Raw genomic sequence first — 72,089 nt, 5'->3', positions numbered from 1 at the left:
ATGTGGCTTTCCAAAGTTCTAACTTAGATTCTACTCCACTCGTACTATCATCAATCAACACGATATTATCTGCAAACAACATACACTAAGGGATCTCATTTTGGATATTCCTAATAATTTTATCAATTATTGAAATAAAATGATAAGGACTCAAAGTAGAACCTTGATGTACACCTATTGTGATTGGAAACTCTCTAGAATCCCCTCCTACAGTCCTAACGCTAGTGACTATTCTATCATACATATCCTTAATGACCTCTTTATATCTACTGCAAACTTCATTCTTTTTTAATCCCCACCAAAGCACTTCCCTGAACTTTATCATAAGCTTTTTGGTCAATAAAAACCATATGCAAGTCCTTCTTTTCCCTAAACTTTTCCATTAAACTTCTTAAAAGATAAATAGCTTCTATTGGTGACCTCTCAGGCATAAAACCAACTTGATTTTTTGAAATCTTCATTTCTAATCTTATTCTATGTTCAATAACCCTTTCCCATAATTTCATCGTATGACTCATAATCTTAATTTCACGATAGTTATTATAGTTTTGAATACCGCCTTTGTTTTTATACAAAGGTACTAACGTACTTTTCCTTCATTCTTTTGGAATTTTCTTGGTTTTTATATTAGTTGAACAAATAATTCCTTTATCTTCTAAGCATTTCCAAACTTCAATTCATATTTTATTTCGTCTTATTGATTTCCCACTTTTCATTTTTTTAATGCCATATTAGCCTCAAGGATTCTAATTTTGCGAATAAATCTTCTATTTTTAATCTTCTCTTCATTTGTTACTTCCAAGTTCAATCTTTCATTTTGGTTTTCATTAAACAACTTATCAAAGTATCCCCGCCCCCTTTCTATTATGTCTTCTTCTCCAAATAAAACATAATCATTCTCATCCTTTATACATTTTACATCACCTAAATCTTTGCATTTTCTTTCTCCAACTCTAGCAAGTCTATGAATATCTTTTTCTCCTTCTTTTATATCTAGTTTAGTATATAAAGTATCATAAGCCCTATGTTTAGCTTTGTTGATAGCCTTTTTTGCATTTTTTCTCGATTCTTTATATTTTTCAAGGTTTTCTATATTTCTACAGTTTTGCCATATTTTATACCAAATTCTTTTTGTCTTAACGACTTTTTGGATTTCTTGACCCCACCATCAACTTTTTTTACTTCTCAAGTATCTCCCTTTGGACTCACCTAAAACCTCTTTTGCTATCCTTGATAAAATTTGCCATTTTATTCCAAACAGTATTTGCATCAACCTTATCCCCTACTATTCAATCACTATTTTTTATTTTATTTTTTTTATCTTTGAATTTTACTATATTATCTCCCTTCAAGTTTCATCATTTAGTTCTCTTGCATTGATTTTTGCTACTCATTCTCTTCTATTTTTTAATATGAAATATCTAGTACTAAGGCTCTATGTTGTGTAGCCAAATTGTCACCTGTAATAACTTTACAATGCTTACAAGATAGACGGTCCTCATTCTTAGTTAAGAAGAAATCTATTTGACTCTTATTGTGCCCACTCTTGAAGGTTATTAAGTGTTATTCTCTTTTTATAAAGCAGGTATTCAATATAACCAAATCGTAAACCATGGCAAAATCTAAGATTGTATCATCGGCCTTATTTTTATCTCCATATCATTGAGCTCCATGTATCCTCTCATATCTTATATTATTCTTGCCAATGTGACCATTCAAATAGGCTCCTATGAATGTCTTTTCTCAGACCTTGGTATCTCTTGTAAAATATTATCCATATCTTCCCGAAATTGTCTTTTTAGATTTTCTGCTAAGCCTATTTGGTTAGCATACGCACTAATGGCATTCACTATCTCCAAGCCTAAAGCTATCCTGGATTTAATGATCCTATCACCTATTCTTTTAACATCTACTACATTATCTTTTAGGTCTCTGTCTACAATAATACCCACCTTGTTATTATGTTTCTCTTTACCAGTATACCATAGTTTAAATCTTGATTTTTCAATTTCTCTAGCTTTCTCTCCTACCCATTTTGTCTCTTGAAGGCATATTAAGTTAATTTTCCTTCTAAATATTATTTCCACTATTTCCGTACTTTTTCCCGTAAGTGCCCCCCTAAGCTAATCTTATCTTAGTTTTTTGTGCTAACTTATTAATCCTCTCCCTTTTATTCTGACTTGGTCTAATCCCTTGATCTAGGCAGATTAACTTACCTTATCATAAGCTTTCTCAAAATCTAATTTAAATGCTAAAGCTTTCTATGTACGCCCCTTAGCATCTTCAATGACCTCATTGACCACAGGGATAACATCCTAAATTTTTCTACCTCCAACAAAAGCAGATTGAGAGTTGAGACTAGGAATTAGTCTTCCCCACTGCCACTCTAAGGCTGTAACATTTTCACACCACAGTCAAACTAGTAGGCCAGAAGTCATTAATCCTAGTTGCATGATTTCTTAGGAAATAATGCAAAGAAAATAGAATTCATATTCTTGGGAGTCACTCCGTTAGCATAAAATTCCTGAAACATTTTCATCAAATCAAGTTTATCCACATCCTGGTAGTGCTAAAAAAGAGTACCCATCCGGGCACATGGATGCATGCTCTGTCCATTCCATTGTGTCACGGGCTAAGCTTGTTCAGGGCATTATGCTTGCCTATGACCGCTTATCTCGTGTGTTTGGGATGGGTTTCCATCATGTAAATACTAGTGTAGGGTTATTTTCTAGTATTTCTTTCATTGTAAGCCAAATAAGGCAGTATGACTCCTCGGTCACTTTGATGTTTCCTAGTGCTAGAGTGAGAATGGCCTAGAAAGCTCTTTAGGGGAGGGTGAGTGTTCATCAATCATTGTAAAACTCACTAGCAATTGTCAACGTGCTTAGCCTACTTGCCTCCCTCGCTAAGTACAACATGTCAACGGAGGATTTATTAATGAATTACGTTTGCTTCAATATTTACTGCTTGGTTGCCACGACTTTCATGAATTGATTATTATTTCCGCTGCTATCTGATTGAATGTTAATGAAAGTGTTTCGTGGATGAATGTTGGTAAACAAAAGGCTGGCTAGTTAAGCAAGAGTGCTTTAGTTAGCGCCGCACGGCCCTTCACAACGGTGTGAAAAAGGCGGACCGTGATATTTGGTATCAGAGCCCAAGTCGGTGACACTTGGTGAGAGCCCAAGGTTGAGTTGCTACGTGAATTCGATTGCCTTCGTTGTTGGGTTTGGAAAGCTTTGGTAAGTGACCATGGCACCAAACAATGCTGAGAGGATCAGCGTGCTGGAAGCACAGGTTGAAGAGTCAACCAACACTATGGCCGCGGAGGTGGCCCAGATGAGAGAACTTGTTGATGAAGTGAGGGGATCACAAAAACATCAAGCAGGTTTGATTGGCGACATGTCAGAGGACTTTCGCCACACGGTGGAAACTTTGCAAGCCCGGATGGCAGATCTGGATGCAAAGGTAAATGTGATGGTTCTTGCTATGGGGAACTCCAACACTCCGGGAGTTAGCAAAACCAAGGTGCCAGAACCCAGGACGTATGGGGGTGCCCGAGATGCCAAGGAGTTAGAGAACTTCTTGTTTGATGTGGAGCAGTACTTTCGCGTTGTGAGGATGGCCTCAGAACAGGCAAAGGTGGATATTGCGACCATGTACTTGGTTGGTGATGCCAAACTGTGGTGGCGTACCAAGTACAGAGAAATTGAAAATGGAAACTGTGTGATTGATAGTTGGGCAGACTTGAGGAGAGAGCTCAAGGCCCAATTCTTTCCTGAAAATGTTGAGTATAATGCAAGGAGAAAACTGAGAGATCTCAAGCATACGGGTTCAATCAGTGACTATGTGAAACAATTTTCTGCTTTAATGTTGGATATTCGGGATATGTCGGAGAAGGACAAGTTGTTCTATTTTCTAGAGGGGATGAAACCGTGGGCAAGAACTGAACTTCATAGACAAAGGGTTCAAGACTTGTCAACTGCACAAGCGGCTGCAGAACGCTTGACAGACTACGCTGGTGATGAGACCACTTCGTCCAAACGGTTTGGCGGAGAGGGAAACGGTGGAAAGTCTTTCAAGAATGGCAAACCCAAGAGTGGGGGAGCCGACCCTAGTTCATCAACCTCACAGGAAGCTTCGTCGTCTCGAGGGTTCAACACACCCAATGGAAAGGGGAAGAGTAAAATTGAGTGTTTCTTGTGTCGAGGTCCTCATAGAGTTTTTGAGTGCCCTCACAAAGCATCACTTAATGCCTTACAGGCTTCCATTGTAGAACAGGCAGTGGAAGACGATGGGGAAGAGGATGAAGCCCCGAGGGTGGGTTCAGTGCGGTTAGTGAACGCATTGGAAAAGCAGGCCAAAATACCGAAAGTTACACGAGCAAAAGGGTTAATGTTTGTGGACTTGACGATAAATGGGAAGAGTACTCGCGCTATGGTGGATACGGGGGCTACTCATAATTTTGTTTCGCAGTTGGAAGCAGGAAGACTCAACTTATCCTTAGAGAAGGATACAGGACGCGTGAAAGCAGTTAACTCTGTAGCCCAGCCTACTCTGGGAGTAGCCAAGCAAGTGGCTATAAAGCTTGGACAGTGGGAAGGTCATGCGAATTTCACAGCAGTTCCATTGGATGACTATCCAGTCATTCTAGGAACGGAGTTCCTAATGGGGACGAGGGCAGTGCTGATGCCTTCGGCTGGTTCCCTGTGTCTGATGGGAGATCACTCGTGCATGGTGCAAGTCGTTGCAACGAAAGGAGACGAAGGGAAGTCCCTTTCAGCCATACAACTCAATGAAGGATTGGGTCACGGTGAGCAGACACGTCTAGCCACGGTGGTGGTAGACAAAGAAGTAGGCCAAGAGCTGGAGCCTACGCCCATCCAAGCGGTGTTGGATGAGGATAAGGAGGTGTTGCCGGATAAGCTGCCTCAAAATTTGCCTTCACGACGGACTGTGGAGCAAGAGATCAAGTTGTTATCAGGAGTGAAACCACCTGCTAAAAGGCCATGTTGGATTGCGCCTAGAGAGATAGTAGAGTTGGGGAAACAGCTTGATGAAGTGGAAGCGGGATGTGTTCACCATTCCAAAACACCGTTGGGAGCATCGGTGTCGTTTCAGAGGAAACATGAAGAGCATCTACGGAAGGTGTTCGACAGGCTGAAGGGAAACAGTCTGAATTTGAAGAAGGAGAATTTCTCTTTCGCTCGGCGGAGCAACAAATTCCTTGGTCAAGCCGTTGAACAAGGTCGTATCCGGAGGGGTATGGAGAAGGTAAGGATGATTCAAGAACGGAAGATCCCCACAACAGTGAAGGAGTTGCGTTCCTTTCTTGGCCTTACTAGTTACTGCAGGAAGTTCGTTAAGGGGTATTCGCGGAGAATGACTCCAATGACAGGACTACTGGGAAGGTATTATTGGCCGCACACGCGGGATGATGTGGTTGATTATACCAAAACTTGTCTCATTTGCCAACAAGACAAGGGGGAGCGGAAGAAGTATGGTACTTTCATGGCCGCACCAAAGTACTGTTCGGCAGAGGGGACGACACAATTGTTCCTTGTGACTATTGTGAAACTTTGGGGTTTTCCCCAAGTTATTATTGGTGACCAAGATTTAATGCTCACTGACAACTTCTTGATAGAGTTTTTCAGGATATTCAGGTCACACCTTGACATCTCTTCGAGTTATCATCGACAAACAGACGAACCGATGAAGAGATTCAGAGAGCTACTAGATGAGTACTTGCGCCATTGTGTCAATGACAACCGGAAGAATGGCGTGCAACTACTTGATGTGGCTCCATTCTGTGGCAACGCCCAAAGGTGCTCAACAACCAAAAAGAGCCCTTTTGAGCTTGTTATAGACCAGCTGCCGCTGTTACCTCACACAGTGGGCGAGCCGTACAGACGAAAGAGTCCTAAGGCATACATCTTCACCAGTGGAGGGAGACAGAATGCAGACTTTGCCCAAGTCTATCTGGAGAAAGCTTCTAAGCAGATGAAGAAGTGGGCAGATCAACAGAGAAAACCGCAATTTCATGTCAATTGCCTCAAGCCATTCAACGCCAACACCAATGACCTGAGCAGAAGTCAGTCAAACAGCGCAGAGTTGAAGACAGTACCACCTGACAGACATGATGTTGAAGAGATCCGTGCAGGCAGAAAGTTCATATCCTCAAGGAAGAAGCGGCAGAAGTTCCTAGTGAAGTGGAAGTGCCTTGATGACAAAGAAATCAGCTGGATTTTTGCGGAAGATATTCAACTGTTCGTGGACAAATTTGAAGTGTACCTACCGCCAAAAGTCTACGAGGACGTCGACCGCATAAGTGGGGGAGAATGTCACGGGCTAAGCTTGTTCAGGGCATTATGCTTGCCTATGACCGCTTATCTCGTGTGTTTGGGATGGGTTTCCATCATGTAAATACTAGTGTAGGGTTATTTTCTAGTATTTCTTTCATTGTAAGCCAAATAAGGCAGTATGACTCCTCGGTCACTTTGATGTTTCCTAGTGCTAGAGTGAGAATGGCCTAGAAAGCTCTTTAGGGGAGGGTGAGTGTTCATCAATCATTGTAAAACTCACTAGCAATTGTCAACGTGCTTAGCCTACTTGCCTCCCTCGCTAAGTACAACATGTCAACGGAGGATTTATTAATGAATTACGTTTGCTTCAATATTTACTGCTTGGTTGCCACGACTTTCATGAATTGATTATTATTTCCGCTGCTATCTGATTGAATGTTAATGAAAGTGTTCCGTGGATGAATGTTGGTAAACAAAAGGCTGGCTAGTTAAGCAAGAGTGCTTTAGTTAGCGCCGCACGGCCCTTCACAACTGTGTGAAAAAGGCGGACCGTGATACATTGCCTTGTTAATCTTCTCCTCATAAAAGGCTTCTTCAGCCACTCCAAATTTGCTTTCTATACTAAAAATGAATTTTCCCTTGGTATTCTCCATACCACCAGGTTACCGCTTCTTAGATAAGGATTAGGGATGTCTCTATATTGCTTGTCACATTCACTTTGACGATTCTCTTCCCTTTTTCACCTAACTCTGGTTCAGATGCCCCCACTGCCACACATGGGTTTCTGCATCTCCTTAGCTAGTAGTTACAGCTCTCGTGCCATCTGCTGCTCTGCCATCTGGTTCTCCTTCATTTTCTTGCATGCTACTTCTAAGCCTCCTGCACATTTATTACTCCTTTTTTTCCATCTCCTATGCAACCTCCCTATTAATTCTTCACCTCTACTTTCTTCCTATTTCTTCTCCATTTACACACTCTCCTAGTTTTCCTCTACCTCAACACCCCTCTCCTCTTCCTTAAAATCAAACATCATCTCATTTATCCTCAGCTCCCTTAGCACCAGCTCTGAGTTCATCAACTTGCCCTCCTTCCATATTGGTCCCCTCAACCACCACCTGTTCCCCTTAGAAGCATCGGTATTGACGTGAGACATGGGTGCGACATATTGACACGGCGATGTGACAATTTGAAAAAAATAAGGATATGACACAGCAGGGATACATTTCTTAATTTATATAAAAAACATATATATTCAATTTAGATGACAAATATTGTGATAATTTTAATTTAAAATGAAATATAAGCATCATTTATGCACAATTATCAATTGCGCATTTTTCGAACTAATACAAATTATACAATCATCAACAACCTTCATGTTATAGAATATTGGCCCAGCAACAAGAAAAGACTCAAGGGCATGGCTTATCAAGAAATTTATAAAAAAGAAATATATATATATATATAAAATTTATCTTCTCATTCTCAACATGAGCCGCTGCAAGTAATTGTTGTGGGGCAACAGAAGGGTAGTCGTTTGATATTGCATGCCAAAACTTATCCAGCCCAACTTTCTAATGTAAAACAAGGATTAGCTGCGCTAATGGGTGTCATTGTCCAAGCATTTGAATATAGGTAGTGTTTCGGAACATGGATTTCATAACTTGGATTTGGATTTGTATGGATTTGAAAGAAATTCAGTACAATTTTATATTCTATTTTGTCTAAATCCACACATATCCAAATTCAAGCCCCGAAATCCATGCTTCCAAATGCAAGAATAGAGTTCTTCAGTCTTTGTGGTTCTGCATGCATTCCTATGGTAGGACAACGTGTAAACTATTATATCTGATGTTTGTTTGTTTGTTTGTTTTTTTTTTTCCCTCATTTGCAGGGTGTGAGAAGGGAAGTGGGAAATCATGCAAGATTACTAAACAAAATGCATTGCAGGAGCCAGGTGAACTCAATACCATCCAAGGATGCAGATGATTTAATCAACTCGCAACAAGAGAGATCTTCCTTTGTTTTGGGGAGCCATGGTCCCAAGTTATCTAATGAAGATAGTTGTTGTGCACCTAAATCATCAAAGGCTCCTGTATTAATTCAACCAGACCAAAGCATGAGGGAAAGTATTCCCATGCAACGGCCCTCCAGCATAGCAGCTGATGTTGAAGAAGGATTAGAAGAAGCTGCTGGCAGCTCCAGTATTTCGTTAAAAGAATCAATTGGGCATACACAATTTGAAGTGGTAGCTGGTGCTTTGTTGGGTTTCTTTGTTAGCTTGGTAGTATGTGCAATAATGTAATTTGCTGCTCTTTTCTTAAAATTTTGATATTTTATTTTTATTATTTTTGGCATAATGAAATTAATTTTTCACATAAATTCAAAAAATCGAAAGCTATGTTTATATTATCTTGTAATAATCTTTACCTTTCCTATAAAAGGGATTTAAGAGAAATTTTAAATCAGGTTTTGAATCTTAAGTTTGAAGTTCTAAGGAAATTTCATTTAATTGTTAAAATCTTGATAAATTTTATTAAAATTTTGAGATTTTAATAAATTTCAAATGATTTGAAAAGATTTTGATAAAAAGTTTGTATAATGAAATTAATTTTTCAAGCTTAAGCTAGTGCATCAGAATGTCCAAGCTTAAGCTAGTGCTTTCTTCTTCTTCTTCAGCCTTAAAGAAAATGTGCAAAAAGAAATACTTTGGCCCTTCAAATGTGAAAATATTTTTAATTTTTAATTTTTTTAAAAAATATTTTTTTCAGTTTTTCAAAATTCATATTAAAAAAATAAAACTAAAATAGTTTGTTTAAATGTGTAAAATGATTTATCCTTTTGTTTTTAGATTTCAAAATAATTACAAAATTATTTTTTAATTTTTTGAAAAATTATGTAAGGTAGCATTGAGATCTAGATTTTAAAGCATGAATTTAGATTTGTATAGATTTTCAAGAATTTCAATTCACAATTCACACAAATTAAAGTTTAAAATTCAAATTCCATGTTCTTGTTAAAAAAAGGTAAGAATTAAAATTTGAAAACAAATAATAAAAAAAATATTTTTTCAAATTTTCAATATAAATTTTAAAAATAAGGTGGTATACTTGTAATTATTTAAACAATTTAAAATTCTCCAAGCAGCTATTGCCAAACGTTTTATTATTGTTCATTTATTTCATACAAATAAAAATAAAAAATTATCTTAATTTTTTTTATAATTAAAAAAAATAAAATGAAAAAGAAAAATATTTTTTTGGCCCTTGCCTTGCCTTTGCCTCTCCATAGTTCCTATATGTAAATGAGGGAAACCGATTCTGAAGTAAAGAAAGGTGGGGATTTACTCTTGATAGGTTAGGTATGATATTTGATGAATGATGTATGACTAAAAATCTTTAAAATTAGAATACCACAACCTATATTGTCGGGATGATACCAAAAATTAATAAGAATATTCTACTCCTATTTGTGCAAGTCAAATAGGAATAACAATCTCTTACCAAGTAATCAAACTACACAAATCAATCAAATACATAACAATTATAAATCGATCCACGAGAGATACAAGGAATTTTATGTGAAAAACCCTCCAATGTGGAGGGAAAAATCATGGGATCGAAGTTCACTAAATTTTCCTTTATATCAATACTGAAATCATAAATACAAATCCTTCTAACTAAGCTAGAGATCACCTATCAACAAAATATATAACCATCAAGAATATACAACTCTTAGATAACAACAATGCTCATCACCCTAAGGAGGACTTCAACAAAAAACACAGAAAAAGGTCTCATCAAGTGGATGTTTGCAAAAGGCAAATGGGAATGCCAATGAATAAATCAAAACTAGTAGAAGTAATCTACCACTAGGAGCAACATACTAAAGTTTCTTTAGAATCGGGCTTCAAACAACCATTTGATCTTGACTTCAAAGATGTAAAAGAGGTGAAGAAAAACTCTAGTTTTTTTATTTTATTTTTCTTGCTCCCATAGTACTACCACTCTTTAAACACAAATGACTTTCAATTTTCTCACCCAAGAGAAAATGCACCCAACTACCGACATAAATACATGGAAATTTCCTATGCACTCCCACTAACCAAAGCTTTGACTCTTGTCGCAAGATGGAGTGGGTCCCACCATATGGGCGGGGCACCATCCACAAAATCTCCTTCCACCAAGGCCGCTACCTTCATACAAGTGACAAGTTTTTCCATAGGCAAAGATTTAGTCATCATATTGGATCCATTTTCATCATCATGGATTTTCTTAAGTTCTAACAACATCTCCAAAGAATCTCGAATCTAATGATACCTTACATCAATAGGCTTTGATCTTGAATGAAATGCCAGATTCTTAGTGAGTTGGATGACACTTTGACTGTCACAATAAAACACAAACTTTTCATATTTTAAGATAAACTCATGCAGAAAATTTTTTCAACCACAGTAGTTCCTTACAAGCTTTTGTAATAGCAATATACTCGGCCTCAATTGTAGACAAAGCAAAACACTTTTTCAATTTTGATTGCCTTGATATTGCTCCCATTAAAATGTCATCAAGTATCGCAAAGTGGACTTCCTAATGTTAGTGTTCCTTACCATGTCTGCATCAGTAAAACCATCAAATATTGGATTATCATCACCAAAGAATCCACTTGATTGTAGCCTATTGCTCTTTACATGGATTAGAAAGAAATCCACTAACTACACCAACTGAGTGAGAAATATTCAACTTAGTGCAAACATAGAATACATTAAATTGTCAATTGCAGCTGCATAAGGGACTCTATCCATTTCTTCTTTTCTTTCTCATTAGTGGGAGACTGGTTAGTACTAAGCTTAAAGTGGTTTGCAAGTGGAGAATGAACTAGTTTTGCCGTGTTCATGTTGAATCTCTCCAATACCTTTTCAATATATTTCTATTGAGATAACTATAGCTTGCAATTATTCATGTCACAAGTAATTCTTACACCATGGATTTGTTTGGCTAGCCCCAATTCTTTCATGGAAAAATACTTACTAAACTCTTTCTTTAACCTATCAATTTTGTTAGTGTCATGACCAACAATCAACATATCATCAATATAAAGCAAAAGAATACTAAAATCACTATTTGAGAACTTCTAGACAAACACACAATGATTAGAAGCAGTTTGGGTATTACCATGGTGAACCATAAAGGAGTTAAAACTTTTTATACTACCGTCGGGGTGCTTACTTGAGGCCATACAATCTTTTCTACAATTTGCACACAAGGTGTTCTTGACCTTTTACTTTGAACCCCTTATGTTGTTCCATATAAATTGTTTCATCTAAATCACTATGAAGGAATGCTATTTACATCAATTTGCTCAATTTCTAAATTCGTGCTTGCTTCCAAACCAAGAATAGTTCGGATAGAAGACATCTTGACCACATATGAGAAGATTTCATCAAAGTCAATTCATTTCTTTTGCCCAAATGCTTTCATAAGCAATCTAGATTTGTACCTTGGGTGTGAGTTGTTCTCTTCCGCCTTCAACTTGTAAACCCATTTAAATTTAAGTGCTCTTTTGCCCATAGGCAATTTCACCAACTCAAAGGTGTGATTCTCATGCAAAGATTTCATCTTTTCTTGCGTGGCTTTCATCCACTACTATTTGTGTTCATGTAAGATGGCTTGCTGATGGAATTTAGGTTCTCCTGCATCTATAAGTAACAAATACTTATGAGGAGAATATCTTTGGGAAGGCTAACTTTGTCTGCAGGATCATCTCAACTACGACTCTATAGGTAGTTGAGAAGGTGCTAGCTTAACACCTGGTTCTGGTGTTGTAACATCATCTAAAGTGTCACCATAACCATCACTATGATCTTTTTGCATCTCTAGCCCATTTTCATCACTCATCATAGATGGAGAAATCAAACTCATGTCGACAATGCCTTCTTGCACAACTTTTGGCTACTCAATTTTCTCAAGGTCTTCAATTGTATGATCCTTAAATAACACGACATCTTTGCTTCTAATAATTTTCTTGCTAACTGGATCCCATAATATATAACCAAATTCTTCATGTGCATAACCTAAGAAAATACATTTTTTATACTTGTCATCAAGCTTGGATATTTCATCTCTTGGAATGTGTACTAATGCCTTGCAATTAAATACTCGTAAATAACCATAAGATACATCTTTCTCTCGTTTTACCTTTTATAGCACATCACCTTTAAGTGGTATTTAAGGAGAAAGGTTGATTAGATCCACAACATTTCTCATTGCTTCATCCCAAAAGGATTAGGTATCTGGGCATAAGAGAGCATACATCTAATTCTTTCCATAATGCTATGATTCATCCTCTTTGTAACCCCTTAATGCTATGGTGTCTTTGGAACTATTTTCTCAAGCATGATGCCACAATCTTTGCAATAAGTTTCAAATGGACCCATATACTCACCACCATTGTCTACTTGAGCGCATTTTAACTACATTCATTTTTTTTTTTCTTTGAACACTAGTATGAAAGTTTTTATAGCTTGCACCTTGTCTTAGATTTCAAAGAAAAAACCCACACTTTTATAGAGAAGTCATTAATAAAAGTAACAAAGTATGAAGAAACACTTTGAGTCTTATCATTCATAGTACATACATCAGTGTGAATCAAATCTAAAACATATGATTGTCTAGATGGAGGATATCTATGAAATGCAATCTATGTTGTTTACTTGCTAAACAATGTGTGCAAGTTTTTGAGGCATGATTGTAATAGGATGATGTTGCATTTTGCTAAGGATGTCAAGAACTTTCTTACATATGTGCCCAAGCTGCTAAAGCCATAACTTGGTAGAAAAGCATTTAATTGTGTTAGCTTTAGTGGCTATATAATCCTATTTGTCGTATTTTGATGATTATATATAACCCATTAGTGGTTCTAAGTCATTAACCTTTGCATATCAAGTTATGATAGGTGCAAGTGGCGAAATCATAAAGATACAGGTTAAATTGTGAAGATCAAGTGGACACTCACATGGAAGATCTCAAGCACATCTAATGGATCAAGTGTGAATTCATATGTAATAAGGAGTATTTGAGGTAGAATTGTTGTAACTCTTTTAGTGCTATTTCACATAGGCTTATTAAGCAAGGGTTGAGAAAATTGTACATACATACTAGTTGATGGGGATCAACAATCTTCAAACATAACATTCGCTGAGATGGTGTCACGTGGATACATTCACTGGGATAAAGGAAACTGCACACCTTTACAAAAAAAATACATAACTTCATTTACAAAGGCCCAAATAACCCGATTCCAATTGGGCTAGAAAGAAAACTCCCATAAATTTCTTTGGGTATAGGGAAATACATGAAGATCAAAATGTGCACGAGTTGGCAGCCCAATAACGGTAGTCATTCGTCTAGAAATTCTGCATCACATGGACAACTGTACACCTTCACCAAATATGCCATAACTTTCTAAAAAAAAGTTCAAATGGAGTGTTTCAAAGTGTGTTGCAAAGAATACTTCCATATATTTAATTTGGTATATGGAAGGTGACCTAATTCAAAGTATTGAACATTTGGAAAGCCGAAGAATGAGACTATTTGTTTTGAAATTTCTACAATTTTGACTTTTTGATTTCACTTTATCATTTTCCATTCAAAACTTTGTTATTTTTTATTTACCTATGGTTGGAGGGTTGTTCCAACATCTCTATATATAGATGGGCATGTAAGTTATTAGGGACATCAAGTATTTTAAATTGAATCAAGAGTTATTGCCTTGTGCTTAAGCTTTAAGCTTGTTCCCTCTTTGTGAGTGAGTGGTGAGAGACCACATCCCTTCTCCTTTGGAGATTGAGTGGTGAGAGGGCATGAAATTATTATATTCTCCATTCTCCATCTTACCATTCCAATAGCTGTTGTGTTAGATTATTGCTTCAACAATCAAGCGGATCAATCACAATCCCAAGTAGCGCTGAGAATCATCATTCGGAATATCGAGTAAGGTTCGAGTGTGTTGTGTTTATCATTCTGAATAATTTCATTAAGCTCATTTCAAACACTTCCAAAATACACCATAGATAGTCAATATAATATTCATCTTCGAGTAGCTTTTTTCAAAAAAATCCATTGCATGTCTTGAACAATCTTTGCAGACAAACTCTTCAAAGCTAAGAAGATTTTCATACTTGAATGTTTGATTGTGTCTTATTCTAAGGATATATAATTTGCATGTTTAGGCTTAATTATAAGGCTTGAATATACCATCCTTCAAGTTATTATCTTATCCTACTTGATTAGGTCCTTAAGAACAAGTCTACGTGAATCTTATAACTTTTTAAATTTTCCACAACCTATAGTTTTCGCATATAAATTATATTGTTCATTTCGGTTAATTAAATTCTCATCTTAAAGTGTATCTGGTATGTGCACATTTGTGAGAGGGTCTTTGGTTGGACTAGGGTTCCTAGAATTGTTCTACATCATATTGGTATCAAAGCCTAGGTTTGGCTAGGTTGGCTAGTTTACATAGCTCGACTAGTGGATTGACCCTCCTTTTCACTTTGGCCAAATGCCCCATTGGGTGTTCCTTGTGTTGGCCTAATACCCATTAGATGGCAACTAGGTCTGGAAATGCATACCGAGTTCGTAGATCTAATTATGAACGGGGTAACATCCTTGATGATCGCCAAGAACAAGTTCTTAGATTGAATAGGGACCTAGAAGAGGCCTTAACTAGAATTGATAGGTTGGAAACTCAAAACCCACAAGACCCACCTCAAGGAAGCATAGAGCAGCCCTTAGAACAAGAAAATGAAGGCCAAGAGAGGCCTCCATCTAGGGAATGACCTCTATCCCCGAGGATTCAACCTCACTCTCCAAGAGGACGACCTCTTCCTCCACCAAGATAACCTACTCCCCAAGCTAATTATGGAAGACCCCAACATCGTGATCCTTATGACCCATACTAGGATGATGAGGAATATGAGTTAAATGAATTTCAAGGTCGGAAACCACACCGCAGGGACCGACATGATCCTTACGAGGACATGACTAGTAAGGTGAAGATAGAAGCCCCTATATTTGATGGTCAAATGAATCCCAAACTTTTTCAAGATTGGTTAACTAAGATGGATGCTTACTTTGAGTGGTATAGGATGATTGACCCTTATCGGGTCCAATTCACTAAGATGAGATTGATTGGGCAAGCGAAACTCGATTAGATGAATGTGGAGAGGCAAGAGGCTCGCCTACATCATAGGCCTATTGAGCATTGGGATTTGATGAAAGATAGGCTCACTGAGAAGTATGTGACTATTAGCTACCAAGAGCGCTTTATGGATCAACTCTACAGCTTGTGCCAGGGTAATATGACTATTTCTGAGTATATTATTGACCTTATAGGTCACACCCGATTTTGATAATGACAAATACTCTTGGTATTTAATGTCTGTCAAGTTTGTGTGCAGGTTCATAATAACAAGATCATTTGATGGCACGAGAAGACTTAAAGACTAAAGACCCTGAAGACTCATTGTAATTTATATTTTGCGTAATTTGGGTTTGTAATAGTAATATAGGGCAAAGGTTTGTAATAATTTGCATTGCATGCATGTAGGAACTTATAATCTCAAGACATTAGGGATCAGGTCGACCGACGTCAGGTTTTCTGGCTTACTTAAAAAGGTCTTAGAAAAGACCCTAGGTCCCAGTACTTGCACATAAGAAAGTCCCCAACGCCACTTACTATATTGAGGGAATCAAGTCAGGTTAAAAATGATCTTAATTGATAACATTGAGAGGGTTTGAGCGACCGAACCTATGCTGTGTTAAATGGCTCGGGCGATCGAACAAGTCAATATGTTAACTTGGTGTTCGGGCACTCGAACCACTTTTGAGCGTATTTGCCTTGGGCACCCGAACCCGTGTCAGGTTTTTTTTCAACAACCTAGGCGCCTGAACGATTACGTTCAAAATGGGCTTGGGTGATCAAATTGATCAATTCGGTTAATCGAACTTTGAGCCAGGCACCTGAACTAACGAAAAAATGCTACTAACTTTTGTTCGGCCGACCGACTCACTCTTTGGGCACCCAAAATGCTAAAAATTGGATTTTTGACTGTGTCTATTTGGGCACCCAAACCTCAAGCCGGGCACCCGAACTTTGCGGGTTAAAATATTTTTTACTGATTTTAAAATGGGGTAAACTGGGTTAATTTTCTTAATAGCTTTTAAAACAAATTTAATTATACCCATTGTGTCCCCAATGGTCAAAAAATCTTCCTTGCCTATAAATACTTGTTCATTTGTCATAATTAGCAAGGATTAGCAAATTTGATTAGGGCAAAATTCTCTCAAAATCCAAAATCCCATTTTAGCCTATACTACTCCAAAACACCCATACACTTAATTTTCATAGATCTTTCAAGTGTTGTGAGCATTTCTAAAGTGCTTGTGTCCAATCTAGCCTGCTTATACTCTCATTAGATTATATTATTTGTTTGATTTTATTGAGAGTAGAAGCATCAAGTTCTTTCAATGATTTGATTTGATAAATCTTATGTGGGAAGACTTGGAAGGTTGTGGTTCTTGTATTGTTATTACGAGACACCTAAACCTATAATTTTTATGTGCAAAATCATTTTCAAAACTTGCATTCAAACACTCCTTGTGCTTAGTACATTGAGAATATCTTATTGAGTTTGTTTGAATCAACTAGATAGCATATTTGAAACCTTGATATGATTTTGTGATATTAATATATTGTGTTTCAAATCTTGTTTTGATATACACTCTTGTGCGTGATTAGAAAAAATTATTATTCTGAGTGTTAATTGCACACGTAGAGCACCGAACTTATAATTCATACATCATTGAGGTGCATTGATTATATTGCGCGTATTGGGTACATATCTACTTTACTTGAGAAGTATAATCACTGTACCGATTATTTTGTGAAGAATACTGTTGTATTTCTAGGTGTGGCCTGAGGGTGTTTGATCTAGCTTGGAAGGATCAGGTTGGGGCCAACCCTGTGAATTTGACCTAGGGCCTTCTCTGCTCCTTAAGGAGAATTTGTAAAGGTTGAGGTCAGCCCTGTGCTAATTGATCTGATTGTATTAGGTTCCGCTCCACCTGTTAAGTGAGCTTTAGTGGAATCCTCGGGTTTGTGAGTTAGAGGCGGGGACGTAGGCACAGTTGGACGAACCCCGATAACATATTTGGTGTTGATTTTATTTTCCGCAATTTACTTTCTGCACCTATATGTTTATGTTTATCATTTAAATATTTAATTGGGATTGTGAATGCATAGAAAGACCCTAGGTTTGTGAAATACTGTTTGCTAGATTAGTAGAACCTAGGGGATTAATTTTTAAATACCCAATTCACCCCCCTCTTGGGAATACACCAAAGCTAACATATATGACCCAATTCGATGAGTTGTCTATTAGGTGTGGAGTTGATGAGACAGAGAGTCAAAAAATTGCTAGGTTCCATACTGGGTTAAAGCCTAAACTAAGGAGAGATATGTTTCTCGATCATATAACACCTCTAGAACAAGAATTTAATCTAGCTCATGACTTTGAGTAGATAAAAAAAGGGAAAATGGGAAGGCGGTATGACAACCCCTCAAATGAATCCTATCCTAAGAAAATCCAGGGCACTGATAAGTCTAAAAAAGCATCTTCAGGACAAGTCACTTCTTGTGGGAGCAACCCCATAGTCCAAAAATCATTGGACAAAGGGAAGGCCTCAATGACGGGATCCTCTCACCAAAATTCTGGCACAGAAGTATGTTTCAAGGGCCACAAAAGGGAAACTTTTCTAGGCAATGCCCTAATAGGAATTTAGCAATTGAGAGGGAAGAGGAAGAGGAAGAAGATGATGCACCATATGGTGCTGCAAATGATGCGGGTGAAGATGTGCTAAGTATTGAGGATGATGAGAATGTGTAGCTAAGTGTGATGAGACATCTTATGGTAATGCCTAGGGTAGAGGAAGATTAGCGTCGTACTTCTATTTTCTATACTTATATCAAGTGTGGGAGTAAATAGATGGTGGGAGCTGCATGAATGTGATTTCAAAGTCAGCAGTTGAAAAGTTGAGATTAAAAATAGAGCCCCATCCCAACCCATATAATGTTGCATGGGTCAATGCAACCACCATGCCAGTAAGCCATAGGTGTTTAGTCCCTATTAATATTGGAGAGTATGAGGACCAAATTTGGTGTGACGTGCTCCCCATGAACGTTGCTCATATTCTATTTGGGAGACCTTGGCTGTTTGACATGGATGTCTGACATAATGGGCGTGCCAACACCTACTCTTTTAAGTGTAATGGAAAAAGAATCATTCTCAATCCACTTGAGCCCAAGAGTGAGAAAAGTAAGAAGAAAGAGGAGACGAAAGGAAAACAAGTTGATTGACCCTTACATATTCTAAACAAGGACTTTGAGTTTGAGAGTCAAGAAGCTCAGGTCGTTTATGTGGTTGTTGCCAAGGAAGCTGAGCTAAAGAGTCTTGAGCAGGAGACACCTCCAGAAGTATTCCCCATACTTTTTGAGTTTGAGGATGTCATTTCTGAGCCACCGAGTGAATTGCCTCTGATGAGAGATATTCAACACGCTATTGATCTTGTTCATAGTTTATCTCTACCTAATTTGCCACATTATAGAATGAACCCAAAGGAACATGATGAGCTAAAGAGGCAAGTAGATGAACTAAGGGAGAAGGGTTTTATTCAGGAGAGCATGAGTCCATGTGCATGTCCTGCCCTTCTCACTCCAAAAAAGGATGGCACCTGGAGGATGTGCATTGATAGTAGAGCTATCAATAAGATCACCATCAAGTATCGATTTCCCATACCTAGACTTGACGACATGCTTGATCAGATCGTGGGATCCAAAATATTTTCCAAGATAGATCTTAAAAGTGGATACCATTGGACTAGAATCCGACTAGGGGATGAGTGGAAAACATCTTTCAAGAAAAAGGATGAGTTATATGAGTGGTTAGTGATGCCCTTCGGCTTAACTAACACACCAAGCACTTTCATGAGAGTTATGACCCAACTTTTAAGACCTTTCATTGGGCACTTCCGAGTAGTCTACTTTGATGATATCTTGATCTATAGTCAGACAAGGGAGGATCACCTTCTCCATTTGAGGAGCGTCTTTGAGGTCCTAAGAGAACAAAATTTGTATGCAAACCTAAAGAAGTGTGTCTTTATGACCACATAAGTCATCTTCTTAGGGTTTGTAGTCTCTAACAAGGGAGTTTCTTTTGACCTCGAAAAGGTCAAAGCCATCAGGGATTGGCCCACTCCCAAAAACATTCATGAGGTAAGAAGTTTTCATGGGTTAGCCACATTCTATAGAAGGTTCATTAGAAACTTCAGCATTATCATGCCTCCCATTACAAACTCTCTCAATAAAGGTGAATTTTCATGGTCAAAATTTGCAACCAAAGATTTTTGGATATTAAGGATATGATGACTAGAGAACCAATGTTACGTCTCCCCGATTTTCAAAAACTATTTGAGGTTGCATGTGATGCATCAGGAGTTGGCATAGGAGGAGTGCTTAGTCAAGAAGGTCACCCGATTGCCTTCTTCAGTGAGAAGTTGAATGAGGCAAAATAGAGATATTCCACTTATGACAAAGAGTTTTATGCTATAGTGCAGTCATTGCGACATTGGAGACATTACCTCCTTCCCCAGGAGTTTGTCTTATAATCTGATCACCAGGCCCTTAGGTATTTGCATACTCAAAGGAGGTTGGGGCATAGACATATAAAATGGGTCGAGTACATACAATAGTTCACCTTTGTGCTCAAATACTGAGCTGGTGTCTAGAAGAAACTAGCTGATGCTTTGAGCCGAGTCGTAGCCACATTGCAGATACTTCATATTAAGGTTATTGGCTTCGAAAGCATCAAGCATGAATACCTTCAGTGTCATGACTTTTATGATATATTCTCTGATCTGTTTTAGGGTACTTCTATTACTTACCCCGATTTTGTCATTAATGATGGGTTCCTCTTCAAGGGAATGAGATTGTACATCTCATCCACGTCTCTACGTGACCATTTGATTGAAGAGTTACACACGGGGGGCACCACAGGTCATTTTCGTAGGGACAAGAAAATTTCTATGGTAGAAGATAGGCTTTATTAGCCTAGTATCAAGAGGGATGTTGCCAAAAATGTTTCCCACTGTGGCACATGTTAGAAAGCTAAGGGCAGGAAACAAAACATTGGGTTATACACTCCATTGCCAGTACCACATGTACCTTGGCAAGACATTAGCATGGACTTTGTGCTAGGACTCCCTAGGACTGTGAGGGGAAATGATTCAGTATTTGTTGTTGTGGATAGATTTTCCAAGATGTCACATTTTATTCCATGCAACAAAACACATGATGCATCTAAAATTGCCACCATATTTTTTTCGAGAGGTAGTGAGACTTCATGGTTTTCCTAAGACTAATGGTTCTGACAGAGATGTTAAATTTGTTAGCTACTTCTGGAAAACTTTATGGGCAATGCTAGGTACCAAGCTCAAGTTCTCAAGTGCATACCATCCCCAAATCGATGGACAAACTAAAGTGGTAAATAGGAGCCTTGGTGACCTACTGCGCTGCTTGGTTGGAGAGCATATCACCACATAGGATTTATGTCTTCCTATGGCAAAGTTTGCATTCAATAGCTCAGTGAATAGGACCACAAAACTTAGCCCTTTTTAGGTCGTCATTGTTTATAGTCCCAGGAAGCCTATAGACCTCATTCCATTGCCACAAGAGTCTAGAGTTAGCGAGTCAGCTAATACTTTTTCGAAACACATACATGATTTACACTTTGAGATTAGAATGAAAATTAATTTGAGCAATGAGCATTATAAATTTATGGCTGACATACATCGCAGGTTGCAGGAATTTTCAAAAAGTGATATGGTAATGGTTCGGATTCGTCCCGAACTAAGTCCTTTAAGAAGGGTAAGAAAGCTTCATGCTAAAAAGATGGGACCATTTAAAGTCCTAAAGAAAATAAGCTCTAATGCATACATGTTAGGTATTCCTCTTGATTATGACATAAGCAATGTATTTAATGTTAAGGATCTAACCCCTTTTTTTGAAGCCAATTCTTTTTTAGAGCCTAGCCATACTAACCCTGCAGGTGATCTTTCCCCATTTATAGACACAGATACTACTAAAGAGCCAAAATTGCCTTTGCCACCACTATTAAGTCCACCCAAGAAACCTGAGCAAATTGAAATATTTTGGATGATGAAACAACACACACACGGGTTGGATCATATAAAAAATTCTTGGTCAAAGGGAAAGGCTAGCCCCTATCAGAATGAAGTTGGATCTTAAAGGAAGAAGTTCTGCGCCTTAACCCATAATTATACACAGAGTATCTTCAACAAAATTCTTCAGGGTAGAATTCTTCTCGGTCAAGGGGAGATGATGGGGATCAACAATCCCCAAACATAACATTCATTGAGATCAAGTGGACACTCACATGGAAGATCTCAAGCACATCTAATGGATCAAGTGTGAATTCATATGTAATAAGGAGTATTTGAGGTAGAATTGTTGTAACTCTTTTAGTGCTATTTCATACAAGCTTATTAAGTAAAGGTTGAGCAAATTGTACATACATACTAGGTGATGGGGACCAACAATCTTCAAATATAACATTCGCTGAGATGGTGTCATATGGATACATTCACTGGGATAAAGGAAACTGTGCACCTTTACAAAAAAAATGCATAACTTCATTTACAAAGGCCCAAATAACCCGATTCCAATTGGGCTAGAAAGAAGACTCCCATACCTTTTTTTGGATATAGGGAAAAACATGAAGATCAAAATGTGCACGAGTTGGCAGCCCAATAATAGTAGTCATTCTTCAAGAAATTCTGCATCACATAGACAACTGTACACCTTCACCAAATATGCCATAACTTTCTATAAAAAAAAAATCTAAATGGAGTGGTTCAAAGTGTGTTGCAAAGAATACTTCCATATATTTAATTTGGTATATGGAAGGTGAGCTAATTCAATGTATTGAACATCTGGAAGGTCGAAGAATGAGGCTATTTTTTTTGAAATTTCTATATTTTTGACTTTTTGGTTTCACTTTATCATTTTCCATTCAAAGTTTTGTTATATTTTATTTACCTATGGTTGGAGGGTTGTTCCAACATCTCTCTATATATATGGGCATGTAAGTTATTAGGGACATCAAGTATTTTGAATTGAATCAAGAGTTATTGCCTTGTGCTTAAGCTTTAAGCTTGTTCCCTCTTTGTGAGTGAGTGGTGAGAGACCACATCCCTTCTCCTTTGGAAATTGAGTGGTGAGAGGCCACGAAATTATCATTCTCCATTCTCCATATTACCATTCTAGTAGCTGTTGTGTGAGATTATTGCTTCAACAATCAAGCAGATCAATCACAATCCCAAGTAGTGCTAAGAATCATCATTTGGGATATCGAGCAAGGTTTGAGTGCGTTGTGTTTATCATTCTGAATAATTTCAATAAGCTCATTTCAAACGCTTCCAAAATACACCCTAGATAGTCAATATAATATTCATCTTCCAGCAGCTTTTTTCAAAAAAATCCATTGCATGTCTTTGAGCAACTTCTGCCGACAAACTCTTCAAAGCTAAGAAGATTTTCACACATAAATGCTTGATTGTGTCTTATTCTAAGGATATATAATTTGCATGTTTAGGCTTAATTCCAAGACTTGAATCTACCATCTTTCAAGTGATTATCTTATCCTACTTGATTAGGTCCTTAAGGACAAGTCTACGTGAATCTTATAACTTTTTGAATTTTCCACAACCTGTAGTTTTTGCATATAATTTATATTGTTCATTGCGGTTAATTAAATTCTCATCTTAAAGTGTATCTGCTCTGTGCACATTTGTGAGAGGGTCTTTGGTGGGATTAGGGTTCCTAGAATTGTTCTACATCACTAGTCCATATAGTATATAGGATATCATTCATTATGGAAAATATGTTTTTCATAGTTTTTACACTTAGAAGTTTTCAAAGTCAAAACCATGATTTATATGATGAAAGAGTTGCATATCCTAAACTCAATTTTATTTATAATGGGAAGAGGTTAAATGGTCTAAGTATCATACACTTTAATATATTTGGTCACGGTTGGGTTAAGATAATTTTTATGTACCTAAAATAAAAGAAAATCAATTTAAGGAAATAGGGAAAACCGTCGATGGTTTTCTCTAGGTACATCAACGGTTTTAGACAGAAGCCAATTAAGAAACTGACTTGAAGGAAACTGTCTACGATTTGAGGAAACCGTCGACACTTTTGTCGAAATTGTGACGGTTTTGTAAACACCATCCATGGTTGTTGGAATTGGTGTATTCCTACGAGGGAGGGGGGGGGGTGAATTGAAAATTTAATACCTTTTGCCTAGGTTAAACCAAATAGCAGCAGTATTTCACAACCTAGGGTCTTTTTATGCAATCCTAATCACACTAGTAATTAACTGAGCAAATATTTAAACAATTAAAGCAATCTCAGTTTTTCTAAGAATTCGCAGAAATTGCAATATAACATACATGTGCAGGAATATAAAGTGCAGGAAATTTAAAGCAGATACACGATATGTTATCGGGGTTCGGTTAATACTATCTACGTCCCCGCCTCAGCTCGCAAGCTCGAGGAATACCACTATTGCTTACTTAACGGGTGGAGCGGTACCGGTTACAACCAGGTCAAATTTCTAGGGCTGACCTCAACCTTTACACACTCTCCTTACGAGGCAGAGAAAACCCTGCCGATCCTTATAGGTTATATCAATGCCCCCTCAGGCCATGAATTTGTGTACAAATAAGGATGCTTCTAATACAAGCATATTTGTACGACAATTCAGTACAGTATAATCAATATACTTCAATACAATAGGAAGTTATAAGCTCAGTGAAAATATGTCAATCTACTCTCAATATTATGTGAATATGCAATCAAAGTGTGAGAGTGAGCTAGCAAAGTTTCTTTGAAACAATCTATATAAATATGTCAACCACAAATAATATTTCAAAGATTTCCAAGAGTATAATCAGATATCTCAAAATGATTTTCAAAAGTTTAAGCACAAGAGATATTTGCAAACCAAGCTTGTCAAAAATATTTTATACAAAACACAAGACAAGCTTAAGAGTCGTACAATAAAAGTGCAAGGACTCACAATCTTATAAAGTTTCCCCACTAACGAATTTATTGATTAAACCAATGGGGAACACTTTGGGCTTAACTCTATCAAAAATCAACAATCAATATGAGAATATAAACTTGTAGATAATCTCAAAAATATTCTCACCAAATTGATTTTAACAAAGGAATGAAAAAGGGTGGAGTATATGGGCTTGTATGTGGAAGTGAAGCTCTAAAAATTTCAGAGAAATTTTTTTAATCAAAAGCCTTTACTCTTTACTTAATCTTTGCAAATGAAGGTATGTACATAGCCTTTACTAAAAATATGACCGTTAGGACCTGAAGGGTATTATTAATTTTTTTTAAATGTGTTTAATAAAAGTAACCTTGTTTTACCCCAATTAACAATGGTAAAAATTAGGCCAACCCGAGAGTTTTGGTTGATCGAGCCCTAGGTTCGATCGCCCGAACAGACACATGAGAAAAAGTGATTTTTCCATGTTTGGGTGCCCGAGGACAGGTTTCGGTGGCTGAACTAGGCAATTTTCAAAATGTCCGAGGTTCGGTCGCCTGAACTTAAGTTCGGTCTGCTGAACTTGCATCTTCGGTCACCTGAGGGTATTTTGAACGTGTAGTTCGGGTGTCCGAGTTGTTGGAAAAGTCAGGTTTAAATATTTGGTCAACCGAGAACATTATGTTCTTTTTAGTTCGGTCGTCCGAAGTCAAGTCAATACTTTGACTTTCCTATGTTCGGTCGACCGAGGCATTTTCAACGCCAAGGTTCGGTCGCCCGAATCCTTAACAATTTACCATCTAAGTCCTGTTTTTGAAAAATGATTTCCCCTGATAGCACATATGATAATGAGGCTAAACCTAAGTGCTAGTGTAAGGACCTACGGTCTATCTAAGGTCAAGGCTATTTAACTTAACCTAAAAAACTTGGCGTCGATCGACAGTTTGTCTATGGTCATTGATTTCCCTATGATTTGTCTATGGCATTACTGAGCTTACAGTCCTACCATGCATGCAGTGCATTAGTTATTACAGACTGAAATAACTTATTATAGACCCAAATGATAAATATAAAAATACAACTTAAAACAAAAATCATTCTTCATTCGCTGCTCCTTTGCAATTCTGTGGAATACGCCGGGGTATGCTTGTTTATGTGCTCTTTACGGCTTCCAAATTGCATCATCATCTATGCTAATTGAAACATAAACCTGCTCAAATACTCAAAGCATACGGATGAGATACTGTGATTTGTCATAATCAAAAAAATCTGACCAAAAAGTCAACAATGGTTTTGTAGAAACCGTTCATGGTTTTGTGAAACTGTCATTAGTTTTAACCAACTTAATATGTCGGTAACTCTGATCGTTATTGTATTTATCTATTGTTCAATTAACTTAGTGTTTCTAAAGATTGGATATTTCATTGAAAATTGTATGTATTCCATTTATCAAGTAAGCAAGATTAATTTTTGAACTTATTGTGTTTAAAAAGGAGAAATTTTTTATGCCACCCAATTTACCCCCTTCTTGGGTGTCTAACTGGACCAACATTTGAGATAATCTAAAGCTAATGACTATTATTTATATAAAATGTGCACATGGAAGGTGAATATTCCCAAACTTAATTCCACCATCAAGACTAAATCCTACCATTTTTTTTAATAAGTTAAATTAGTCATTCATTAAAATATATAATTTAATTAGGTGTTAAAATTACACCTTAAAAAAATCTTGAACCGTGAAACTTCTAAATGAGTGAACAATGTGAGTAGGATAAATTTTGATCCTTTGTTAGTTAGATATGGAATGTAAGTTTAGTATATAAATAGTTGGTTCAACAACTTGAAGTAATTTGAACTTATGTATTTCACTTAGTTGTTTGAATAATTAGGTAAGAATAAAAAATGCTATTCACCTTACGTTTGGGAGAGATTTTGGATCTGGATTTGTTTGGATTTGAATAAAATGTAATATAAAATTATATTAAATTTTCTCCAAATCCATCCGAATCCAAATTTAAGACCTGAAATCCATGCCCCCAAATACAACTTCAATGTATTTGTTATAGAACAAATAGAATGATTAAGAATCTAACATATATGATACATAAAAGTGTATTTGAGTTGAACCGAATTATCATAATGGGATACTCAAATTTGATGGGACTTCATAATTTTTAATTTGAAACTTGATTCAAACTTGATTGATCATAAAATTATTAAACTTGGTCTCGACTTGAATTCTAGTATAGTTGAGCCAACTTGAATGATCTAATGGGTTGAACTTGAACAGTTCATGAGTCAACTTGATTCACTTGCACTTGTAATGGCATGCATATTGAATAATTAAAAAGTTAATATGATCATCAAACATGAGAATTAAAACTCACGGACCCTTAGATTATCATATATTTTGATGTGAATTTAGTTAGACCCCATTTGAAACTTGAAAAATCCTGGATAAAGGAAAGAAAATATAAAGGAATCTGCATTTCTATGTTAGATTATCAAGAAAAGTGAGAAAGAAAATAAAAAAGATACTAAATCAATAAACAAAAATTTGACTTTACATATCATTAACACTTAATTTTCTGAATTTTTAATCATATTAGAACAAATTTTCATTTTTAATAGTATTTGATGTAAATATTTGCATATGATTTTTCTTTCATTTTCTTATCTCAGATAAAATTTTTGATCCAAACAAATACTTAAAAAGAGACAAAAGTGTTTTTATCTTTTATCACCATAATAAAATTGTTTTTTCCTATTTGTTATTGCTTTAATTATTATTTTCATTATTATAATTATGTTCTTATTCGTTCTTAACACTTATTGTTTAAAAAATTATTTATTTATTATTGCTCGTGCATGAACACAATACAAGAAATAGGCATAATATTGTCATTTGACTTTGTTATTCTAATATACATGTTGATAGTTTATAAATTTCAGAATATTAAGTTATTTTATTAATTGAAATAACACTAAAATTTCAATATTATTATGTCAAACAATGTATTATGTTTTCAAAATCTTGATAAGTAAATAAGATAAAAATATTTATAGTAATAATCACTTTTTAACAAATAAAGTATTAAAAAACAATAATCTTATCTACTATTGGGAGTATTGGACTCTGATATTAAAAGACAGTGATAAATGATTTAAAATGAGAAGTGGTCTATCCCCAAAAAATATAAGGGTAAAATCTAACAATATCACTAAAATTTTCAAATATGAAACTCCACCTCCTATATTTTTAAAAACTATCAAAAAACCCCTAAAATTTAAATTTATTGATAATATGAACATTTCGCTAATCGACTGTTAGTCAACCGTTAAGTATATATAAAAAATAAACTTTTACTCTTAATAAAATAATATTTTAAAGTAATATTGATTTAAATAAATTAAATTGAAAAATTGGCCAATGTAATGTGTTGAAAACTAAATAAATGAATTTGAAACTTAACCTACTCTCGAATTGAATGATTTACCGATCAAAATGCTTTGGATCAATTCATTGACATAATTATAACAAAATAAAATATTATTAAAAATGTACAAAAATTAAAATCAAATAATATCAAATTAAATAAATTAAATAAAAAATTAGTTAGTGTAATATTTTGAAAACTGAATAAATGAATTGGAAACCTAATCGATTCTCGAGTTGAACAGTTTGTCGGACGGTCTTTTTGAATCAATCAATTGACATAAGTATGAAAAAAAAAATATTATTGTTATTTTTATTTTTTTTAAAATATATAAAAAATAAAAAATATTAATAAATCATAAAAATACCTAGTAATTATAGTATTACAAAATATTTGTTAGATGCAATTTTATAAAAAAATGAATGGCTAAACACATCATAAAACAAATAAAACATAATTCAATATTTTTAAATTCAACTAACCTATTAACCATAATGCTAAAAAAAAACATAAACTAAAATTTCTAAATTTAAACTTTATAAATTAAATTATAAAGTTGAATGTGAATGTTAGTTGTTCTTTCTGTAAAATATGAGTGCTAAATAGATAAAGAATACCTAAATTTATATTAATTGGTTAACCTTTGATCTAACCAATTTACCAATCTTTATAAATTTTAACCAAATTGCCAATTTTTTAAATTTTAACCAAGTTGCTATCGTATTAAATATGAGTTCTACTAGACTCATAAAATGACTGCAATTTGACCAACCGGTTGATATGAGTCGATTTTTAAACTATAGTTCAAATTTAAAGATATATTTAGTCATTTAATTTTCATGTAAATTGTACATACCAAATTTTGTAACAATAAAATTATTTAAGTATTTTTCTGAATTATTAAATTATTTATTATATATATTTTAATTTTTTAAAATAATAATTTAATTATGTTGTCATACTTAGGAAGACCTAAACCATTCGGGTGGTTGGCTAGAGAATTAGGTGTCAAATTTATTTATGAATTCAATTTTCAGAACATATTGTACTTAACTAAATAAGTTTTTTTTTTTTTTTTTTAACTTTATTTATAAAGTAAATGTCATTTTAAGCTATCTAATCATAAGGTGAATAAAAAATGATAAAATTATTATTTTATTTATTTATTTTATATATATATATATATATATATATATATATATATATATTTAAAGATTGCTATATGGATCGGAATGTTGGGTGATGAAGAAACATAATATTTAAAAAATAAAAGTTGTCGAGATGATAATGCTTAGATGTAAGAGTAGTATAACATTGAAAGATAAATTAAGGAATGAACATATTCGTGGTACGTTAGGTGTAGCTCTTATAGAAGATAAGATAAGGGAGGGACAACTCATATGGTATGGATACTTGCAACGTAGGCCACATAGTGCACTTGTGAGGAAGAGTGACTTAATTACTGTGGGGGGGAGGGGGGGCAGTAGAAGGGGTAGGGGTATACCTAAAATAATTTAGGAGGAGATAGTGAGTAAGGATTTAATATCCTTGAATTTATCAAAAGAAATGGTCCATGATCGCATAAATTGGTGGAAAATGATTCATATAACCGACCCCACTTAGTAGGACTAAGGATTGATTTTGTTGTTGTTGTTGTTTATATATATATTTAAAGGTTGACTAACGGTCCATTAGTAAAAAAATTATCTTTTCATTAAATTTAAATCTCAAGGGGAGTTTTTGGGTAGTTCTTAATATTGACCTTATAAGGTTTAAAATCTTATTTTGATGATAATAAATAAAAGGAACTTAATAAGGATTATTGAAAGCTTATGCTCCAAAGAAAGAAGATCTCATAAAACTTATACTATTAAAGCATGGATTCAAAGATGATTTGATAAAACTTAAAGTGAATTGAAGTTGGAAGTCAAGATAGACTCAAGAGATGGAAAAACATGAAGACTTAAGTGCTTAAAATGTCAAAGTCTTAAGAAGTCTTTATGTAAATACTTCAAGTGATTTCAATATAGATTCATGAAACTCTTAGGTTAATTACTTGGACCTAGATACCTTTTAAAATACTTGGAAAATATTTTTATAAGGTCAAAAGATATTTCAAAAAGGTTAAAATTATTTTTGGAATGAAAAACACCAAAACAGGATTTTCCAAATTTTGTTATTTTTTCTATATTTGCATTGATGTGTATTTTTCTATATCAAACGCTCTTTATCTTAAAAAGTGTTCAACATGAAAGTTGTGGTATTTTCTCTTATCTGTCTGTTGATACCAAGAACTTCTAATTTGGAGTTGTGTAGAAAAAGTTTTGGTCTAAATACTAAATGGTGGTCAAAGCTGTCAGACGGCTAACCTTATCTGTTCAGGCGCTTGAACAACAGACATAACCACTTTAAGCGTCTGACCCTGTGAATTCAGGAGCCTGAATCTGTACTAACTTAAAAAATATGCTAAAATTTAAAGTCCAGACGTCTGACCCCTTAAGTCCAGGCGCCTAACCCTTTGAAAGTCAAATTTTAAAAAGGAACGAGAAGTTTTCAAAATTGAGTTTTTGAATTCTAAATGTTATGAAAACTTGGGAAACACTCCAAGTCACTTGAGGAACACAAAATACATCTTTTAAACTCTATAAATACTTGATTAAACCCGAGGATCAAATACACCAACAACCTGTAAGCAGCAAATCAATCAAATTCTTTCTACTATACTCTTCAAAGCTACCTTACCTATACTTTTGTTGAGGTACTTGCTGCGAATTTGTTGAGAAAAGCTCACGGGTCTTTGCACTTTTACTGAGTTATTCAACCTAAGAAAAAACCCCGATGATATATATACTTGAGCTTCATCTTTCTATATTGTGATTTTGATTGAAGTATATAGATTTCAATTGTACCAATCTACTCTTTTGAGAGTGTCATTGTATACTAAATTATTTCTTGTTTCTCTTGTAGTTTTTGACAATTCAAGGTTGGTTGAATCATTGTACCGAGTGTGGGGTACCGCTTAGAGAGAGGGCTCCACCCTAAATGAGAGATTGTAACAGTTTGTTCCTCTCGTAAAGGAACGCTATAGTGGAATCCTTAGGTGGTCTTACATAAGGAGAGGACGTAGGTTAGGTATAAGCCGAATCTCGTAAAAAACTCGGTCTCACTCTTTTTCCCTAAACTCTCTTTAATTTTTTGCACATATATAACTGCGCGGTTGTTAATTTCAAATCTATAAATTGTGTGTATTGGATACTAAATAAACCAAAAATTAATTTGACTTTGGGATTGCGGCAACCAAACGTGAGTACCTTGGTTGATTAATACTTTTTACGAAAAACCATAAGGGAGTACGTTGATTGATTAACACCCAAGACTCATTAATTGAAAGTTTATTTAAAATCTGAATTTTGGAAGAGTGTTGGAATTTTTAATTGTGTTTCATTAAAACAAGGCTTTTATCAAACTCTACTCTGAGTTACTCAATCGCTAAATCTTGGAAGTTTTGCTGAAGTCATTCTTTAGTGTGAATCTTGTTTTGGTTATCTTGTTGAGATGATTGAATTATTCAAAAGTTGAAAGCATTACATTGTGAATTATTGATTTGTGTTTATTGAAACAATTTATTAGTTGGGTGTTAATTGACATTACTGGAAGATCAAGTTAATTTACTCATTCTTAAAGTTTTAAAAGTGAAATATTAATTTCTGACCGATATTATAATTCAAATTATCCTTATTTGAGAACTAAACTTACAATAAATTGAGAATCTATATCCTGTTGGATTATACCTTACTTTTCACTTAAAAAGAGTAGTTGTAAAGTGTAAAAAATTTAGAAAATATTGCTAAATTTTATCTAAAATATAAATAAAATAAGATAGACGTCGGTCGGTGAGAAGTGACAGTGAGGGGGACTCTACTCCCTCCCCAATAGTCACTCACGTGTCTATTGTTTCTACTTTCCGCAGTGGACGTGATTTTCCTTTTCCTGCATTGGGAACGGTCTCACTTTCGCAACAAGCATAAATCCCCAAGTCAAAAAAAGCATACGACTGCGACAGGACCCCTTTCCCTTGTAGTTAACTCTTTTCAACAAAGACTGCGCCTTGCTTCCAACCAACCTATTGATTAATAGCTTTGTCTGATGGACGGCCATTGGTCGCCGTCCACCGCCCCGCCTCTGCCAAGTGCTTGAAGCAGGCACCATGGAACCGCAGCAAGGACAAGGTGGATTCGACATTTCTATCATGACACCAACTACTGTGAAAACGATTTTCACTTCCACAAATGCTATACATTCGTGGGAGTCATTTGAGTCGACGTAACATAATAACAAACTTCCATTCTGAATATAAATAACAGTCACTTTATGGCTGCAATAATGGGGATGGGAAGCAAGCAGGAATTGCAATTGAAATTAATAGTAATAGAAGTGAATGTGTTCCTCACCAGGTGAGCTGTCCTTGGCTTAAATGTAGTATTGATTTTGTTTTTTTTGTTGACTTAGGAACTCCAAAGCCGCCATCATGCTACTTCGTGACCGGATGATGCGGCACCAACCCTGGGTTGTGGGGGGAGGAAGCTGCCCATCCATTGATGCACCCCAATTAATTTACTAAGAATAAACTCTCAAGTGAGATGAAGCCTAGGACCGTGGGGTTACCAAATTCTTTTAGGCGTCCTTACCACTTGAACTAAGTTGTTATGATTTCTTATGTGGGGACTATGACCTCTTCATTACCCCACCTTGATTTTATTGGGATTGCACATGCACTTCCTTTATTCTCATGGCAACCCATTAAATTTCTTATTGAATAGCATCACCATTTGTGTTATACTAGGGTGTATTTATACTTTGGTCAAATGCTCCTCACTCTTGAATCTTTGAAAGCGCATTTAAACTTTGGAATATGTTTCTTATATCTTAACTCATGGAAGAAGATTGCGTCGTTGCATTTTTACATGACCATTCAAGTTGGCTTTGATCATATAGATAAACCTCGAACTCTTAGACTGAAGTGTACCTCAAATTTTGGATTTTGGAAGTACCTCATTTCTTGCACCTTATATTATTGGATTAACATGGCCTTTAGCCCTCTAATTTTGCCAATCATGCACCTTGAATTCTTAAACCAAGATGCATCTTGGATTCATAGAACGGGGTGGCCTTTGACCTTCCAATTTTAATAGTCTTGCACCTTGAATTCTTGGATTGATGTGTACCTTAAATTACTAAAACAAGTTAGACTTTGGCCTTTCAATTTTATCAATCTCGCATCTTAGATTCTTGGATCGAGGTGGCCTTTTGGCCTTCTAATTTTACCAATCTTATACCTCAGATTCTTGGACTGTGGTGTATGTTGACTTTTCTAGGTTTCATCCCATTTTGATAATGACAAACCAAGACATCTAATTATACTACTAAGTGTGTACACATGTATTAAGGTATTAAACACAATAACAGATGTAAATGGGAAAGTCATGAAGCACACAAAAAAAATGATATTTAGCTATGAACATGGAGCATATAAAGACCAAGCTTGAAGATTATGATTATGATTATGGAGCACATGAAGTCCAAACTTCAAAATTAAAAGAACTTACTTCATGTATTTTGCAAATATGACCTATGTGAGTACACTATCATTGATTATGTTAAGAAGCTCTCAGGTGACCTTAGTTGTACCCTAGACACTCTATATTTCATTGAAAATTATTTTTTTAATGTGCAAAAATTATTTCGAAGTGCTAAAATCATTTTTGAAATAAAAAACCCCAAAACAAGATTCTCCAAATCACTTTTTTTTTTCTTCTACCGGCGCATTGATGTGCAATTTTCTTGATCAATAACTTCTTATATTAAAAAAATGTTCAACATAAATGTTGTGGAATTTTTTATTAGATTTCTATTGATACCAAGATCGCCCTATTTGGAGTTCTCTACCAAAAGTTGTGCCCCAAATACTGAAGGGTGTTCACGTCTGAAATTTCTTAAAAACTTAAGCGACCGAACTAGGCCATTCGGGCGACTGAGTCTTAATTTGGTCGACCAAAAATCACAAAAAAACACCGCAACAACCATAAAATGGCTAGTTTTCAAAATAATTAATTATTTTCAAAGCCCAACCACCATAAAACGGGTAGTAGACCATCTTACCTACAAATACAAGGCTTCTAATTTGTTTTAGCAACAAGAGAAGAGAAAGATACATTTATTATACATATAAAAGTTTTTGATATTTTTTGAAAATCCTTTTCAAGTACTTTGAATATTCCTTGTTCATTTTTCAAGTGCACCTTTACTCTGTTGCTCAAAAATCATTCTTGAAAATCATTGATTGAAGAGAAACCTTCTAGTTACTCCTTGAGTTTCATTCATAATCTTTTGAGAGTGTATTTGTGTTGTATTTGTAGTGTACTTATCCACTCAAGTTTGGAGCATTCTTTCTACAACAATTTATTTTGATTTCACTTTGTAAGGGCATCTCCGCCTATTGAAGGAGGGAGGCATCTCCACCTATTGAAGGAGGGAGGCATCTCTGCTTGTTGAAGGAGAGAGGTGAATCTGCCTAGTGAAGGAGAAAGGCGACTCTGCCTATTGAAGAAGAGAGGTAACTCTGCCTAAGTAAAGGAAAGAGGCATCTCTGCCTGGTGAAGGAGGGAGATATCTCTGCCTATTCAAGGAGGGATTATAAAGGTTTCTCTACCTACTGAAAGAGAGAGGTTTCTCCGCCTATTGAAGGAGCACATAGTGGAATCCTCAAGTGAGTTGTTTAAGGCAAGGACGTAGGCAAGGATTGCCGAACCTTGTAAAAATACGAATTTTATTCTCTCTTCTCTAATCTCTTTAAATTAAGCACATTTATATTTCTTCATATTTTTTGTGATTGTTAATTGCATTTGCTCATTTAGATCACGTGCATAAGTTGTGGTTAAAATTGAAAAGTTAAGGTGTTCTCCCAAGAGGGAGGGGGTGAATTGGGTTTTAAAACTTCCTTTGAACTCCTTTTATTAATTCTTTCTAAACTCTTTTTAGTTTCAGCAATCACACATGTAATGTTTGATTTTAAATCACAAGTTCAGCTAAGACCCAATTTAATTTAAAACTTTATAAATGAACTTGAATGCTAAGTCAATTCAATCAATCAAGATAAGCTTCACAATATGAATCAATATAGACATTCTAGCAAGCTCCAAGATGCTGATTTTGATATTTGATTCAAGTATGTAGCTGATGAATGAATGACCTGTATTAATCAACGTACTCCCTTAAAAGGTTTCCGCCAGATTCAATCAACGTACTCCCTTAGAAGGTTTCCACAATTTTCAATCGCAAAATAATTTTCAGCAATTTAAATAAGCATCCACGCAATTTATATGTGCTAAAATTTAAAAGAGAATAGATAAAAGAGTGACACCGAGATTTTTACAAGGTTCGACTATACCCACCTATGTCCTTGCCTTAGGGGCACCACCTAAAGATTACACTATACCACTTATTTAACCGGGTGGAGCTAACCGTTTACACACTCCTTCAAGTAGAATGGAACACTCCTCTCAAAGGGATACCCCACGCTCGATAATCCAACGATTCAACAATCCTAAATCATCAAAAACAACAAGAACAACGTGATACAATTTGGTGTACAAAGATACTCTCAAATAGAGTGATTAGTACGATTGAAATCTATATACTTCAGCAATATAATCAATATAAAGATGTGAAATTCAATGCAAATATCACCGTGGATTCTTTCTTGGATTGAAATTTCAGTAGAAAACTCAAAATCAGTGAGAATTTGATTAGCAAGAATTAGTAAAGACTTTCAGTAATGTGTATTTCAGTAGAAGAACTTGAAAGTGATAATGTAAGCTTGAATGCTGATTTTTAATTGGTTGTTGGTTATTGTTGGTTCGCAATCAAGATGTATTTATAGAGTTCTAAAAGTATTTTTCGTATTGCTTAAGTTACTTGGAGTATTTCCCAAGCTTAAACAAAGTTTGGAGCCCAAGCAATCATTTTTGGAAACTTTCCCACGCTGCTTTATTTACAAATTTTATGAAAGTCAGTCGCCTGTCAAAAAGTGTCAAGCGCCCGTCACTTTAAAAATCCAACGTATTTCAAAATTCAGTGCTGTGTCAGTTGCCTGAGTGTGTTCAGTCAGTCACCTGACTCAACCTCAGAAACCAAGCAGTCGCCTAAGAAGGATCTATGAGGTGCCTGTCTCGATTCTGTTTGCATTTCTTAAAAACCATATAAAAGGTCAGTTGCCTGAGAATACTCAGTCAAGTGCCTGAGCATGCAAATTACTGTTTTTAAGACATTGTTTCTAAAAACTCTTTTAGCTTTTAATCTTGGAATGTTTGATTTTAAACTTGAAAAATGTATTTTCCAAGGTATTTAAAATGGGTCTCTAAGTCTATAATAATTCCTAAAGAGCTTCAAACATTTATATTGAAAATATAAAGTACTTACATGAGACTCTTAATATTATGAACTTTCTAAAACACTAAGTGTTCATGTAGTGGCTTCAATTCTTTTGAGCTTCCTTTCTTTAAATGTCGATCTTTTGCTTCATCATGGGCCAAGTCTTTAAGTACAAGCTTTCAATAGTATTTTTAAGCACTTGACCTTGGTCTTTTATCAATACTAAACTTCACTTAACCAAATATGTTAAGTTTCTTTGCTTTGTTATCATCAAAACAAGATTCTAAGCCATAAAGCATTTGCATAAATTTTTTAAATACCCAATTCATCCCCCCTCTTGGGACTACACCTTTTCTAACAATTGGTATTAGAGCTCGATTACAATAAGCTTAACCATTTTTATATAAAGATCACATGACTCATATTGGTGTATTCCCATTTTGTGAGGGTCAATCCTTTACAAGGCGTCTAATATTTTGTGGTGTAAATTACACCTTATGGAAACAAAGAATGAGCATTTTTATCCAAATAATGAATTGGAAAGCTTGGAGAGTAATTGTCCAAGAGAATTGAGTGTCAATGAAATTTATTAATAATAATGAAATTCCCAAACTAGAAAATGAGATGAATGAAAATGACATTGATTTAATGCAAATCAAGTGATCATCTCAAATTGTATCAAGTGATCCTTATTTAACTCCTATTTTAAAAGAAAACGTAAGAACCCGAACCGTAGTATGTGGATTTGATATTTGAAAGAAGGGTAAAAAGGTAATTGTGCAGACTTCGTCGACGAGGCCATCATTTGTCGACGAATGTTGAAGGCTCCTCGTTGATGAAATTTAGAGGCTCATCGACGAGGGAATGTCGAGAGGTTTGGAGAAATTTGGAAATATCCGGCTCGTCAACGAGGCCACCATCTCGTCGACGAAAGTAATGGTGGACTCGTCGACGAGGACGCCAATTTGTCGAAGAATCCACCTGAGTCAAAGGACTTTAAAGGATATTTTGGGGTTGCTTTTTGGTTAAGATTTATAAATCCTCTCCCTCTCTCTCTCTCTCTCTCTCTCTCTCTCTCTCTCTCTCTCTCTCTCTCTCTCTTTCTCTCTCTCTCCTTGATTCCTTCACCGTTCATCGCCTGATTCGTAAATCCAACATTACTGCAAGGATCAAGAAAGGATTCTTTACGTTTCTAGCGGATAAGAATCTCGTTTTGAGCGATTTCGGGTTTCAGGCTAAAATCGAGGTAAGGCTCTGTTTTGGTTTCTAATTCAGGATATGTGTAGTAGTACAAATTGTAAGCATGTATTGTACTATGGTTTGTAGGTTTTGGAGTCTCGATTCGTACTTTTGGGGACCGTAAAGTTCGTAGTTGGAATTTGGATTAAGGTAAGGGGATTTAGTTTATATCAGTTTATTTTCGAAATCAGGATCGGTAAGCTTGTAGGCTACGATCGTATGTATGTTTTGGTAACTTATTTGGAGAAATCTGTCAGGTAAAATATGGGATTTTCGGGTTACAATTTTTGGAAAAATTTGGGGATTTCGGGTATCATCTCTACTTTGTTTGGAAAATCGTTTGTCTTATTTAAACTATATTATTGAGATGACTGTTATCCATATTTGCATAAATTGTATACTTGAAATGGAAAACGATATGATTTATCGTAAACCAAATAAGTGTGGTATGTATGGTTGTATGTAATTGTTCTAGGTATTTGTAAAACAACTATGTGGTGGCTAATTATCGTACGCTGAAATGTATAGGAACGTGAGTTCCAAAATGATTCTAGGTTTTGTGAAATTAGCTAGGGGCGGCTAATTACAATACGCCGAAACAACTATGTGGTGGCTAATTACCGTACGCTGCTCTATGTACCGATTAACTACCATGGGCGAGAGTGGCTAGCTCTATATCCGGGGTGTCATATATCACCAGTATGTTTCGGCTAGTCACCGATGGGTGTGCTCTACACTGTATGGATCAATGTAATCACTATGGGCCTCGGTCGTCACAGTGTAGTTGCGTATGTAGCAATATAATCGTTGTGAGACTTAGGCGACCTTGTGTAGTTGTGTATGGAGCAATGTAATCACTATGGGCCTTGGTTGTCATAACGTAGTTGCGTATGTAGCAATGTAATCATTGTGAGACTTAGGTGACCTTGTGTAGTTGCGTACTAGTGTGACGACACTGACCGTATGTTTTGGGTATCGTATGTACTTGAATGGTTTTGTGAAAATACTGAAATTGTATGTCACTGTATGAAACTATATGGAAATGTTTCAAACCGTATCGTATTTTATAATGTTATGAAGTATGTAAAAAAACACTGGTATGCCACACACTAATATAACCTGCTTTCTTCCTTACTGAGAGGTGTCTTACCCCGAATGTACGTATAATGTTTTTTAGGTCCTTCAGGTAGTTGTAATTAGCATCCTAGAATTTGGAAGTGGGGGTGTTGTTAGCTACTACTAGTACCTGTTAGGTACGAGTTTTGGTATCCAGGTTGTTGGGATGGTTTTTGTAGACACTTGGGGTATGCTTGGTATTATGGGAATGTATATCCTAACTTGTATAGACTCTGGTATGATACTATATTCTGCTGCGTATCTGATGAGTATGAATTTGTATGTATATGTGTATAGGGCATCTGTGTACCCCACGGGGTCAGACCCTTTTATTGTATCATATCATGTATGTTTTGAATTGATACAGAGACATGTTAGGTTACTATATTCACTTTCAGGACCCACCTGCGGGTTCAAGGCGTGACAACTTGGTATCAGAGCTAACCAGGTTGTTAGGTCTTGTAGACTTTGTTAGGTGTATCTATTGTGTACATACCAGAGTTTAGGATATAGGAAATGGGTAGAGTAGGTCGAGGGTTGTTTCGTCGCTAGACAAGGATTCGTTGGCGGTGTTCCGTGTTTTTCTTGGAATGACGATTCTAGTAAAAGCAGGGCAAACCATTGATGACTTTCGTGTTGGTGTGATAGGACTGACCTAAACCCGTGAAAGTAGTAGTTGACATGATTAGGTCTATGATTGTGTTAACTGTGTACGATATAGGAATTCTAACCGATTCCTATTCTGTTTTCAAAATGGAGCCCAAGGATAATAACTTGGAGAGTGGCTCTGAGGAGATAGCAAGTGATGAGTCTCCTTCTGTGTCTCGTGGTTTAGAAAGATAGGTGATTCGAGAAATTGGGTGGAGTATTAGGAGACGCGAGAGCTCTCCTACTGATGCGGGGTGTACCATCGAGAGGTTCACACGCATGCACCCTCCGACATTTACAGGAGGACCTGATCCAATTGTGGCGGAGGACTGGCTCGAGAAGACCGAGAGGATTTTGGAAGTCCTCCACTACACTGAGAAGAAGAAGGTCTTATACGCTACCTTTCAGCTGACTAGGGAGGTAGGGCAATAGTGGGCGGTGGTGAGTTTGCTTGAGAGGTAGAAAGCTGGTCCATCTGGTATGACGTGGGGCCACTTCAAGGAGGTATTTTTTGAGAGATACTTTCCGGTCTCCACTCGGGATGCAAAGTCTGATGAGTTTTTGGGCCTGACACAGGGAACTTTGATGGTGCAGAGGTATGTTGCCAAATTTATCGAGTTATCTTGATTTGCACCGTACTTGGTTCAGAATAAGCATGAGAAGGCTCAGAAGTTTGAGAGGGGTCTGAAAAAAGACATCCGTCGTCTTGTGGGGATGCTATAGATCCGTCAGTTCTCTGTTCTGGTGGATAAAGCCACCATAGTTGAGATTGACCTTCGGGGAGATGAAGGAGTGCAGGATCAGGGGAAGAGGCTAGAATCTTCTAGTCCTCAGAGTGGTCCTCGGCAGGGATAGTGAAAGAAGAAGAAGAGCTACAGTTTTGGTTATCAGCGAAACACCGAGCGGCCGAGTTCTCAGGGGGATCCGTCCTTCGCACCATGCGCCAAGTGCCATAAATGGCACGATGGTGAATGTCAGCCATTCTGGGGTGTCTGCTACAACTGTGGCAAGTCAGGCCATATGGCGAAGAACTGTTAAGAATAGAGGAGGGTGATGCCTGCACAGAGCTAGAATCGTGGGAGTAACCAGATGCCTCAGGGGAACTACTAGGAAACCACGGCTCTGGCGAGAGTATATTCACTTACTCTAGTAGATGCAGAACACGCTAGGAATGTGGTGACAGGTACCATGTTACTGCTTTCGAATAGAGCTATTGTTTTATTTGATTTGAGGGCAACCCATTCGTTCATATCTACTAGTTTTGTGAAGTTGTGTGGGGTTGAAATTTGTATGATGAATGAGATATTGTCTGTGGCTACGCTAACTGGGAGAGTAACGATCTGTTGTAAGTTGATGGAGGACTGCCCAGTGGAGATCCAGGGGAGGCTGCTACCAGCGAATCTTGTTGTATATGACATGTTAGGGTTCAATGTCATTCTGGGGATGGATTGGTTGTTCTCTAGTTATGCTGTGATTGATTGTCGTAGGAAGGTAGTAGTGTTCAGACCTCCTGGGGAGTAAGAGTATGAATTTGAATGATTATGTGTGCATCCGGCGCCACAAATTCTATCAGCATTGCAGGCGAGGAGGCTACTCTTGAACGGATGTCAGGGGAACCTAGCTTGTATGTAAGAGCCGCCGTGGGGTGAGTTGAGACTTGAGGACATTTAGGTATTCAGTGAGTTCCTGGATGTGTTTTCAGATGATTTACCCAGTTTACCTCCGAATCATGAGGTGGAGTTTGCTATAGAGTTGCTGCCTGGTAAGGCACCGATATCTAAAGTTCCATACCGGATGACTCCAACAGAACTTCAAGAGTTGAAGGAGCAGTTACAGGAACTATTGGACCAAATTTTATTCGACTGAGTGTTTCGCCCTGGGGAGCTCCAGTATTATTTTTGAAGAAGAAGGACGAGTTGATGCGTATGTGCATTAACTATCGTGAGATCAACAAAGTGACGGTGAAGAACCGTTACCCTTTGCCTCGTATAGATGATCTCTTTGACCAGTTAGGGGGAAAGCATATCTTTTCGAAGATCGACCTATGGTCAGGGTATTATCAGGTGAGGTTAGGTATGAGGATGTAGCGCAGACTGCTTTCTAAACTAGATACGGCCACTATGAATTCTTGGTTATGCCATTTGGGTTGACCAATGTGTCGGCAGTGTTCATGGATCTGATGAATAGGGTGTTTCATGAGTACCTAGATTAGTTCATAGTGGTGTTCATCGATGACATTCTAGTATACTCAAGGAGTTCAGAAGAGCATGAAAACCATTTGAGGTTGGTGTTACAGATTCTGCGAGAGAAGAAGCTGTATGCTAAGCTGAAGAAGTATGAGTTCTGGTTGAATTAGGTCGCGTTCTTAGGCTATGTGGTGTCTAAGGTCAGCGTTTCAGTTGATCCTAGTAAGATCGAAGCTGTAGTCGACTGGGCGAGACCGAATAGTGTGCAGGAGGTTTGAAGTTTTCTAGGACTGGTGGGTTACTATCGTCGGTTTGTGGAGGGTTTTTCTAAATTTTATAAACCTCTGACATGATTGACTAAGAAGGGGGTGAAGTTTGACTGAACTAGTGATTGTGAGTAGTGCTTTCTCGAGTTGAAGCACCGGCTGGTTACTGCTCTAGTATTGACCATTCCTTCGGGGGATGGGGGTTTTGTGATTTATAGCGACGCGTCTCTGAAGGGTTTGGGATGTGTGCTTATCCAACAGGGTAAGGTGGTAGCTTATGCTTCTCGAAAAATTAAGGAGTATGAGAATAATTATCCTACGCATGACTTAGAGTTAGCTGCTGTTGTTTATGCCTTGAAGATCTGGTGACACTACCTGTACGGTGTTCAGCGTGAGATTTTCACTGACCACAAAAGCCTCAAGTACTTTTTCATGTAGAACAAGCTGAATATGAGACAAAGGTGGCTAGAGTTGATTAAGGACTATGATTGCACGATCAGTTATCACCTGGGAAAGGCTAATGTGGTAGCAGATGCGTTGAGTCGGAAGTCAGAGCATGCAGCAGTAACTGCAATTGTAGCTCAGCATCACGTCAGACGGGATCTAGAAAGCCTTGGCGTGGAGTTAGTATCTGGTGATGATCAGGCTTTCATTGCTAGCTTGGTAATCCAGTCAACCTTGTTTGAGCGTATTAAAGCCACGCAGGCTAGTGATGCAAGGTTAGCTGAGATTGTAGAGAAAGTGTAGCAGGGTTTGGCTGCGGATTTTAACATCTCTGACAGAGGTGTGTTAAGATTTGGGACCAGGCTATGTGTTCCAAAGCGACGATGAGATCAAAAGGACGATTCTGGAGGAAGTGCATCGTTCTTTGGATATGATACATCCGTGTAGCATGAAGATGTATCAGGACTTGCACGAGACCTTCTGATGGTCCGGTATGAAGAGATAGATTGCTTAGTTTGTGGAGTAGTGTTTGATGTGTTAGTAGGTGAAAGCTGAACATCAGAGGCCAGCAAGGCCGTTGCAGCCTTTGTCTATTCCGGTATGGAAATGGGAGCATATTTCCATGGATTTTGTTACCCATTTTTCGCCAGCGCTTCACGGGCAGAATGTTATTTAGGTGATCGTGGATGGGTTGTTGAAATCTGCTCACTTTGTACCTATGAAGGTTGGCTATCCTTTGAGGAGGCTAGCATACCTGTACGTACAGGAGATAGTTAGACTACACGGAGTGCTGGTGTCCATTGTTTTAGATCGGGATCCGAGGTTTACTTCTCGATTTTGGAAGAGCTTGTAGGAAGCACTGGGGATGAAGCTTAATTTTAGTACAACATTCCACCCCCAGACTGATTGACAGTCGGAGAGGACGATACAAATTTTGGAGGATATGTTATGGGCTTGTGTATTGGACTTCGGTGGTAGTTGGATTCAGTTTCTGCCACTAGTGGAGTTTGCCTATAACAACAGCTTCTAGGCTAGTATAGGGATGACACTGTTTAAGGCTTTGTATGGTCGGAGGTGTCGATCTCCCTTGTATTGGGATGAGGTCGGTGAATGTTAGGTTTTAGGACCTGAACTCATACAACAGGCATCTGAGAAGGTAGGTTTGATCCGGGAGAGGATTACATTGGCTCAGAGTCGGAAGAAGAGTTACGTGGATGTTCGCCGTCGTGAGTTGGAGTTCGAGGTAGGGGGTAAAGTATTTCTTAGAATCACTCCGATGAAGGGAGTGATGAGATTCGGAAGGAAGGGCAAGTTGAGCCCGAGGTATCGCGGGCCATTCGAGGTTATTGAGTGAGTGGGTTTGGTAGCCTACAGAGTTGCACTACCCCCAGCACTCTCGAGGGTCCACGATGTGTTTCACATATCCATGCTGAGAAGGTACGTGTTGGATCCATCGCATGTTATTAGTTATGATGAGTTGGAAATTGAGGATACTTTGGCGTATGAGAAAATACTTGTTCAGATTCTGGACCATAAAGTTTAGAAGCTTCGTACCAAAGAAATACCGTTGGTGAAGGTATTGTGGCGAAACCACGAGGTTGAGGAAGCTTCTTGGGAACTAAAAACAGAAATACGCCGGAAGTATCCGCAGTTGTTCTGAGTAGTAGTTGGATAGCAGGGTGGTATGAGTATGTATGTATGTATCTATGTAATCCTCTGTTATCGTATTGTATTTGGTGGTTAGTCTCTGGGAGAGTCTTGTTGTATTATAAACTCCCGAGGCCACGTATGTATGTAACCACGATATTCCTCCACCATAAGTGAGGGAGAGTATGTATGTATTGTAACAGGGCTGCGTATAAATGACCGCCGTATTCTCTAGAGTTTGTATGTATGTATTGTAATGGGGCTGCGTATAAATGGCCGCCGTATTCTCTATAGTATGTATGTATGTATCATAACGGGGTTGCGTATAAATGGCCGCCGTATTCTCCACAGTATGTATGTATGTATCGTAGTGGGGTTGTGTATAAATGGCCTCCATTTCACCTTAGAGTGTGTATGTACGTAGTATTATGAATGTGTTTGTAATGAGAGATTGCAAATTTCGAGGACAAAATTTTTGTAAGGAAGGGAGGTTGTAAGAACTCGAACCGTAGTATGTGGATTTGATATTTGAAAGAAGGGTAAAAATGTAATTATGTAGACTTCGTCGACGAGGCCATCATTTTTTGACGAAGGTTGAAGGCTCCTCGTTGACGAAATTCAGAGGCTCATCGATGAGGGAATGCCGAGAGGTTCGGAGAAATTTGGAAATATCTGGCTCATCGATGAGGCCACCATCTCGTCGGCAAAAGTAATGGTAGACTCGTCGACGAGGATGCCAATTCGTCGACGAATCCACCCGAGTCCAAGGCCTTTAAAGGATATTTTGGGGTTGCTTCTTGGCTAAGATTTAGAAATCCTCTCCCTCTCTCTTTAGAACTCGAAGCTCTCTCTCTCTCTCTCTCTCTCTCTCTCTCTCTCTCTCTCTCTCTCTCTCTCTCTCTCTCTCTCTCTCTCTCCCTCCTTGATTCCTTCACCATTCGTTGCTTGATTCGTAAATCCAACGTTACTGCGAGGATTAGGAAAGGATTCTCTACATTTCTAGTGGATCAGAATCTCGTTTTAAGCGATTTCAGGTTTCGAGCTAAAATCGAGGTAAGGCTCGGTTTTTGTTTCTGATTCAGGATACGTGTAGTAATACGAATTGTAAGCATGTATTGTATTGTGGTTTGTAGGTTTTGGAGTTTCAGTTCGTAGTTTTCGGGACCATAAAGTTCGTAGTTGGAATTCGGTTTAAGGTAAGGGGATTCAGTTTATACCAGTTTATTTTCGAAATCAGGACCGGTAAGCTTGTAGGCTATGATCGTATGTATGTTTTGGTAACTTATTTAGAGAAATCTGTTGGGTAAAATATGGGATTTTTGGGTTACAATTTTTGGGAAAATTTGGGGATTTCGGGTATCATCTCTACTTTGTTTGGAAAACTGTTTGTCTTGTTTAAACTGTATTATTGAGATGACTGTTATCCATATTTGCATAAATTGTACACTTGAAATGGAAAACGATATGATTTATTGTAAACCAATTAAGTGTGGTATGTATGGTTGTATGTAATTGTTCCAGGTATTCATAAAACAACTATGTGGCGGCTAATTACTGTACATTGAAATGTATAGGAACGTGAGTTCCAAAATGATTCTAGGTTTTATGAAATCAGCTAGGGGCAGCTAATTACCATACGCCGAAACAGCTATGTGGCGGCTAATTACCATTATGTTTCAGTTGGTCACCGATGGGTGTGTTCTACACCGTATGGAGTAATGTAATCACTATAGGCCTCGCTAGTCGCAGTGTAGTTGCATATATAACAATGTAATCGCTGTGAGACTTAGGTGACCTTGTGTAGTTGCGTACTAGTGTGACGACACTGACCGTATGTTTTGGGTATCGTATGTGGAATGGTTTTGTGAAAATACTGGAATTATATGTAACTGTACGGAAATGTTTCAAACTGTATCGTATTTTATAGTGTTATGAAGTATGTAAAAAAAACAGTGGTATATCACACACTGATATAACCTGCTTTCTTCCTTACTGAGAGGTGTCTCACCTCGAATGTACATACAATGTTTTTCAGGTCCTTTAGGTAGCCGTAATTAGCATCCTTGCATCTGGAAAGGGGGGTGTCGTTAGCTACTGCTAGTACCTATTAGGTACAAGTTTTGGTATCCAGGTTGTCATGATGGTTTTTGTAGACACCTGGGGTATGCTTGGTATTATGGGAATATATATCCTAGCTTTTATAGACTCTGGTATGATACTGTATATGTATAAACAGATTGTATTCTGCTGCGTATTTGATGAGTATGAATTTGTATGTATATGTGTATAGGGCATCTGTTACCCCATGGGGTCGAACCCTTTTATTGTATCGTATCATGTATGTTTTTAATTGATACAGAGACAGGGAGGTTACTATATTCACTCCTGGGACCAACCTGCGGATTCGGGGCATGACAGAAAATGTAAATCAAGGTGCAATTTAGGAATGTTTAATAGGACCTCCAAAAGAGGGGGTCTTACTAGACAACCCTTTGGGGTAAACCAAGCTAACCTAGTTCAAAAGAAGGAGAGGAGACAAGAAAATACCTCATTTTGCCACATCACCCATTCATGGTGACAAGTGGCAGCATAGAGACGGTAGAATATTTGTGTTTTTTTTATTTTTATAAAATACAAAACAAAAGGGTGACAATAGTAAGGTGGCATCATCATGATGTCACCTGCCATGTGGCACCACATTGTTGGCATATGCCTTAACATGGGGATGACAAACGTGGCAGTGATCCAGTCATGCATAAAAAATGCACAACAGATGACCTAGACCATGCCACATCACTAGTGATATCACATAGTAGATGCGGTCTAGAATATGCCACATGTCACCCTCTGATGGGTGACACATAGCCCACTATGGCAATTTTTAAAAAATTAAAACTTATATATATATATATATATATATTGTAACAAACCAAGTATTTTTTTAAATAATTTAAGATAATAAAGAAGATAGAAAGGGAAGGAAGAACAAAATTCGAAAAGGGTGGTAGCAAACATTTGTCGACGAATAGACTGGTCTCGTCAACGTATGTTCTTCTTAGCTCGTCGATGAGGGAACGTGTCTTGTCAATGAGGAATTACCAAGAGGGGGTTTTCATGAACTGAAATTCATCGACGAGTTCACTATCTATTCACCTAATTTTGTACGGGACTTATCGACGAATCAACATGTCTCGTTGACGAATCCCTGTGTATAAAAAGTGGAATTCTTTCATTCCAGTGCGGAAATTTTGCACGTTCTCCTTCTCTCTCTAGAAATTTCGGCCCTTCCACCTTCTCTCTTTGATTCTAGGTCAGATTTACCTCAGTTTGACAATATGAGGCCACCACGACACTTCTGGAAGAGTTCTCTACAAATTTGCCGGAGTGGATCGTTAGTGGGACTAGTTAGGAATTCATCCCAGATTTAAGGTAAGGTTTTTTATGTAAAATTTGGCTTTACCCTAGTTGTAAGAAATATTATATGTGAAGAAATACTAAAGTTTAGTTCTGGGAGATGTGATTTTCATGGTTTTGAATGGGGAACCCTTCGGGTGCAGGACTGGTTATTTTAAGAGGCTTTTCAGGAATTAGGTAAGGGAAAATATTTTATAATAGCTTTTAGTAATTGTTGAAATGACTAATTTTGGGTAAAAATCCTACATATACAGGTATAATTTTCTGAGCCAAATTGATATTGAAAATACTGTTTTAATTATATAAGTATTAAATTGGGAAAAATAGTGTGGTTGAAACCATTTTGATCATTAAATGATTATTGAGCTTAGTGGAATGAGGAAATTGTTGAGATTGTGAATTTCATTTGAATAAAAGTCTTGTCTGGTTAAATACACTGATTGGATTATGAACATTATTTGGTTGAAAATACTGGATGGTTGAGTATACTGTGGTTTTTTCATGGACATGGTTAATTGGTCAGGTTTGTGATTGATCTGTGGTGTGGTTCATGTAAATGACAATATAACGTTGGCAGTGGTATGAGGAAGTCGTTATATCGTACGTGGTATAACCGTCATATAACATTGGCAGTGTTGTGAGGAGGTCGTTATATGGACGTTTATACTGGGAGGTAAACATTGGCAGTGGTATGAGGAGGTTGTTTACCAATTTATCATGAACGGGGTGTTTGTTTTGTAATCTGTGTGGTTTGAGCAGTCCTGCATGGACATTTATATTGTGCTTGATTAGCCTTGTGTGGACCAGTCATGTGTGGACGTTGATGTTGTGGTTGAGCAGTCCTGTGTGGACATTGATGCTATGTGATTTAATTAGTCCTGTGTGGACCAAATCTGTGTGGACATTGATGTTGTGTGACTTGATTAGTCCTGTGTGGACACTGATGCTGCGTGATTTGATCTTGTGTGGATTGATTATGATATGGGTGTATGCGTGAAATTCTGTGAAGCGATTATGTTGGCTATGTACAAATGTCAATTAATTCAGTATTTATGGTAAAGTAGATTACTCCACCCGAGGGTTTGCTGAGAAAGGTGAGTACATTGGTAATTAATTGTGGGTATCAGAGTAAAGGGAAGCCACTTGTATGGGCAGGTGATCTTCCCTATTCTCGGTGACTTTACCTGAATACATAACCCAAGGGCTTACAAAGCAAGGTGAGTGCCCTGGTGTTAGCATTGGAGTAGAGGGAACCTACTTGTATGGGTAGGTAGATTTCCTTATTCTCGGAAATTAAGAATAAAATACTGATGGTTGTGAATATGCGAATGGATGATAATGACGTTGATTTTGTGTGATTATGGGTATGACATCTGGATTACTTGTGGACTTTGTGTACATTTTAGATGGATATTTTACAAACACTTAAGCCACACACTATTATAAACTATTTCTTCCTTACTGAGAGGTGTCTCACCCCATCATATGTTAAATCTTTTTAGGTTATTCAGATGATCGAGCTTAGTTAGCTCTTGGGCGGGGTAGTTTTGTGAGTTAAATATAGCATATCGGATATGTATTTAGTTTATGTTTAATATGTATTAATTTTGGATTTATAATATGAAGGATTAGGTTGTAATTATTATGGGTCGATGTATGTAAATATAAAACTCTGGTATATTATGTTCGAGGTTGCTTTATTATTATCCGCTGCGTGAATGGTATCAGAGATGCGTGTCGTCTTCACAACACTCCAATCCCCACGTGGCGGGTTTGGGGCATTATAGTTGGTATCAGGGCATAACGGTCTTGCGGACTTAGGAGGACTAATACTAGAGTATAGGTTGAGTTGAATGAGGGTAGGAATGGGTAGATTAGGGTGTTGATAGGAGTTTGAGTTGTTTCCTAGCTTGGAGGCAGAAATCTTTTGATGGACTTCTGTGATTTTCTGAATCAGTCAACGGTTTCAAAAAATCACGGTAAATCCTTCAATTGTGATGTTTCTGAGTTGTGGAACTAAAATTTGGAATTTGATTTTGAAGGTTAAGAAGTTTGTGGATAAATTGACATGGATGTTTAATTGAGGATATGGATATTAATTCGGTGTTATGTTATGTGATTATGGTATATACAAAGATGTGGAGATTTTTAAAATTGCTTTGTTGTACATTTATATTTAGGGATGGATCCTAGAGGCAAAGGTGTGGATGAAGGAGGAGGAAGCGAAATGGGAGCCTCCAGTGGGGATGAGATTGACACCTCTTGGCTGTTACGAGGAATAGCTCATCAAGTTAGGGAAGAAATGAGACGGGATTTTGGGGGAACGAGTTATCCACCGGTGCACCATGGTTGCACCATTGATCAGTTTACACTTATGAAACCTTCGTCTTTTGAGGGTGGCACTGATCCAATTAAGGTTGAGATTTGGATGCAAGAAATGGAGAAAATTCTTGTTGTGTTGAATTATACCGAGGAGCAGAAGGTCCTCTTCGCCATTTTCAAACTGGCTGGAGAAGCTGAACGGTGGTGGCATGCAATGAAATTATTAGAAGTACAGCGGGTGGTACCAATAGTGATGACCTGGGATCATTTCAAGTAGGTCTTCTACGACTGATATTTTCCTGGCACCACTAGAAATGCAAAGGCAGAAGAATTTTTCATCTTGACTTAGGGACGCCTGACTGTTTAGCAGTATGCCATTAGATTCCTGGGGTTGTCCCGTTTTGCACCTTCTGTGGTTCTAGATGAATATTAGAAGGCGAGGTGGTTCGAGAGGGGCCTGAATAAGAGGATCTATGAGCATATGGTGTGTCTACAGATTTAGGATTTCACAGAATTGGTGGAGAAAGCTACGGTGGTAGAGTCGAGTCTGCAGAGGGGTACAGAGGCTTTTGAGCGAAGGAAAAGGCCTGTGTCTCCACGATCCCAATAAAATGTAAGGTAAGGGCTGTGGAGGGGAGATAGAGATGTTTTGGCTAGGGGTTAGAGGGAAAGGATCAGGAACAGCAGGGTGGTTTGTCAGGTCCCAACTGCCCTAGGTGTAATTAGCGACATTGGGGGGAATGCCGAGGCAAGAGTGTTATATGCTATAGGTGCGGAAAACAGGGTCACATTGCTCAAGAATGTTGGGAACCACCGAGTAATACACTAGCTCCAAACCAAAATTAGAACCAAAGGAACCACCTGGCGCCTCGCGGCTGTGGAGGCCTGGCGCGCGTCTACATGTTGGGTACACCTGAGGAGGGAAAGACTAAGGGCCTAGGTAATATGCTTATGTGTTATATGTTTACATTAGTATGTGTGTTAATTTTGTTTGATTTTGCATGATTTGATGTTGCACATGTTAGAATTGCTTGGGATTTATGAATGAGGTTAATTAGCTTAATGATGTGTAAATGGGTGACTAACAAATTTCGGGGACAAAATTCTTTTAGGAGCGGGAGAATGTAACAACCTGAGTAATTTTTTAATAATTTAAGATAAAAAATAAGATAGAAATGGAAGGAAGAACAAAATTCGAAAAGGGTGGCAGTAAACATTCGTTGACGAATAGATTGGTCTCGTCGACGAATGTTCTTCTTATCTCGTCGATGAGGAATTACTGAGAGGGGGTTTTCACGAACTGAAATTATTGACGAGTTCACTAGCTCGTCGCCAAATTTTGTATAGGACTCATCGACGAATCCCTGTGTATAAAAAGTGGAATTCTTTCATTCCAGCATGGAAATTTTGCATGTTCCCTTTCTCTCTTTGATTCTAGGCCAGATTTACCTCGGTTTGACAATCTGAGGCCACCACGACACTCCTGGAAGAGTTCTCTACAAATTTGCAAGAGTGGATCATTGGTGGGACTAGTTAGGAATTCATCCCAAATTTAAGGTATGGCTTTTTATGTAAAATTTGGCTTTACCCTAGTTGTAGGAAATATTATATGCAAAGAAATACTGAAGTTTAGTTCTAGGAGATGTGATTTTCATGGCGTTGAACAGGGAACCCTGCGGGTGCAGGACTGGTTATTTTAAGAGGCTTTTTAGGAATTAAGTAAGGGAAAATATTTTATAATAGCTTTTAGTAATTGCTAAAATGACTAATTTTGGGTAAAAATCCTACATATACAGGTATAATTTTCTGAGCTAAACTAATATTGAAAATATTGTTTTAATTATATAAGTATTAAATTGAGAAAAATTGTGTGGTTGAAACCATTTTGATCCTTAAATGATTATTGAGCTTAGTGGAATGAGGAAATTGTTGAGATTGTGAATGTCATTTGACTAAAAGTCTTCTTTGGTTGAATACACTGATTGGATTGTGAACATTGTTTGGTTGAAAATACTGGATGGTTGAGTATACTGTGGTTTTTGCGTGGACATGGTTAATTGGTCAAGTTTGTGATTGATCTGTGGTGTGGTTCCTGTAAATGACGATATAACATTGGCAGCGGTACGAGGAGGTCATTATATCATACATGGTATAACCATCATATAACGTTGGCAGTGGTATGAGGAGGTCGTTATATGGACGTTTATACTGGGAGGTAAACATTGGCAGTGATATAAGGAGGTTGTTTACCTATTTATCATGAACGGGGTGTTTGTTTTGTAATCTGTGTGGTTTGAGTAGTCCTGCGTGGACATTTATATTGTGCTTGATTAGTCATGTGTGGACCAGTCCTGTGTGGATGTTGATGTTGTAGTTGGGTAGTTCTATGTGGACGTTGACGCTGTGTGATTTGATTATTCCTATGTGGACTAGTCCTGTGTGGACATTGATGCTGTGTGATTTGATTAGTCCTATGTGGACCAGTCCTGTGTGGACATTGATGCTGTGTGACTTGATTAGTCCTGTGCGAACACTGATGCTGCGTGATTTGATCCTATGCGTATTGATTATGATATGAGCGTATATGTGAAATTCTGTGAAGCGATTGTGTTGGTTATGTACAAATGTTAATTAATTAAGTATTTTGGGTAAAGTAGATTACTCCACCCGAGGGCTTGCTGAGAAAGGCAAGTACACTGGTAATTAATTATGTGTACTAGAGTAGAGGGAAGCCACTTGTATGGGCGGGTGATCTTCCCTATTCTCGGTGACTTTACCTGAATACATAATGCGAGGGTTTACCGAGAAAGGTGAGTGCCCCGGTGTTAGCACTAGAGTAGAGGGAACCTACCTGTATGGGCGGGTAGATTTCCTTATTCTCAGAAATTAACAATAAAATACTGATGGTTGTGAATAAGCGAGTGGACGATAATGACGTTGATTTTATGTGATTATGGGTATGACATCTGGGTTACTTGTGAACTATGTGTACATTTTAGATAGATATTTAATTGTATTATAAACACTTCAGCCACACACTATTATAAACTGTTTCTTCCTTACTGAAAGGTGTCTCACCTCGTCATATGTTAAATCTTTTTAGGTTATCTAGGTGATTGAGCTTAGTTAGCTCCAGGGCGGGGTAGTTTTGTGAGTTAAATATAGCAGATCGGATATGTATTTAGTTTATGATTAATATGTATTAATTCTAGATTTATAATATGAAGGATTAGGTTGTAATTATTATGGGTCGATGTATGTAAATATAGAACTCTAATATATTATGTTCGAGGTTGCTTTATTATTATCCGCTGTGTGAATGGTATCAGGGACGTGTGTCATCTTCACAACACTCTGGGCCCCACGTGGCGGGTCCGGGGCGTTACATATATATATATATATATTAAAAAAAAGAAAAGCAAAATAAAAGAATTATATATATATATATATATTCTTTTATCTCGAAGCTTCATCTCTCTCTCTCTCTCTCTCCCTCTCTCTCTCTCTCTCTCTCTCTCTCTCTCTCTCTTGCTTTTAATGTCTCTCTAGCTTCTCTTTTCCTCTTATCTCTCCCCACCTTGATATTTCTATCTCTCATCTCTCACCTCCTTTCTACTTTCTATCACCAGCAACACATGAAGCCACCATGGTAGCCATGGTATCTCCAGATATCTCCTTTGCTGTCTCTGGATCTCTTACCTCTCTATCTCATTCTACTGACTCTTAGTTTCTCTCTTTCTCTTATCTATCATCATAAATTTCCAACCTCTAACCCCTTTTCTCTCTCTCTCTCTCTCTCTCTCTTCATAGGTCGAATAAAGAATGTGCAAAGGCAAATAGCTTCATGTTCTCTGCCTTCCCCCTCATTGCCAAGTCTAAGTTTTGATCATAGGCCTCACCTTCAGGTTTACCTCCCGGCTCTCTTTATTTTATTTTCTTTATTTTCTATTTTTTTGGTTGTTTCTTGTGGTTTCCCATGATCTGAACATGGATCTTGGGTTCGAGTTGGACTAAGGTTAGGTTGAGGCTAACTTAGGGTTAGGGTTTGGGTTTAGTTTAGCATTTAGGTTAGGTTAGGTTAGGTTGGTTGGTCATGTAGAGACCCGAAAAATTATAATGATTAAACAATTAGGAAGATAATAAATGGAATAGATAAATAAATAAAAAGGGAAAAGGGGGAATTTTAAAAGGAGAAAGAACAGTAGACCTCGTCGATGAATCTCTTGTCTTTGTCAATGAGTGTTCTTCTAGAGATCGTTGAAGAAGTTCAGTCCCTTATCGACAAGAGATCCTGAGTGAGTGAATTTCTGATTTTAAGTTTTGTTGACGAACGCATCCTCTCATCAACGAAGTCCCTTCTGTGGTTCGTTGACGAATTTTGTCTTCTTGTTGACGAATCCACGTGGCAACATCATGTATAAAATGATCCAAAGTTGCTTCTTCGCAAAGAAACTCATTTTCCTCCATTTTTCTCTCTTTAGAACAGTTTCCTCTACTTTCTCTCTTCAAATCCATCCAGTTTTTAGCACGAATCAACAAACAAAAATTGCTACGGTGTTCTAGGGGTGATTTTTTACACATCTAGTGGAGCAAATTTCTGAAGTGGGCTTTCTAGGCATAACTCCAATGTTGAGGTAAGGGTTAGGATTCTTAGTTTTTGGGAGTTTAAATGTTTATTTGAGGTTTATAGGTTGAAAAAAAATGCTAAAATAGTAGGTTATTTGGGGTTTATTTGATTAAACTAGGGTTTTTGATTCAGAGTTCGAGTGAGCGCTGCGGGTATCATTTTGGGGTTTCTTTTGGTGTAATTTAAGAAAGCAGGTAAGGGGAATATATTAAATCTGGATTTTTATGAAATTAACCGGTAAAAATGAAAAATTTATGTATATATGTATATGATTTTCATGTGAGTTCTGAAAAGCCAACCATTTGAAATGTAAATTTTTGAGCCTAGGGCTGTGATACTAGTTATTATTTACATAAAAGGAAAGATAAAATGACAGATTTTATGGATTATTGAGTAAGAAATTAAATGTATATTTTTAGTATATTAATGATGATTATGGGTTGGTTTATTTTTCAGTAAACGTATGAATATGAGTAAAAGGAAATTTTTATGCCGAACTATTGTATTTGTATGAGATGTAGGAAATAATGGAAATGTATTGAGAATCAAAATGTGATATGGTTTATTCTGCATGTGTTTGGGATTGTTAAATGAAAATGTATGATTTGAGAACTCTAGTAAACTGGAAAATGGGCATAATATTGTTGCAGATATATTTGGTAGAGTTAGTGCACCCACACGTCTTAGATAGAGTATGGATATGGGATGGTCGATTGTGCTGGGAAGGGTAGTGTCCCCTGGAGTCTAGACCAATGTGGGAGTAGTCAATCATACCTACAAACAGTTGAATGTGGTTGATTTAGCTCTAGTGGGCCGACAGTTAAGTCCAGCCTTTGGGCCACACAACCTGTCATGGGGCAGAATCATGACTGTGATTTTTAATCGGTATAGAGAGTTCTAAATGCATAATTGTTATTTTAACCATGTTTAATATGGAAAATGACAGATATGAGAACAACAGATATAGAAATTGGCAAATGGAAATGATATGGACAAGAATGATACGGAAACAATTTATGAGAAATTTGGAACATGAATGTGAATGTACTAATGATACAGAAATGACAGATATCGAATAAAGAAAGAAATGTATTATATATTTTATTATTGCATGTATTTGGGGCGGGGTATACTCTTCACCCAAAGGCTTGCTGAGAAAGGTGAGTGCCCTGATAGGTATCAGATGTAGTTGTGGGCTGCATAATGTATTAGGGCAGTGGGAAGTTACTTGTATGCGTGGGTAATCTTCCCTATTCTTGAGAACTTTTGCTAGTAAATCTTTGTGTGAATGTGTGAGTATGAGATAAACTAATCTTCTGTGGGCTAACTGAGTAAGGTAAGTGCCCTGATATGCTTTAGATGTGACCATAGGTTGCTTAAAGTATCAGAGCAAAGGGGTGCTACTTGTATGGGCAGGTAATCACCCCAATCCTTGGGAACTCTCATTGGTAAAATACTTTGCATGTGTTTGATCAGGAGCAAGGAATGGTTTTATAATTATGGTTTCATTTGAAAATAATGAATATATATGTATGTTGTACACAAATCTCATGTTGGCCACACACTGCTTTAATGTATTCCATCCTTACTGAGATGTGTTTCACCTGATAATTGAATTTCATATTTTCAAGACCTTCGCGGGATTGAGCTTATAGAGCTCGGCGATTGTTGTAGAATTTTGAAATAAAGGGTATAAACCGTGGTTTTAATATTTAGGGATGTAATGTATTTATGTTTTTAGAGTTGTGAATATTGTGAATACTTGATGTTGGGTTATGTTTTTGAGATATAAATAGATGTAGAAACTTTGGTATATATTTTTGAGGACTTGTTATTATTTTTGCTACGTGATTGAGATTATGATATCTGATATAGGAGATATATTTTCTATAACACTCCAGACCCTAGTTTTGGGTTCAGGGCATTACAGGTCAGGTATAGGTTATGTTGGTTGGGTCAAGGTTAGGTTAGGTTGGTTGGGTTAGGGTTAGGATGAGCCTTGGTCACGTTGGGCCTACGAAAGTTAGGCTTTAGATTAGGTTGGGTCATGATTTCAGCAGAGCTTGGGATTGTTTTTAGGTTCAATGGAAGTTTGGGCTTTAGGCTTCTAGGATTTAGTTTTCTAATTTTAGGCTTGTTGAGGTTCAATATGGGCTTGAGTTAGTTAGGCTAATGGTTTAGTTTAGGTTAGGTTGGGAATTGGGTTTGGTTAGGTTTTATGTGGGCTTTGGGTTTAGAGTAAGGCTTTGGGCTAAGGGGGTTTGGACCTAAGGTTTAGAGTTAGTCCTTGGGTTGGTATACGTTTAGGTTTAAATTGGAGTCCAGGGTTCTAAGCTAGATCTATGATGGGCTTAGGGTTTTGGGTTGGGTTGGAATAGGTTAGGTTGGTTGGGTTAGGGTTAGGCTAGGTTGGTTGACTAGGGTCAATGGGTAGTTGTTTCAATTTGCACAAGTCAAGTGGACTTGAGTCTGGGTTGTCGAGTTATTTTACTTAGATTAGGATGTCTTGGTTCAATAGATTGACTTTACTTGGATTGGGTCATTGGACTCAGGTTATGGATAGTTTTACCTGGGTATTCAAGTTAGGTTGACCTAGGTATTCAAGTCCTTATAGGGTATTCAGGTCCTTTTAGGGTATTCGGGTCTGGTGGACCCAAATTTTTGGGCTTTTTGAGTATATTTGGGATTTCGCAGGGTTTAAGGTGGGTTCTGGGGCCTTTGGTTGAGGGAATTGAGGGGTGTTTTTGGTGATAATTGGGGACTTATTCCTACGGGTCTTTAATGGATTAAATGAGGAGAGTTGATTCTGTGTCTAATTTTCATTTAGCGACTTATTTTATTTTATTTTTTAGAAATCAATTCCACTAATCATAAATTAAACACATTCTACAAAATTTTCAATTATTCTAATGCATTTTCTTAACTAAAACCCAACTTTAATCAAAATGACTAGAATAACAAGCTTGCATGAGAAATTATGGATACTTACCACCCAAAGCTCCTTCTCTCCCCATCCTTTTATACTGCCCCAACTTGACTTATTTTCTTGGCCTTTCTTTTGCTTCTTCCCTTTGATTTCTTCAAACTATTATTTTCTTCTTTTCAATCTCTCTATTATAATTCTTTGTTTCCCTAGTGACCCCCTATGTCCTTAATATGTAGAGTCTCTCCTATTTTTCTCTATTTCTCTTTTGATTCTTTGGGTGATTCTATTATGTGTTCCCAACTTCAAGCCCCTCCCCCCTTTCCTTCTAGGAACATTTCTATTTATAGATAAGAAAAGGGAGAGAAGGGCCTTAACTAGACCTTGATTTTCTTAAGGGATGGTAGAAGTTGAGTGTGGAAAGCAGGCTCTAAGAAGCCTATTGAACTTTGCAACTATAGAGGGGATTAAGTGGGAAAAAAGGTTGCTTGCTTGCAAAGGGAAAATATAGGGGGGTTATACTAGGTAAGGCTACTTCTCTCCTTTTTATAAATTTATTTATTCATCATTTAATTTTTGCATATGCCCCTCAAGCTAGGCTTTTTATTAGACCTAGGTCCGTTATAAGCTTTAAAACCTAAAACAAGCCCAATTAAACTTAAAATGGAACACAAGCCCATTGGGTCCTAAAATCAACATAGGCCCACTATAGGCCTCAAAATGCAAAACAATCCCAATTGGGCCTTAAATGGAACATAGGCCCATTATGGGTCTCAAATGCAAAACCGAGATTGGACTTCTTATTGTGCTGCAACTAACTTTAGTTTGATATTTTGTGTGTGTAGTTACAGGAACTCTAGAAAGTTGGCTCAATCGAAGGCTTTGAGGATGGCCACGACTTTTTATTTTTATTTTTTCCTTTTTTTGGTTGTATTTATTACCATTTTTATTTTTATAACTGAAGATGGATAACTGTACAATTTGCCTAATGTATGGATATTCAAACTAGGACAGTGAGTATAAGTGAATTGAAATGAGAGATTGTGCCTAGGCAAAGACCTTAGATGACACCAAATTAAATTAAAAAGAAGAAATAAATTTTAATAAAAATCTAAGGTTTAGCTCTATAATAGTCGGATAAAATGGGATGTCTATAGTTTCATCATTATAGGATCGATAATACAACGTAACTTAATGTAAATTAATGTTATATATATTATTAATATTATTGATTATAACATACTATAATATTATAACATACTGTTGATGCTGGAGGAGTCCATTAGTGGGCGTGATACATATGGGCGAGTAGCAACTTGACTCAAAAGTTTAAGTATTAGGCCAACAACGTATATAAGCATCCAACTTCTACTCTACTTTTTCAATGTGAGACAAACTCACAAGTGGAATTCTCAACAATTCCCCCCTCATTTGTGAGTTTCAATTGCTCCCACTTATATGGAAATTGTCTCCCTTGTGGGAGCTAGCTCAATTCTTCAACATTTACTCAAGTAAGCCTTACCCCCGTGCTTTACATGCCTTAGATTGCATTCGACATGCCTCTGAACAATCCTACCTCTCATGTCCTTGCCCTATTGGGATCCATGTATCAGAGGTTTAGATGATCATTATTGACCTCAGTCATGCACTTGGTCTTTCCAACTATTAGTATATCAAGAAAATTAACTTCACATCTCAATTTTACGATGTCACTTGCTTAGAGCTACAAATCATCTGCTCTAATACAACTTATTGATGTCGGAGGAGTTGATCTGTAACGCCCTAGAAAATAATATGCAAGGAAGTGCAAAAAAAATAAAATAACAAATAATTAAAAAGTAATTAATTAATTAGATAATATAAAATAATATATTAATATAATATTATAATATTATAATATATATATATATATATATATATCAGGAAGCATTAGTATGCTTCCTGATTTCAATTTGAAATCATCCACCCTTTGACGTCTCTTTGTTGGCTTTTTGAGTCCGCTTTCTATTTTGATGTTGACAAACACAAGTGTCTCATGTGTGTGCTTAGCGTTTTGAACAGGTTTACAATTCAGAATGCACACACAGAAGAGGAAGATGGAAACCCGAAAGGACTTAAAGCTCACATTATACTGGCATATTCCATGAAGAGAAGAGCAAAGAAGAAATAATATATTTGTTTATTTCAATTGTAATTGCTTTTGATTTTCATACTTTGATTTGTAATAATGCATGCATTTGCATGATATGAATTAATGCTCAGATAGGCCATAGACAGACCTTAGGGCAGACTTTGGTCGATTGACGTTGGATTTTTGGATTACCTTAATAACCCCGGTCGACTGACCCATTTCAGTTATAAACACCTTGGTCGACCGAACACTCTGTTGGACAAAAAGTAAAAATGTTGACTAAGCTTCGGGCTACTGAACAAAAATGAAAGTATCTTCCACGGTCGACCGAACCCTAGTCATTGATTGTTCCACTGTTCCCGACCGTCCGAACTTATAGTTCAAAAAGGCCCCGGGTGACTGAACCTTATGAACCAGTAGACCGAACCATGCACTGGGTGCCCGAACCTACGAAGGTTGGGAAATCACCTTGGCTTCAGCCAACCAGACTCACCCACAGTCACCCGAACACAATACAAGCTTTGTGTCTGTTTGGGCGTCTGGCTCTAACGACTAGGTGATTGAATCTCTTGGGTTGCCAAGAATTAACTGCAGTAATTGGGGTTAAAATTAATTAAACTTTTCTAATAATACCGAGTGTGTCCCTAATGATTATAATTTTCAGGAAATCTATAAATATCCCCTCATTACTTTAGATTAGTAACTTTGATTAACTCCCAAATCCTCTCAAAATATTTTGTTAATCAAAGTTTCCTCAACAACATTTTATTGAAAAATATTTTCTTTGGAGCAAATTTATTTTACTCTCTCCTAATCTCTTTCACTTATTACTTTTACAAAATCATTTTTGAAAGAGAAATTTTTGTGTGGGCATTTAGTTTAGATCATCCACTCTAACATAAGGTTTATTTCTTTCACAAAATTATTTTTAAGAGTTAGATTAAAGTTTCTCCCAATTATTTTCTTCATAAATATTCTTGGGAGAAAATTTCTATTGCACAAATATTTGTGAACTTAAATCCCAAATTCTCCAAATAATATTTTATTGCAAAAATCTTTATTGGAGAAGATATTTATCTTATATTCATATTCATATATTTTATTTGTGCAAAAACTATTTGAAGAACAAACTCTAGGTTCTCCTATATTTTTATTGAAATATATTCTTGAGAGAAAATTTCATTAGGGTCACATCTTTGAGTATTTTATCATACACATCATTTCTCAAAGATTCAAAATATTGTTTTAATAAAACACCCTTTCTCAACTAAGCATAAATTATATCATATTAAAAAGTGCATTGTAGAGTTTTAACGTGTACTTCTTTGCTTGTATTTTCAGAAGCATTATCATGTATAAAAATGTTTTCATGGACCGATTAGGTTCATCCTGTAAATTGAAATGGGGAGTCTTAACCCCATAAGTGAAACTAGTTGGGTTCAACTCAAAAATTGAATTGGGGAGTCTCAGCCCCATAAGTGAGACCAGTTTAGTTCAACTCGGAAATTGAACAGGGGAGTTTTCGCCCCTAAGGGAGACCAGTTGGGCTCAACCTAATAATTGAGCTGGGGTTTTCCTTGTCCCACAAGGAGAGGATGTAAACAGCTTCTGCTCCACCAATTTAAGTGACCAAGGATAGTGGAATCCTTGAAGGGGTATGCTAGAGGCGGGGACATAGGATGGTTTTGTAGAGACCTAGAAAATAAAAAGGAATATTTAGAAGGGGCAAAGTAGGGTTCATTGATGAATGCCTTGGTTTTGTTGATGAACTCCCTTGTATGGCTCGTGGACAAGTCTTAGTGTTTCATCAATGAAAAGATACCGAGAGGGGGAAATTTAGACCCTTTGGTTCGTCGACAAGCTTATCACCTTCGTTGATGAACTACCTTCTTTGGTTTGTTGATGAGTTGATGTGTCTCGTCTAAACGAAGCCACATGGCCATCCATCTATATAAGAGCAAATATCACATTTTCAACGAGTAAATCACTTCTCTCTCTACTCTCTCTCTCTCTCTCTCTCTCTCTCTCTTTGTACCTATAGTTTCTCTCGCTTCTCTCTAAGATTCTGGCCTTGTTTTTCCCTAACTCGATGATCAGAAGTTACCACAATGATCATGGGGACATTCTCTATAATTTAACCGAAGCAGAAATTTGGTTTGAGAAGTTTAGGCACCATCCCAAAATCAGGGTAAGTAGGTTATTTTAGGGTAGTTATCATGCTTTTTTGAACTTAGATTTTGTATAAGATAGAAATATACTGATGTTAATTGATTAAACTAAGGTGTTTTAATTTCAAGGTTTGGGTTTCCAAACACTACATGCATGGGTTGAAGATCCCAGCAGGTGTTTCTCTTGAAACTCAGGTAATATTGATAAATAAATAGTAGTTTAGAATTTTATGGATAAAAGATAAATGTGAGCCTAGGGAAAGGACAACTATAGTCATTATTCTGAGTTTGGATTATTGAAATTGGAAATATATATATATATATATATATATATATATATATATATTTTAGGATTTTGTGTGGTACACTGTGGGCATAAAAATAAAGTTGGAGTCAAATCTCCCAATCAGTCAGGTAAGGGAAATATGTTATGCTAGTAATTTCAGAAATTTTACTAGTAAAACATATGTATTTTAGAATATGAAATTATGTGTTTTTGGGAAAAACTCTATAGATTATATGTTACTTATATTATCAAAAAATGTAGATTATAGTTCATGGATTTTCTTATTTATTTAGTTGTGTGCCATGAGTTAATAACAGATCAGTACATAATTTATACAACTTTTAGAATATCATAATTTATAGTATACGCACAAAAAAAATATTTTATAGCATTTATAGAATACCATGATATACAGATTTCAGAACCATAACGTTCAGATATTTCAGTTATTCAGATATTTTAGTTAATCAGATACTTCAGTTATTCAGAAACTACAATTTATTTAGATAAGTTATTACAATGTTAGGGTTATTTTAGTTGAAACAGAATCATGGTAAAATAGTAAGATATATATAGAATAGTATTATATAGTATCAGACCCTGATGGATCAGATTAGTTTTCAAAGCACAGTACCGTAGCTATTTCAGATCAGAGTGCAACCACATATCTCAGATAGTGTGTAGATTTATCAGCAGTTGATCGTGCCTTGGGAGGTACTGTAGACTCCCGGGTAATTTGGGTTTAGGCGGCCGATCTGATTAGAGAGATTTAGTTGACTTATCCCGGTAGGCCAATAGTCTTAAGTTCTGCTTAGGGGCCACACAATCCCGTCATGAGGGGATTAAATCATGACACACAATTTTCTAGGGAAGTTTTCATAAGTTATTTATATGTATACGGATTCACAGAATAACAACAGATATATTATAATACAAGAAGTATGAATAAATAGAAAACTCATATATTATGGTTGTATTTTAAGCTACATAGGTGTGAGTTATACTGTATATTATTTTACATGCTATCTTAGTTTTAGTTATTTATTAATATATTATTCATGTAACTCAGCCACACACTGGAAATAGCATATTTCATCTTTCTGAGAGTTGTTTCATCCCAGTAATTTAACACATTTCAGGTGATCCAACTAGACGAGCAAATCAGGCTCATAGGTAGAGGGGACGTTTGTATTGCCCTATCTATAGGGTAAGTAATTCAGGGAGACGTATTTTTGAGTAGATCTTAGGAGGTTTGGTGGATGTTTCTGGAGTGATGTGTATATATATTTTAGGGAAAATACTGAAATTCTGATATTGAATTTATGGTATTAAGATCTTATATTTTCCATTGGATAGGTGTGTTATCTTATGAACAGGTATTCCTTGGTGCCCAATTTGGGACTGAGACGTTATAATAGATTTTTATAAAGGGTATCAGAGTAATATGATTTTACAATATATATATATATATATATATATATATATAATGGTATGAATTTTCAGGTCGTTATAATTTGGTTTCAGAGCCTAAGTTGTTAGGTTCTGTAGACTCTAGAGTACAACAAAAAACAATATGAGAATATAGGAATGGAAATTTTGAGATAGAATAGAATTTCCATGAGTTAATGTTGGGGAATTAAGATGAGAAATTTGGATTCTGTTATGTAGTTTGAAAGTAGGGTAGTTTCTTTGATTTTCGTGGGGTGATGATTTCAGGAAAACCCTGATAAACTATCATGGGTTTCTTTTTCCATATGGTAGGACTAGACCTTAAATTAGTAATAGGTGGTATGGGGATATTTTTGTTAGATTAATGTAAGAATAACATTATAAGGTTTAGATTCTCAGAATAATTTGGTAAAATTGCATGATGGACCCTGGTGGTAGTAGTGCTCACGCTAGCAGCGATGATGGTGTAGGACCGTCTAGCACGAGCGGTGGGGATTTAAGTACTGTTTTGCACACCATGGCTCAGCAGGTTATGACTAAGATTGCATGGAGCTTCAAGGGGCAAGTAGGCCCGTCTGCAGCCTAGGGATGTATGATAGAGAAGTTTACTAAGATGAACCCTCCAGTGTTTTTGAGAGGAGCAGATCCTACAGTTGTTGAGAATTGGGAATAGGAGATTGAGAAAGTACTAACGGCGCTCCATTGCACCGATGAGCAGAGAGTCCTCTATGCCACATATAAGTTAATAGGCAAGGCCAAGAGATGGTGGCCGACTACGAAATTATTAGAGGAACAAAGACCTGTACTAGTGGCTATGACATGGAGCCGATTCAAGGAGATATTTTTAGATAGATATTTTCTTGCTGCTGTTAGAGAGGTTAAGGTAGTAGAATTTCTGAATTTGACCCAGGAAAATCTCATGGTTTAGCAGCATGCGGCGAAGCTCATTGAGCTGTCATGCTTTGCACCCTACGTCGTTCCAGATGAGTTTAAAAAGGAAAGGATGTTTAAGAGGGGCTTGAGGCAAGAAATATATAAACAGGTGACAGTTCTAAAGATGCAAGACTTCTCCGAATTGGTTGACAGGGCCACAGTGGAAGAGGAGGGCGAACAGAGAGATGTGGGAGCACCGAGTTAGAGAAAGAGGCCCACACCTCCAGGTTTTTAAGCGGGTTCCAGCCGAGGCTTCTGAAGAGGAGACCGGTATTGTGAAGGTCAGAAGCAGATGACGGGACAAAGTGGTTTTCAAGGTGGTTAGACTTATCCCATCTGCTTTATATGTAGCTAGAGATATTTGGGTTAATGGAAGATGGGAGAGAACATCTACTATCGGTGTGGGAGATTTGGCCATATGACTCGATCATGTTAGGGACTGCTGATCCACGCACCAGTTCACAGACCTTTCAGGGGAGGTTATTAGGCACCTTGAGGAGGCTAGTAGAGGAACATAACTCCGGCGAGGGTTTATGCGTTTGCGATGGGAGATGCTGATGCTGTCAGAGACGTTGTTACAGGTATTCTTATTGCTTTACCTTATAAAACTGTTGTTTCATTTGATTCAAGTGCCACCTATTCATTTGTGTCATCAGGATATGTTAAACTATTTGGGGTTGAGGTACATTTGTTAGATGTTGAATTTTCCATAACCACGTCGACTGGATCAGTAGTGAGGTGTAGGAAGGTACTTAAAAACTATCCAGTGGGCATTAAGGGGAAAGTATTACCAGCCGATCTTATGGTGTTAGACATGGAGAGGTTTGATGTGATATTGGGTTTGGACTGGCTGGCAGCTAGTCATGGTAGCATTGTTTGCCATAAAAAAGAAGTAATTTTCATACCCCTAGGTGAGTAGGAATTTAGGTTCGTGGGATCATGAGTGCGCGCCTTGCCACAATTAGTGTTGGCTATTTAGGTGAGAATGATGCTTTAGAGTGGTTGCCAGGGGTATGTTCCTTATGTAAAAGAGATGCCAAAGGAAGAATTAAAATAGGCTGATATTCCAGTAGTTAGGGGATTTCTAAATGTTTTTTTTAAAGGAATTACCTGATTTACCACCAAACCGAGAGATTGAATTTGCTGTGGATTTACTACTAGGGTCAGCACCGATATTTAAAGCACCCTATAGGATGGCTCTAGCTGAATTGAAAGAATTGAAAGACCAGTTGCAAGAGTTATTAGATAAAGGGTATATCAGGCCTAGCGTGTCGCCTTGGGGACACCAGTCCTGTTTATGAAGAAGAAAGATAGAACTATGATGATGTGTATTGATTATAGAGAGATAAATAAAGTAATAGTCAAGAATAAATATCCTCTTACCATAATTGATGATTTATTTGATCAGCTCCAGGGGACCTAGGTCTACTCCAAAATTGACCTTTGGTTAGGATATCACCAGGTGAAAGTTAAAGCCGAGGACATTTCAAAGATAGCTTTCTGAACTAGATATGGGCACTATGAGTTCTTGGTAATGCCATTTGGTCTGACTAACACACCTACAGTGTTTATGGACCTAATAAATTGGGTGTTCCATCAGTACATAGACCAATTTTTTTGTGGTATTTATTGATGATATACTGGTCTACTTGAAGAGTTTTGAGGAACATGAGGATCATTTAAGGCTAGTATTGTAGGTGTTAAGGGAAAAGAAGTTATATGCTAAATTCAAGAAATGTGAATTCTGGTTGAGATAGGTCACTTTTCTCGGGCATGTGATTTTTAAGGATGACATATTAGTAGATCCAAGTAAAATAGAAGTAGTGGTAAGTTGGGTAAGACTGGGTAACGTTAAGGAGGTCAGGAGTTTCTTAGGTTTGGCAGGGTACTGTTGGCATTATGTGGATGGTTTTTCTAGATTATTAGGTCCACTGAAACAAATCATAAGGAAAATATGAGATTTAAATGGATCGATGAGTGTGAGCAGAGCTTCCAGGAATTGAAGCAGTGGCTAGTCACAACACCAGTATTATCTATTCCATGAGGAGAGGGTGGTTTTGTTATATACTGTCACGTGTCCTAGAAAGAACTCAGGTGCGTGTTGATGTAGCATGGGAAGGTTATTGTTTACGCTTCTCAGTTATCATTCAGCACAACTTTTCATCCTCAGACTGATGGGTAGATAGAAAGGACGAACTAGATACTTGAGGGTATGCTACGAGCATGTGGGCTAAATTTCGGGGGTAGCTGGACCCATTATATGCCGCTGGTAGAGTTCACGTATAATAATAGCTACCAGACCAACATCAGGAAGGCACCATACGAGGCATTATATGGTAGAAGAAGCCATTCTCCACTATACTGTGATGAAATGGTCGAGAGGCGAGTTTTGGGACTAGAGTTGGTACAATAGGCATATGATAAAGTTTGACTTATTAAAGAAAAAATTAGTGCAGCTCAGAGTTGGTAGAAAAACTATGTAGATACTCACCGCCGGAAGTTGGAATTTGATGTGGAAGATCGTGTATTTTTGAGAATAGCACCGCTGAGAGGAGCTATGAGGTTTGGGAAGAAGGGTAAGCAGAGCCCTAGGTTTATTGGCTCATTTGAGATACTTGAAAGAGTGGGTCCAGTCACTTACAAACTAGCCTTACTGCCAACTTGATCTAGGATACATGACATATTCCATGTTTCCATGCTGAGGAAATACATCCCAGATCCCTCCTATGTGATCAGCTATGAAGAGATATAACTTAAAGATACTTTAGCATATAAAGAAATACTAGTGCAGATTCTGGATAGGAAGGAACAAGAGTTCTGTGCTAAGAGAATTCTACTAGTAAAAGTCTCATGGATGAATCATGTAGTAGAGCAGGCCTCGTGGGAGTTAGAGGAGGTGATATGACAGAAACACCCACATTTGTTTAGTAGGGATCAATATTAGATGGAGAAGAAACAACAATTGTTCAGATAAAGTAAGTTTTATTTTGATATTGTTTTTATAGTATAGGGTAATTGATGTATAAGTTGTACATTAGACTATAGGATAGGTAGTGTTTCAGTTTTTGGATAATTTCCTTTTATGAGTATATTTGTAATCTCCTAAAACCCTAATTGTAACCACAGTATTCCTCCACCACAAGTGAGGATAATTAATAAAATAAGTAGAAAATTTTCTTTAAAGGATGGTATATAGTTCAGATAGCAAATTTCTAGGATGAAATTATGAGAATGGGAGAATGTAGAGACTCGGAAAATAAAAAGGAAAATTCAGAAAGGGCAAAGCAGGGTTCGTTGATGGATGACCTGATTTCGTCAATGAACTCCCTTGTATGGCTCATGGACGAGTCTCAATGTTTCATCAATGAAAAGATATTGAGAGGGGGAAATTCAGACCATTTGGTGAGCTCATCACCTTTGTCAATGAACTACCTTCTTCAATTCGCCGATGAGTCGACGTGTCTCGTCGACGAAGCCACGTGGCCATCCGTCTATATAAGCGCAAAAATTACATTTTCAGCGAGGAAATCACTTCTCTCTCTACTCTCTCTCTCTCTTTCTCTCTCTCTACCTACGATTTCTCTCACTTCTATTTAAGATTCCGGCCCCATTTTTTCCCAGTTCGATGATAAGAAGTTATCACGATGATCCTGGGGACATTCTTTACAACTTAGTAAGAGCAGAATTTTGGTTTGAGAAGTTTAGGCACCATCCCAAAATCCGGGTAAGTAGGTTATTTTAGGGTTTTTGTAGTTATCAAGCTTTTTTGAACTTAGATTTTGTATAAGATAGAAATATACTTATGTTTGAGTTGATTAAACTAGGGTGTTGTAAATTTAGGGTTTGGGTTTCCAAACACCACAGACATGGGTTGAAGATCCCAGCAGGTGTTTCTCCTAAAACTCAGGTAATATTGATAAATAAATAGTAGTTTAGAATTTTATGGGTAAAAGATAAATGTGAACCTAGGGAAAGGACAAATATAAACATTATTCTGAGTTTAGATTATTGAAATTGGAAATATATATTTTAGGGATTTTTTGTGGTACATTGTGGCCATAAGAATAAAGTTGGAGTCAGATCTCCCAGTTAGTCAGATCTCCCAGTTAGTCAGGTAAGGGAAATATGCTATGCTAGTAATTTCAAAAATTTAAATAGTAAAACATATGTATTTTGAAATATGAAATTATGTGTTTTTAAGGAAAACTCTATAGATTATATGTTACTTATATTATAAGAAAATGCAGATTATAGTTCATGGGTTTTCTTATTTATTTAGTTGTGTGGTATGAGTTAATAACAGGTCAGTATATAATTTATACAACTTTCAGAATATCATGATTTATAGTATACGCACAGAAAAAAATATTTTATAGCATTTACATAATACCATGATATACAGATATCAGAACCATAACGTTAAGATATTTCATTTATTCAAATATTTCAGTTAATCTGATACTTTTCAGTTATTTAGATACTACAATTTATTCAGATAAGTTATTACAATGTTATGGTTATTTCAGTTGAAATAGAAGGTAAAATAGTAAGATATATATATATATAAATATAATAGTATTATACAGTATCAGACCCTGATGAATCAGATCAATTTTCAGAGCATGGTACCATAGCTATTTCAGATCAGAGTGCAACCACATATCTCTGATAGTGTGTGGATTTATCAGCTATTGATCGTGCCTTAGGAGGTACTGCAGACTCCCCGGTAGTTCGGGTTGAGGTAGCTGATCTGACTAGGGAAATTCATTTGACTTATCCCGGTAGGCCAACCAGTGTTAAGTCCTACCTACGGGCCGCACAACCCTATCATAAGGGGGTTAAATCATGACATATAATTTTCTAGGGATGTTTTCACAAATTATTTATATGCATATAGAGCAGATATATTATAATATTATAAGTATGAATAAATAGAAAGCTCAGATATTACAGTTGTATTTTAAGCCACATAGGTGTGAGTTATGCTGTATATTATTTTACATGCTATTTAAGTTTTAGTTATTTATCTATATATTATTCATGTAAACTTAGTTGCCACACACTTATAGCATATTTCATCTTTCTGAGAGTTGTTTCATCCCAGTAATTTAACACATCAACTAGACGAGCAAATTAGGCTCAGAGGTAGAGGGGACGTTTGTATTGCCCTATCTATATGGTAAGTAATTCAGGGAGACATATTTTTGAGTAGATCTTAGGAGGTTTGGTGGATGTTTCTAGAGTGATGTGTATATATATTTTGGGGAAAATATTGAAATTCATGTATTGTATTTATGGCATTATGATCTTATGTTTTCCGCTGCATAGGTGTGTTATCTTATGAACAGGTATTCCTCGGTACCCACTTTGGGACTGAGATGTTATAATAAATTTTTATCAGGGGTATGAGAGTAATATGAATTTGTAGTGTGTATATATATATATATATATATATATATATATATATATGTGTGTGTGTGTGTGTGTGTGTGTGTGTGTGTGTGTGTGTGTGTAATGGTATGAATTTTCAGGTCATTACAGGTTTGGCCGAACCTCAATAACAATTCTTGTGCCACTCTCTCTCTCTCTCTCTCTCGCATTTATATTTCTGCATTTAAATTTCACAAGTGTATGCTTTCATTTATAGTTGTAATTATTTGCATGCACACCTTTATTTTAAATGAGATATGTTCTACTTCCACGTCTGCATTTATCGTTTTATTAATTTACATACACGTTTGTATTATGAATGAGATATGAACCGTGGTGAAACAGTGTAAATGCTCAAATTAGTTGAAATATTTTTAAAAACCAATTCACCCCCTATTGGGATCACACCAATTCCAACACTCTCACTCCCTCAATTTCACACCTCTCTCTCTCCCTCACTCTTTCTCTCTCTCTCTCTCTCTCTCTCTCTCTCTCTCTCTCTCTCTCTCTCTCTCTCTCTCTCTCCTTAACTTATTCTCTCTCCTTAATTTTTTAGCGAAAGGAGCGCCAATTGAGGAATGGAAAATATCCCCAGGTTCTAATTTTTCCACGAACATTTTAACCGAAGTGGATTTATTGTTTGAACATCCTAGGCACCACTCTAAGGTTAAGGTAAAGGGGAATAAATTATGTCAGTTATTTTAGAAATTCACCCGGTTAAATCATGGTATGTGATTATGTGAATATTGTATTTGGTTTTCTGAGTAATTTTATGGATATGAAAATTATTGTTTATTTATTATATTGTAGTATTTGATTAAATTAGATTTTTAAAAATATTTTGGAATTATGTTAAATTGTAGGGATTTGATTAAATTAGATTTTTGGGAACATTTTGGAATTAAGTTAAACTGTAAGGATTTGATTAAATTAGATTTTTAGGAATATTCTGGAATTAAGTTAAATAGCAGAAATTTGATTAAATTATATTTTTGGGAATATTTTGGAGTTAAGTTAAACAATAGAGATTTGATTAAATTAGATTTTTGAGAATATTTTGGAATTAAGTTAAACTGTAGGGATTTTATTAAATTAGATTTTTGGGAAACACCTGGTATTATGAGTTTGAGAAAACCCTAGAAAAGGTTATATATTATTTTTAAGCAAAACCTATATTTTTCGTGGGTAATTATAATATTAAGAATTATTACTCAAATTGCATTGCATAAGAGATGATTATTCGATTACAATTAGAATATTTTATGACGATATACAACAGATTATGATTTAATTGAGTACAAGAAATGTTATGTATATGATTTTATACTTATTTTAGAATTTTATGAATATGATGAAAATATGATATGGCAGTTTTATGCAATAATTTGATAAGACGAATTTATTGTAACGACCTGCTTATTTTACCATAATTTTTTTTCATAATAATAATAATAATAACTCTGTCATCCTGCTCGACTGTCAAGATCATGATCAACCTAGACTCGTGGATACTAGGGATATACCTGTCATACAATTCTAATACCTAAGCAGCGGAACACATAAAATTATATATATGCCATAAAACACTAGAAACCGTACTAGAGTTCTACTAAATCTGTCATATACATATACATACAGTCATCCACCAAAAGGGCTGAAAAGTACTCCTAGGGTCTCCACCAAAAATCCATCTGACCGTAGCTCATCCACTTACCCTATAGACAGGGTAGCTCAATCCACTTCTACTGCTGCGGGGCTTTATTCGCCCTCCTACCTAGATTTCCTGAAAAAGTTTGTAATGCTGGGGGCGAGACACCTCTCAGTAAGGGAGACAAATTAATATCAGTGTGTGGCAACATGAGTATTTTTTGGGGTATGCATATAAACAATACATAATTCATAACTAGTACAATAGTTGTATCACATTACATAAAACATGGTTTATCATAACATAGCGTATTATACTAAATTTATGTACTATAAAATCAACTTATATAATCATATCATACGTAACTTATTACCTAAGATAGATAGTTAGTTAGCCGTCGTCATGTCTTACCCCCCACATGACAGGGTTGTGCGGTCCGAAGGCAAGACCTAACAATGGCTGGACGACCATGCTAAGTCGAACATAAGTCTGTAAGTACGATGGGTCTGTTCCACCTGTGCTGGTCTACCAAGGGAACTACGACACTCCCATAAAGCCACATCGACTGTCATCTCCCACACTCTACATAAGATGTGTGGTTGCACTAATATATTCATAATCATAAACATATAGCTATGGTACTGTGCTTCATAAAACTAAACTACGCTATCCGAGTTCTGATAACATATAATACATTCCATATTAAACATAGCTATATCGTGTTTCAGAGTAATATCTAACGTAAACATATTTCATGATTTCTTACACATCATATGTAATCACTGCATCAACGTTGGTATAATTCATAACATAATAATCACGGCATCAACTCTGGCATATTTCA

The 72,089-nt window shown here is 36.7% G+C and overlaps 2 protein-coding genes across 2 annotated transcripts in view; both read left to right on the top strand.

The window, feature by feature from the left end:
- Positions 1–8,785, top strand: part of LOC131144426 (uncharacterized) — a 21,792-nt gene extending 13,007 nt beyond the window's left edge. The window contains exon 5 of the mRNA XM_058093066.1: positions 8,197–8,785. Within this exon, the coding sequence (XP_057949049.1) occupies positions 8,197–8,607 (411 nt within the window). The 3' untranslated portion in view covers positions 8,608–8,785. The remainder of the gene's footprint in view (positions 1–8,196) is intronic.
- Positions 8,786–49,630: 40,845 nt separating this feature from the next.
- LOC131144931 (uncharacterized) lies at positions 49,631–64,372 on the top strand. The gene is made up of 3 exons (XM_058093894.1): positions 49,631–49,891; positions 61,629–61,694; positions 64,166–64,372. Exons 1-3 carry the CDS (start codon positions 49,631–49,633, stop codon positions 64,370–64,372), a joined length of 534 nt encoding a protein of 177 aa, XP_057949877.1.
- The last annotated feature ends 7,717 nt before the right edge of the window (positions 64,373–72,089 follow it).

The sequence above is a fragment of the Malania oleifera genome, chromosome 12 (genome assembly GCF_029873635.1).
Source record: "Malania oleifera isolate guangnan ecotype guangnan chromosome 12, ASM2987363v1, whole genome shotgun sequence".
In the NCBI taxonomy this organism is placed as follows: Eukaryota; Viridiplantae; Streptophyta; class Magnoliopsida; order Santalales; family Ximeniaceae; genus Malania; species Malania oleifera.
This window is presented reverse-complemented; position numbering and strand designations above follow the sequence as displayed.

Coding starts and splice junctions, on each gene's coding strand:
- LOC131144931 (XM_058093894.1), top strand. CDS start 49,631: ATGAGACGGGATTTTGGGGGAACGAGTTATCCACCGGTGCACCATGGT. Junction 49,892..61,628: donor TATTAGAAGTACAGCGGGTG/GTACCAATAGTG, acceptor TTTAATTTCAAG/GTTTGGGTTTCCAAACACTA. Junction 61,695..64,165: donor GTGTTTCTCTTGAAACTCAG/GTAATATTGATA, acceptor ATGGTTTAGCAG/CATGCGGCGAAGCTCATTGA.